Consider the following 72,089-nt stretch of genomic DNA (forward strand, 5'->3'; position numbering starts at 1 on the left):
TTTTTATCAAAGTAACACAAAAAGGTGCTTAAAATTTTCTTAATCAAGTTAATGACAACTCAATTTAGAGGTTATTTTTAAAAACAATGAAATGATCATAAAATTGATCACTGCAGACCGCCAAGATGGGAAATGATCATTGTAGAATCAATGGAAGCAACATCATTGAACGGGACATAGATCACGTAGCACACAATATACAATAATGTTTATGAAAATAGCCCAGTTATTTGCTTAAAGTGAGGATTTGTGTTTAATACAAATAAGAGCAAAGTGAAAAAAGTTTAATAACCTCCTGGATCCCATCCATGATTTTTGTAATTGCATCTATCAAACTGACACTAGGGGGGAATTCGCTTCATACTCACAAACCAAAGAGAAAGGATCAGCATTAGGAAAAAGTACCAATTCCCCAAGGGTTTTAAATTTGGAACCTACTCAATTACCTCCCCTTGAAAAACTATATCCATTTTTTTAAAGCAGCTCTCAAGCTCCTGAGTCATTCCATGTATAACACTTGATCTTCAATTACTTTTTTCATTGTATCTTTCATGGAATACATTTCCAATTTCCAGCTTAATTCCCTGTCTACACCCATGGGTATCCAAGGCCATGAATTTTAGGGTTGGAACATATGTGAAGTAATAATGCAGCACTATAATCCCCCAAATAATGAAGGAACAAATATTTGTTCCTCATTGCACCTTGTATCACCCACTAATTTGGAAATAGATCCTTTGCTGAGAAGATAAAAGCAGAACCTCCGTAAGTTTAGGAAGATATGTCCTTTTCCAGACTAGCTCTATGAAAAGTCATGATGAATGATATTACCCTTTAGTGTAGCTTCAAGTCACATATCATTGAGGAATATGAATCACTGTGAATTCTCATTAAAAGGTTATTATTCAAGCCAGGGCTAAAGGTAGGCTAATTGCTATAACCAACAGATCTAAACCTGTGATGTTCGAGACAACAGAAATTTCTTCCTTGCTCACTTAACAGTGCTCGACGGGTGTTGAGGCATTTTCAGAATGCAGTCATCACTGCACTTGGTCTTTCCAACGTTCCTTCTATCACCTCATTGGCCTCTAGCCCGATCCACATCCAGCCAGTGGGAGGGCAAAATCACAGAGTAGCATGCTCGGAGGATTTTAGTGGGACAAGCCCAGAAGGAACACACACCCCTTCCACTACTATTATTGTGGAAACAATAAGACTATCAACCCAATCATCTTATCTAATGCAAGGGAGGCTGACTAGGAGAAAGAAACAATGGACTTGGGGGACATCTGGCAATCTCTGCCAGAACTCAACTTCAGGTTGATTAAGCAAATACCAAGTGAGATGTGAGAAAACAGAAGAGACAGAGGTAGGACTGAAACAGTTGTTCCGTTGCTCATTCAATTGGTATATTCTAGCTACATCATCAGTGATACAGAATGTTGTATCGTGCAAGTTGGCTCATTTACCATTTCCTTTCCCATGATGCATCACTATGAGGTGAGCAAGACAGTGCAACAGGTAGGGATTACAGAACAGTTAGTCAAGAAGTTCTCTGAGTGTGGTCTACAGACATCTCGGGGTCCCGAAGATCCTTTCAGGGGGACTAAAGGAGTCATGAACATTTTTATAATACTAAAATGTTATTTGCCTTGTTTTATTATGTTGACCTTTGTACCGATGGTACAAAATCAGTGGTAGTTAAATGGCTGACTTCTGGCATAAATCAACGTATGCGCTCACATTAAAAGGCAGGTAGGGAGAATGCAGGGCATGTAGAGTAGGTTCACTTAATCCTTGATGAAATAGTAAAAATTATTATTTTCACTAAATCTCAAATCCTGAGCACACATCTTTTTGACATTCTGTGTGACGAAATGGGAAATATAAAGTACATCTGCTGCCACGCTTGTCTCAAACAAAAGCACATGTGCAACTGTTTGAATATCACCAGCTACTTTTTTCATGAAACATCTTTACTTGAAAGAATGGCTGACAGTCATATGATGACTATTTAAACTTGGCTACTGGCAAACATTTTCTTGAAAATGAACGAAGGAGGGGCACCTGGGTGGCTCAGTCAGTTAAGCATCCAACTTTGGCTCAGGTCACGATCTTGTAGTCTGTGAGTTCAAGCCCCGGGTCGGACTCTGTGCTGACAGCTCAGAGCCTGGAGCCTGCTTCAGATTCTGTGTCTCCCTCTCTCTCTGCCCCTTCCCCCACACTCTCTTTCTCTCTCCAAAAAGTAAATAAACATTTAAAAAAATTTTTTTTGAAAATGAATGAAGGAGGCCTGTCACTTCAGGTAAAAACAAATGACAGTATTTATTGCCAGTGAAAAATTTGAGCTTTCACGTGAAAATTAGAATTTGGAAAAACTTGTATGCACCACTATGAGCTTAACAGCTTCCAACTCTTAGATATTTCTGATATCAGCGAGGATATAAATAAAGGTGATTGTTTTTATATGATACACTGTGTCAATATCTGGAAGATCTCTTCGTAAACCAAATGAACAAATATTTCAAAATCAAGCATGGGAGAAAGATTTCTTGGGGCATCTGAATGGTTGATTCTGTTGAGTGAGAGACTCTTGATTTCACCTCAGGTCATGATCCCAGGGTCGTGGGCCTGAGCCCCAAGATGAGCTCTGTGCTGAGTGTGGAGCCTGTTTAAGATTCTCTCTCCCTCCCTCCCTCCCTCCCTCCCTCCCTCCCTCTCTCTCTCTCTCTCTCCCCCTCTCCCCTCTCCCCCCCTCTTTCCCTCCCTCTTCCTTAGCCACTCCCTCCTGCTCACATGCTCTCTACAATAAAATGAAAAAAAGATTTTTAACAAAAAAGATTTCCTAAAAGCAGAAGTCAGACTAATCAATTTTAATGTAACTGAATAAAAAAAGTTCATTAATATCTCAGATTCCACATAACTTTAAAGACTTTAACCATTTTTCAAGTTTTGGAATCAAATCCAAAAATCATATCCATAATTACCTGAAATGCCATTAAAATGTTTCTCCTTCCTATCCAACTACATATCTGTGTGAGGCCTACTTCTCTTCATATATTTCAGCAAGAATAACACATTGCAACAGATTGAATGCAGAAGCAGATAGGAAAGAGATTTGCAAAAAGGTAAAATGATGTCACCCTTCTCATCTATTACAGTATTTGCAGTTACTATTAGAAGATTCAAGAACTGCAAATTCTAAGACAAACCTGACTCCAGGGGTGCCTGGATGGCTCAATCGGTTAAGATTCCAACTCTTGGTTTTGGCTCAGGTCATGATCTCACTGTTCATGAGACCAAACCCCGCATTGGGCTCCATGCTGACAGTACAGAGCCTGCTTGGGAGTCTCTCCCTCCCTCTCTCTCTCTCTCTCTCTCTCTCTCTGCCCCTCCCCCACATTCACTCACACACTCTTTCAAAATAAATAAACAAAGAAAAAAGAAAAAAATGAAAAGAAAACAAACTCCAAGGCTTTTACATCAGAAGTTATGGACTATCTATCTTAGTTCACATCTCAGGGCCAAGAGCACACACAACAGTTTTTCCCAAACTGTAGCACTGAACCAATTGTGTGGGCCAGCTTGCCATCTACCTGACTATTTGGTCTACGGGGATGTCATGAGTGACTGCTAAACTTCAGATACGTTATGCCCATGATATTCCCATGATCTAGAAGCTTCCTATCCTCTATTAAGAGGCTCTCTTCAATTAGCCTGAAATGACCAGCTCTTGAGGATCCAAACTGGCTCAGTGAAGTAGTAAGTTTCTCCTCTAAATAATCACAAATCATCTGCTTATACTTTGTTCTTATAATGGGAGAAATAACTCCATAAAACTCATCAGCCCAGGCTTTTTAACTAATTTGAAAAATTAACAGCATTTATTGTATTCAGTTAATCAGTTTGATTTCTCAAGCATCCACTCAGAGTGCGGCACTTTGCTAAGCAACAGACTTGTTCAACAACATGGTTAGGGCACCTGGGGGGCTCAGTCAGTTAAGCGTCCAACTCCGGCTCAGGTCATGATCTCAGAGTTCATGAATTCAGAGCCGGCTCTGTGCTGACAGCTCAGAGTCTGGACCCTGCTTCTGATTCTGTGTCTCCCTCTCTCTCTGCCCCTCCCCTGCTTGCGCTCACTCGCGTGCATTCTCTCTCAAATAAATAAACATTAAGAAAAATTTTTAATGCACATGGTTATAACTACAGTGTTAGAGTTTGATTATGGTGCTCTCTCAGACTGGACCTGAGAGAGGAAAAAATAGGCAATAAGCATGGGAATGATATGGCATATAAAGACACAAGCTAATAGGTACAAGTTTAATGTTCTGGAAGCACATTTTAAAAGCCCCAGCTGGTCTTGTAGAAAGATACAATGGAAAGAGTCATCATGGAGGGCTTCCTAGAAGAAGAAGACTTTCGGTCAAGACCCCAAGGATTGAATGGGAAATCAACCAAGCAAAAAGAGAAGGAAACAATATCTGAGGCAGAAGGCACTGCTGTTAATGTCTCCTCTCCCTCCAACCATAACCTAAAGTTCTCCCCTAATTCATGGCAAAAATCCAAGAGATATTTTTCATCATCGTGTCCCCTGGCCCTCTTTCTTGAAACCCTGACTTGTTAGCTTCTGCGACATCACAACACACTACTAGTCTTCTGAAACTGACTTCCCATGTTTTATAATCTCACCCTCTCCTTCTCCATCGAATCTTGACTTTCCCGAAGGCTTGATCCTGAGCCCTCATACCCTGTGTTCTCTTCAAAATTAATTGCATCAATGTCTACAGTGTCAGTTACGACTTATGCAAGGGTCTTACCAGTGTAGGTCTCCAGCCTCGACCTCCCCCCTCTGTGTGGTAGAACAGTGCCCCTTCCTGCCCACATTACCTCTCTACCTGCACGACTCCTCAGACCCTGTCCAACACCAAAGTCATGAATGCTCTCTGATCTTCTTCCAGGATCTCCTCTCCAGAGACTGTCTCCACCGCCACTCCACCCAGCCCAACACCTGGGAGTTTCCTTCCACATGCCCTTCTTTCTCATGCCTCCTGTCTAATCCACCACCAAGTCCTGTTGACTGCACCCCCAAATCTCTCTCAGAACAACTCACTAGACTGATATCTTCCACAACCACCCTAATCCCAACAAGGGCATCAGTTGCCTGGTTAACTCTACCCACAAATGCCTGATTCTCATTCTTTCAGCCTCCCTCTCCCAATTCACTCTATAGACACAACGATCCATAAGGAGTTGGCCCTGCTGACCCTACTGAAAATGGTATAGTGACTCTCAACCATTTATTGTACTAAGACAAACATTCCTTGTACTAAGACAAACATGATCAGAGTCACCCCTGGCTCTCAGCCTCACCCCTGCCCACTCCAGCCACACAGACTTCCTTCCAATTCATCACCACTATGGGGATTCCTTGCTGAATGGAGCTTTGCAAATCTTGTTCCGCATGTTGGTAATACCCTTCCTTCCCCTTCTTCCCCTAGTTAATGCCTCTTCATCATCGTCATCCCTTTACCAGGGAAGATTTCGATCTGGTAGACAAGGTCGCAAGTGCTCATTGCACCATTCTTCTCCTTATCCCTGTTACAATGTTATAGTGTATTTGATTATTTGATAATCATTTGATTAATCACCATCTCTCCTTACAAAGACCATGACTTCCTGTTTCTATCCTCCTTTATCTCTTCCAGTGCCTAACCAGAGCCAGGTTTAATGAAGACATTTTTTGAGTAAGTTAATGTAGCATGTGCCAAGGCTCAGAAGGAACAGCGCATGCCTGAGGCTGGAAAGATTTCAGTAAGGCAGGACCTTCCAGGGAAGGAAGGGGATTGCAGAGGAAGAGGATGGGTAGAGTCGAGCCTGGAGAGGCTGCAGAGGGGCAGGGCAGACAGCCATAATAAATGCAAAATGCAAAGCCCCTACAGCAGTCTTGATGAGACAGTGACATGATCAAATCTACATCACTTTGGTTCCTACACAGGACTGCACTGGAGAAAGCAACTCTAGGGACAGAGAGGAATTCAGCTCTTCTGTCGTCTGGGTGGTGATGACTAACTGGAAAATAAAGACTAACAGTGATGACAGGAAGAGTGGAGACACCTGGATTAATTTGAAAAACAGAAAATGAGGAGGACTCAACAAGACCAGGATGCCCCTTCTCTTCTAAATGATCCCACCATCACCTACAATTTTCAACATGCTGGACTGTCTCTTCTGTCCCCGGAAATTTGAATTCACTGAAAGCAGCCAGCTTTGTCTTCTCATACTTCCCTTTGACCATGTGGGTCTTTGTAGATCATGATCCCTGACAGAGATCACAGAAGCAAGGTTCTGGTAATTCCGCCAGCTCCCCTCCATGTGTTAACATTTTGCCACCTGCACAAATCATTATTTTAATCATAGCTGTTTCAAGTCCTTTTAATTTTTTAATTGTCTATTGCATTCTTCAAATGTCTGAACTCATTGTTAATAGCGTTCTTAAGGGTACGTGTTATTACAAATAGACATTTTATTACAAATATCAACTCTTTTAAATCCATCTGATTAAAATTTCACCTTTCATCTAACTTTTTTTTCTCACGCCAGAGCTCAGCAGAGTACCCTTCATTCAGTCTTTAACCACTGAGTTAGCATCTGTTTTGTGCTAGACGTTTTGGGGGTTTTTCAACTTTATTTATTTTGAGACAGAGTGTGTGAGAGAGGAAGAGGGCAGAGGGAGAGGAAGAGAGAGAATCCCTAGCGGACTCTGCACAGACAGCCCAGATACGGAGCTCGATCTCAAGAACGGTGAGATCATGACATAAGCCAAAATCAAGAGTTGGAAGCCTAACCAGCTGAGCCACCCAGGTGTCCCTAGACATTTTCTCGTCACTGCAGATAAGGTAGCAAATAATAGATGGCTTCTAGCCTCAGTGAGTCATAGACTAGTAGAAACAGTAGACATATAAGGAGACACATTTAAGTGTTGCCTAATACATACACTCACGTTCTATAAACACACGTTTCAGAAGTCCTATGAACACCCTTAGGGATGTGGGGAATGTTGCATATAAGAAGGACTCATTTAAGACTTGTGATCTGAATCTTAAAAGATGAGTAAAGTTTGGGGCGCCTGGGAGGCTCAGTTGGTTGAGGGTCCAACTTCGGCTTGGGTCATGATCTCTCTATTGGTGGCTTTGAGCCCCACATCAGGCTCCGTGCTGAAAGCTCAGAGTCTGAAGCCTGCTTCACATTCTGTCTCCCCTTCTCTCTATCGCTCGCATTCTCTCTTAAAAATAAACAAACATTTAAAGACAATTGTTTTAAGATGAGTAAAGTTTGACACACAAAGAATGTGTGAAAGACATGGAAGTGAGAACAGCACATGCAAATTCATGGGATATTACAATAATGTGACATGATTAGATTTGCTTTTTTAGGAAAACAGCTCCATCAACCACATCGGCTTCCTTAGCTACCTTTCACTTTGCATCCTCTTTGGTTATCAGTAAGGATTACGCTGTGAATTTCTTTTAGAATATCTCTCTGTGGTGTCTTCCCTTTTAGAAAAGAACTAGAGAAACACAAGATATAGCATATCTCACACCAGTTTCACTACACCAACCAGAGAGACTTCTGTGGCCTTTCACAGATATGTCCTGAGCTAATCGACTTAGGCACTGGGTTGAGTCTGTAAATCCAGCAACACGTCTTCATTTCTGAAAAAGACTGCTCTTTGCATGTCAATTCCTAAAATTACTTCAGGAAACATTACAGCCATTCAAAAGACTCAAATATACTAATGTAAGTAACACATCCGCAGGTATCATATACACCATTAGGCGAAAATGATCTTTTGTTTTCATAACTATTTAATTACAAGCAAAATCCTCCGTGTTTCTCTTCGATCTTCTTGTCTGTCTAGAAGAACAAGAAAAAAAAAAAAAAGCCCCTTAGTCATCAGTCCCTCATATGAGAGGTAACCATGACTTCTGCCTTCAGTGGGAATCTGGACCTCTCCACTCTGGCTAATTGAATGTCTGTGTTTCATTCTTGAGTGACCATGAACTTCTAGAGTCCCACTGTGGATCTCTGGATATTTGTCGGCATTTCCCCTATATATCCCCAAACTTCTGCCGCAGAGAAATACCCCACACATGGCTACATTGTTCTGTCTTCAAACAGTGGGTGAACTCTCAGTTCTCTCATCTCCAAGAAACACAGACCTGACCCCCAGGATCAGAAACCAAAGAGATCTTAAAGAACATAGGGAGAAAAAATGCACCTTAATGAGACCAGCAGCTCATCAGCAACCGTCTCCTGGGAAACCCACAAATACACTGCTACCCAATCATAAGTCTCATTTGCCGTGATAGAAAAAAAAAAAATACGAAGAACTAAAATAGGGAAAGGGTCAACAGCAGTTTTCTGCCTCTGCCAGAAAAAAGACAGGTTTTTCAAAGCTTCAAATGGTGCCTGTTGAAACTGTCATTCCCAGATTACAGCTGGCAGGACCGGGAGCACCACGGAACCGACAGAAAATCAGTAAGCTTGCACCCATCCGGATCCCTGGGCATAACACGCCGCCTGTCAGCAGGCATCCTTGCCCACAGAGGAGAGCCTCCGGGTGGCTGCAGCTCACACACCGCCTGACAGCACCCTCTCCAGAGGCCCAGGATTATTACAGCCTGCCCTTCTGCCGGCGCGAAATTAACTCGTTCTGACTGTGTGACAGTTCTGACGACTACACAGTTTGAGGCAAGGAGCCGGGTCACATGCTGCTACATGCATGGGCTGTCACTAACTGTGCCACTAAAACCAGACAAACCCTTGTCAAGGGAGATAAACTCCTCTGGAGACAGAGGTAAGTGACTCAACTGCTGGCCTGCTTGTGAGGGTTTTGTTCAGTTCAAGGACAGTATCAGCTGACAGAAGGACTTGATGTTTCAGGGAGACACAATCAACACTGGCAAGAGGAAGGAGGCGGAGAGGCAGAAAGAGAAAAACACACGCGGACAAACGCAAGGAGGCTGAAGGAGGCAGGCTGCCAGGAGGTGGCAAAAGACGACATGTCCCCACTACGGAAAATCAATGATCTAATCAAATCACGCCTGTTTCCCAGTCACGAAACCTCCAGCAGGAAACTAAAGCAATCAACCTTGGTTTCACTAAGTACAGTCTCCACTGCGTGCATGACACCCACCGCCCAAGGTATCACAAAGGCTGCGAAAACCTGACAGGCGACTCCCAACTTTAGCTGTTGGATAAGACCCACCGTGTTGGAGACACAGAATGTGGTACACACAACCACGGCTCTTGCCCCAGGTCTCCATGCCCAGTGGGAATCTGAGCACCCGGAATCTACCCCCAAGAGAGAGAAAAGAAATACAGCAGGGAGAAAGCACAGAGAAGGTACTCCATCGTGATGCCCTCCTTGGGCTGCCAAAGGTCAGGATTCCAGCTATTCTTCCCTGTCTTCTCAGCGGTGCCCGAGGCAAGGTCCTCCTGGTTCCCAGCTAGGCATCAGCCACCCTGCTTGTCATTTTATTACAGCGGTGCGCTCCTTAACTCGCTTGCTCCTAGCAGTCTGCAGACTCAGGACCTTGACAATGTGGCTTATTCTACCATCTCCTCCATCCCCTACCGAACCCCAACAAACCCAAGTAAGTGACAGTAACCACCGGAATAGCCATCCCGTGAGGAATGGGCTTTGGAGCCGTAAACACTCACTCACACCTAGGACATGTATTTGTTGTGCGAATTCAGCCTATTTCACTGGACTTTCCATTTCCTTCATTGCAAGGACTGACATATAAAAGGAAAAGCCATTACGACATGGAAGTGTCCAGCATGGTGTCCGGTATTTGGTAGATATGAATGTTGGTTTGTTTTAATCCTCCGGAAGCAACATTGAATACCTAATTAAGGGTAAATTTCAGTGTCATGTCTCTAAAATCCTTAATTAGTACTGTAGTTCTTTTCATTTGTGGATTCCATATTTACAAATTCACCTACTCACTAAAATTTGTTTGTAATCAACAAATCAACGCTTGTGGCACTTCTGTGGTTATCCACAGATGTACGCAGAGTGGAGAAAAATTGGAGTCACCCAGTGCACGCATTCCCAGCTGAGCTGAACAAGGTGACACCCTACCTTCTTGTTTCAGCTCTAAGACTATCAACAAATGTCCTTTTCACTGTCTATTTGGTGTAATCTTTCACATTTTTGTGTTTTGCTTTTTTTTTTTTTATAATTTCATTGCTTAAAATGGTCCCCAGGTAAACGACAGTCTTTTCCACAAATGGTTCTGGGAAAACTGGAGACAGCAACATGCCAAAGAATGAAACCGGACCACCTTCTTACACAAGAATTACCTCACAAGAATTAACTCACAATGAATAAAGGGCTTAAATATAAGACCAGAAACCATAAAATCCCTAGAAGGAAACATAAGTTACCGGACGCTGATGTGAGTAGTAATTTTTTCGATCTGTCTTCTGAGGCAAGGGCAACAAAAGCAAAAATAAACAAATGAGACTAAAACTAAAAAGCTTTTGGGGCGCCTGGGTGGCTTGGTTGGTTAAGCATCCGACTTCGGCTCAGGTCATGATCTCACGGTCCGTGAGTTCGAGCCCCGCGTCGGGCTCTGTGCTGACAGCTCGGAGCCTGGAGCCTGCTTCAGATTCTGTGTCTCCCTCTCTCTCTGCCCCTCCCCTGTTCATTCTCTGTCTCTCTCTGTCTCAAAAATAAATAAATGTTAAAAAAAAAATAAAAAGCTTTTGCATAGCAAAGGAAACCATCAACAAAATGAAAAGGCAACCTTCTAAATGGGAGAAGATATTTGCAAATGATATAACTGATAAGGAGTTAATATCCAAAATACATAAAGAGCTCACACAACTCAATATCAGACAGGCAAAGCAATTAAAAAATGAGCAGAGGAGTGCCTGGGTAGCTCAGTCATTTGAGCATCCAACTCTTGATTTCCTCTCAGGTCATGATCTCATGGTCGTTAGATGGAACCCCACATCAGGCTCCACACTGGGTGTAGAGCCCATTTAAGATTCTCTCACCCTCTCTCTGCCCCTCCCCTGTGCATGCACACCCTCTGGAGAAGAGAAGAGAAAATAGGAAGAGAAAGAAGAGAAGCAGAGGACCTGAATCAACAATTCTCCAAAGAAGAAGCTGGTGGACACATGAAAAAATACTCAGAATTATTAATCATGAGGGAAATACACTGAAATCACAATGAGGTATCACCTTTCTTGTCAGAAAGGCTATTATCAAAAAAGATAATAAAAAGTTGGCAAGGATGTAGAGAGAAGGGAACCGTGCTTATGCAATGTGGGTGAAAATGCAAAATGATGCAGCCATTATGGGAAACCCATGTGGAAAGTCCTCAGAAAATTAAAAATTCAACTATCATACTACCCAGCAATTCCGTGTCTGGATATTTATCCAAGGAAAAGGAAAATACTAATTCAAAAAGATATACATGCCCCTATGTTCACTGCAGCATTTACAATAACCAAGGTAAGAAAACAATCTGTCCAACCACAGATGAATGAATAATGAACATGTGGAATATATGTTCTACAGATATTGTATATACAATGGAATATTAGTCATTAAAAAAGAAGAAAATCTTGCTATCTGCAACAATATCTAGGGATCTAGGGGGGACTGTGCTAAGTGAAATAAGTGAGAGGAAAGCAAATACAGTATGATTTCACTTCTGTATGGAATCTAAAAACAAAAAAACAAAACAAAACAAACTCAGATACAGACGATCTGGTGGTTGCCAGAGTGGGCAGGGGATGGGCAAAATAAAGGAAGGGGATCAACAGCCACCAACTTGCAGTTATAAAATATATAAGACACACGGACACAATATAATATGTAATAATGTGACACGTAAAAACTTCGTATGGTGACAGATGGTGGTTAGATTTATCATGGTGACACTTTGTAATATACATAAGTGTTCAGTCACTATGTTGTACACCTGAAATATAATATTTGTATAGTAACTACACTTCAATTAAAAAAAATAAGTAAATAAAATGGCCCCAAGGAGAGTGCTGGAGTGCTTTCTAGTGTTCCTAAGTGCAAGAAGGCAGTGATGTGCCTTGCAGAGAAGACACATATATAAGATAGGCTTTGTTCAGGCATGAGTCATGGGTGCTGTTGGTCACGAGTTTCAATGTTAACAAATTAACAGAAACCCAAACCAAACAAATGAATTGATCATTTCACCAAAAAAAAGTGAAACAGAGGCTCACAAGAACCCAACTCTGTATTTCCCTTAGAAGCAAGTTCAGCATTTGCTAATTTAACATTCAAAGTAACTTTCTAGACCATAACTAGTAAGAACAAAGAGAATCGACATCTGTCCTTTTCTAATTTCTGTTCCCATCCTTGGAGGCAAGGGGGCAATCAGACAGGTCATTCACTGCATTAGGACAAAGGCACAAACTTGATACAATTAGTGAAGGATCTTAGAGCAAATAAGGGCTTGACAGAGGATAGAGGTGGACGGGTGGTGGGAAGAGACATGATCTGTGCAGTGGAAAGTGAGGGGCTTAACTTGACCAAAGCACAAGGTGAGTACTGACGTTAATACTTCCCTGGGGTCGCTCTGTATTATTCTCAGATCATTTGAGATGACTGTAAGGGTTCTACCCATGCTTCTTTCACATTTCCTCGAGTGAACCTAGTACCTGTATGGCACTTGTCTGTTATTAGCAAGACAGCAGATGATACCCTAAATCTGGGATGGATTTGCAAAACCATCAACGCATCAATGATATAACAACACATCAATAATAGCATGTTTTTCTTCATTTAGTCAACCTCTCAGCTAACTCAGGCAAGAAGAGGGAAAAAAGTCAGTGTGTTTCTATCTGGACATGATCTCTTCCTCACTGCCATTTCTGACCCTGACCACAACCTCTCTTGGACAGCATAGGGATTTAAACAACTAAATAAAACTCTATTATTCCAGAAAAGTTTAGAATCAGTGTTTTGGGGAAAGGAAAGGAGAGTGATAGCCATCTGTTTCATTTCCTTCTATTTCAAATGAGAACTCTGAAGCTCTGGGGGTTAATGTGACAGATCGGGGACCACAGCCTATTTTTTCCAATGCCCAGTTGAGTGGCCTGTCCTTGTCTTTAGTAATCCTATGTCCAGATTTTCCAGGAGAACTAGGATTTCTGAAAATGCGTGCTCCCATCATTGCTTAAGAGTACTAGTACCTGTTAGTTTCTGGACCCTGAATTTGGGGTCAAACGATATGGTCACAATAGACGTATCATGATTTATCTGATAGCTCCTTCTCATTCTCCTGTAGCTGCTCATCAAGGCCGGTGGCTTCTATTGTCACATCTGTTTGGATGATCCCCAAATCAAGTAAGAAAGTGACAGAATTTTAGAACATAAAGTAGCCTGATGGGTCATTTATGGTCAATTCCTTCATTTTACTGGTAATGGTAAAATTAAGTCTCCAAGAGGCCAAGTTATGACCAAAATCACACAGCTAACAAGAGATAAAGTCAGAATACAACATAGGCCTCCAACAAATGCTACAAAAGTACAAAAGGTTCGTTAACATATTTGCTAGTTCAATAACACGGTGGACATAAATATTCCAGGAACCTCGGTAGATGCACTACAAATAGATACACACAAAACAATGGTAATGATGAAGACCTTTGGTTGTCTCCCATTTGAGAGGCTGTAGGCTCTGGTTTCCTTACTAGAACAATACTTATTGACCTACATCGTCATGAAAAATGATTGCCCTGAACACCTACCTACAAAAACAACCATGAAAACATTTACCAGGATTTATATAATAAAAAGAACACCTTAAATAAAACACAAATGCCTAGTCGGCATTTTATTAGCACTTAAAACTCAATTATCACTTCACACCAGAAGTGAAAGCAGTGACATGGTCAGGCTCTTAGCAATAAACCTACACAATTCTAGCTCTCTGGTCACTCAGAAAACTTACTCAAGCTGTCAGAGGCGAGCACATCACATTGGAAAAACAATGGTTCTAAATGGTTAAGAAAGCAAACAATGATTTGTCCTCCATGAATCTCTGCTATTAAATAAAAGTGTTGTTTGAGAAACACACAGGTTTATAAATTAGTGGGTGTGGGGCGATGGAAGAGCGAGGGAACTATCATCAATATATTGCCTTACTTCCAGAAGATGTGGTGGTAACTGAGCTTTTTATCTCCTACACAAAATAGCCAAGACAGTATAACAACCTTTTGGTTGACCATCCCCACTCACAACTCTTGCCCTTCTAAATCCATGCTACATTCTTTTGCCAGACATTTCTGCACAAAAGAGGTATATCATTCCAGTCCCAGCTCAAAACCCTCAGTGATTCAGAGGAAAGCCAGAGCAAGGAAGTGCCATTTGTTCTTCCTGTGGAAAGATTCCTTACGTTGGTGGTTTGGGGGATGGCCTGTGACCTTACGTCACAGGAAGACAGAAACCACGCTGGAAGATGTTGTCCGAAAGCAACCAAGAAGCCACATGGGTTGCAGATGGATCCCCTGTATGCTTCAGTTTTCCTGGTATATCCCAGTTTGTGCCTGCTGTCACAACTAACAGCATCTCTGCTATTATCCTAGCCTAGTTGTGAGCATTACAATGCCACACACCCTCCACCAACAGCAACATTTTTTTACCAGAAATTAGAGACGCCACAGGCAGCCCTCAGGACAGCTTACCAGTCTTCTTATCTCCTCCTCCAGCCAGCACCACATCACAGGCATAAGAGTGCAGAGGAACACCGCCAGGATTGGGGGAATACGTCAGCTAGCGGACGCCAACCTCACCCTCGGGCCTGAGGTTACATCGCTGCTTCTCATTGTGTGCCCTTGGCATCTTGTGATTATCCATCTGAAACCACAGAAGGAGTCAGGCTTCACCAGTTACCATGATGCTTGTCTGGCTCCTGCATGCCCAGAATCACTGTCAGTTAATACCCAGAATTACACCCCATGTGTTAGCCAGGGAGAGGTACGAGCTTTCTACCACATGGGGAAATGAGGTTGTCACCAGGAGACCCTGGCTAATAGATTTTTCTTTAATTACAGGTTAAAGGGCATAACCTTGCTTAATTCTGAAATATTTAAACTCCAAGTCCTTGATGTTTAAATGGAGAACCCCAAATAGAGCGCCTATATGTTCCTATTGAAGTTCCTCTAACAAAAAAGGAATTTCCAAGTCATTTTTCCCTCTGTTTTGAAAATGTTTTGGAAATAAACATTCCTAACCCTATCATCACACATCTATTAACATTTTGTGTATTCCTATTCAGTCTTTGTCATGTGCATAACATTTCCAGTCTGCATTACAGTATACATATAATTTTCTATCATGCTTTGATCAAAACCACTCTTCCAAGTTGTTACATAGAATTACCAATTATAATTGTAGACACTTCACAGTGTTTTTTGAATTGATACATTACAATTTAATGATTTCTCTGGTTTTAATATTTTAATTTTTCCTCTTTCTACCAGTACAAGGCATTTCACAAAGCACTGGGAATGGTAAAGTTAACAAAATAAATGCTTTTACTAAGTAAAAAATTGTGGACTCGTTTTGAAGACTAAATTTGAATTCTTGTCACATTTTGAATAGCTCTGATATTCTTCTTCGTATGTTAGTCACAAACTTGAAAATAAAGAGGATGAGAAAGGGAGGGAGAGAAGACAAGGAAGAAGAAGAAAGGGGGGAGGGAAAGGGGGAAAGACAACATGGAGACAAGGGGGAGGGAAGGACTTATAATTACAAGGATAAATTGAGGGTCTTCTGTTCTGACATTTGCTTCATGTAAATGATGGAAATACCATACCAATTCATTTGAATACATGTCAAGTCTCTCCATGAATTATAATAAATGTCAGCATCATTCTAATATTTAAAAACAAAAGCTATCTATAATTCAGACATGACCCTTTCCCTATCGTCTACTCCATCATGTAAAATATCCATTGCCTGGCCTTTAAGGCCTTATAGGCTCTAGCCCGCCATAACCAAACCAATTTTTCTCCACACAAAGCTCCTCTCTAGTCAGGACTCCTTACTGGGAAACACAGAGACATGACAGCTTCAGTCAGGGAGGAGTAGCTTGTGTCAGAATAAATCTCCCACAGCTAAGCATTATAATCCTTGGGCAAAATTTTAAGAAATAAAATACTGGGCTTGAGTGACTCAGTCGGTTGAAGGCCCAACTCTTGATTTCAGCTCAGGTCATAATCCCAGGGTTGTGGGACCTAGCCCTGCCCTGGGCTCCGTGCTGAGCGTGGAGACTGCTTAGGATTTTCTCTCTTTCTTCTGCCCCTCTCCCCCACTTGCACACTCTCTCTCTTAAAAGAGAGAGAGAGAGAGAGAAATAAAAGAAATATAAGACTATTTGAAGGCCCTGGAGAATAACTAAAAGTACGTATAAATTGGAAACTAGTAAACACCTGAAAAATAGAGAATTGGACCGGATAAGATCACTTATCCAGAGTTCATCAAACTCCCCAGTCCAAGGGTTGCTGGGCAGCTAAAATGCAAGCAGAACTGAAGTCTTGTGGCCTTGAAGTGTCTAGGGACAAAGTTCGGGACCTCCAGAGTGGGTGAATATTAATAAAGAAAATCCAGAAATGAAAGAGCCAAAATAAGGAACCCCCAAATCTGATAAACTCCCTCAAATCTTTGGTTGACGCTCTGGAAAACAGTGTGGAGGTACCTCAAAAAATTAAAAATAGGGGCACCTGGGTGGCTCAGTCGGTTGAGCGTCCGACTTCGGCTCAGGACATGATCTCACAGTTTGTGTGTTCAAGCGCCATGTCAGGCTCTGTGCTGACAGCTCAGAGCCTGGAGCCTGCTTCGGATTCTGTGTCTCCCTCTCTCTACCCCTCCCCTGCTCATGCTCTCTTTCTCTCAAAAATATACAAACATTTAAAAAAAATTTTTTTAATTAAAAATAAACCTACCCTATGACCCAGCAATAGCACTGCTAAGAATATACCCAAGGGATACAGGAGTGCTGATGCATAGGGGCACATGTACCCCAATGTTTATACCAGCACTTTCAACAATAGCCAAATTATGGAAAGAGCCTAAATGTCCATCAACTGACAAATGGATAAAGAATATGTGGTTTATATATACAATCGAATACTAGCTGGCAATGAGAAAGAATGAAATCTGGCCATTTGTAGTAACATGGATGGAACTGGAGGATATTACGCTAAGGGAAACAAGTCAGACAGAGAAAGACAGATACCATATGTTTTTGCTCATATGTGGATCCTGAGAAACTTAACAGAAGACCAGCGGGGAGGGAAGGGGGGGGGGGGAAGAGCTACAGAGAGGGAAGGAGGCAAACCATAAGAGACCCTTAAATACTGAGAACAAACTGAGGGTTGATAGGGGGTGGGAGGGAGGGGAAAGTGGGTGATGGGCATGGAGGAGGGCACCTGTTGGGATGAGCACTAGGTGTTGTATGGAAACCAATTTGACAACAAATTATATATATATAAAAAAAAATCTTTGGCTGAGGTTTATACTACAATTGCTCAAGGAAGACTAAAGGAACCCAGGAGAAAGCAGTAGCTTCCAGTCTAGGAGAAATGAGCAGAAATATTTGGTGCCGTCTAATGTAGAGTAAGAAGACTTTGAAGTTTAAGTGTTTCCAAGTTAGGGAGTTTTGCCATACACCTTGGGCTTTCCACTGAAAACGCAGTTAGACATATTTAGGATTAAAGTGTATGTCTCTGGGGCACCTGGGTGGTTCATGTGGTTGAGCATTTGACTCTTGATTTCTGTTCAGGTCATGATCCGAGGGTCATGGGATTGAGCCCCGTGTCAGACTCTGTGCTGAGCATGGAGTCTGCTTAAGATTCTCTCTCTCTCTCCCTCTGCCCCTCTCCCCAGCTTGTGTGCTCTCTAAAAGAAAAAAAATTAATTAAAAAAATAAAACGTATGTCTCTGAATTAAAGGCTTCATCCTGTTAATCCTAAGGGCAAAATTAAGCAGACATACCTTAATAAAAACCAAGGCTCCATAAGTTCAAAGGGATCAGTCAGTAACTTAACTGGCTGGGAGAACAGAAATCAATAGTCTTCAGTGGAAGATAAAAGAACCCAGAAATTTTATAATGGATTATTTATAATATCCAGTATATAGTAAACAGTAGACATGAAAACAAACAGGAAAATGTGACCATCAAAAGAAAAGACAGTCTATAGAATTTAATCCTAAAATGACCTGAAGTTTTGAGTTAGCAGAGAAGGTCATTGAAGCACCTATTTTAAGTACATTCAAAGAGTTAAAGGAAAAACTTGTCAGAATGACTGTAACAGATAAAGAACATGAAGAGAGAAATAAAAAAATTTAAAAGAAGAACCAAAGGGAAACACTAGAACTAAAAAGGGAAATAGCTAGAATTTTGTAATTCACTGAAAGTGTTTAACAGACTATAAGAGAGTCAGTGAACTGAGAACAAACTGAGGGTTGATTGGGGGGTGGGAGGGAGGGGAGGGTGATGGGTATTGAGGAGGGCACCTTTTGGGATGAGCACTGGGTGTTGTATGGAAACCAATTTGACAATAAATTTCATATATTAAAAAAATAAATAAAATAAAATAAAATAATATAAAGAAAAAAAGAGTCAGTGAACATGAATCATAATAAATGATTCAATCTGAAGAACAAAGAGAATAAAGATTCAAAAGACAAAGAGATTCTCAGTAACCTGTGGGGCAATACTAAGCTCTATGATACATTGGGGCCCCAGAGGTACAAGAAAAATAAAACGTGGAAGAAAAAAATATTTGAAGAAATAATCACTAAAAGTTTCCAAAATATGGTTAAAAAAATTTACTTTCCTAAGACTTCACTGAATTATAAGCAATAAAAAGAAAACAAAACTTCCAGAAACAGGGTATTTAAATTGTTGAAAATCCTAACAGCATTCACAGAGGGGGAAAAAGACATATTGGCTGGGGTCGGATGCAAAAAAAAAAAAAAAAACAACAATACAATGGAAAATTGATGGGGTGCCTGGGTAACTCAGTCGGTTGAGCATCCAACTTCAGCTCAGGTCATGATCTCACAGTCTGTGAGTTCGAGCCCCACAGTGGGATCCAGGCTGACAGCTCAGAGCCTGAGCCTGCTTCAGATTCTATGTCTCCCCCTCTCTCTGCCCCTCCCCTGCTAGCACTCTGTCTCTAATAATAATAAATTCCAAAAAGAAAAAAAGAAAAAAGAAAATTGATGGGCACCTGGGTGGCTCAGTCAGTTAGGCAACTGACTCCTCAGGCTCTGGGCTGTCCGTGGAGCCTGCTGGGATTCTCACTCTCCCTCTACCCTTCCCTTGCTCATGTACACACACTATCAAAATAAATAAATAACCTTTTCTTAAAAATGAAAATTGAGCTCTTATCAGTAAGAGACCAGAAGACAATAGAATGATATTTTAACTGCAAAATGGGAGGTAGGGGGTGTGGTAATCTATCAGCTTAGAATTCTATATCAAGTGAAAATATTCTTCATATTTCCTGATCTGCATGATACTGAAAACACAAAATAAGAAATTATAAGAAATGCTAAAGAAAATTCTTTGGGCTGAAGAGAAATGAAAGCAAATGGAAACCCAGATCTATAGGAATGAATAAAGAGCACCAAGAATGATAAATACGGGCCTAATTAGAAATGATTACATCTTCTCTTAATTTTCTGGTGGGAGTGTTAAAACTTTTTCTCAAGTGGTTGCACAATTCAACAGTTTATCATGAAGTTAAATACACACCTAATCTATAAACCCGCAACTCCTTACCTAGGTATTTACCTAAGAATAAAGAAAATATATGTCCATAAAAAACTCAATACAGAATGTTTATTATTCATAACTCATAACAGCTGAAAAGCGGAAGTGACCCAAATGTCCATCGACCAAAACACAGGTAAACAAATCAGGTCAGATTCTCACAGTGGAATACAAGTGAATGGTAAAAAAGAATGAATTACTGACAATGTGGGCAAGTCTCAAAAACATTATGAAGAAACTAGATTCAAAGGAACACGTACTACATAATCCCATTTACATTAATTTCTAGAATCAGAACTAAACTATGCAATGGAAACCAGAAAACTGAGTGCTGTGAGAGCAGGGGAAGACTGGTATGGGCAAAAGGAAACTTTCTGAGAGCACAGAGATTGCCTTTATTTTTATAATGATGGTAGTTACACAAGTACACACATTCCTCCCAAGACTTGTGTGTTTTACTGTATGTAAATTTCACCTGCACTTAGAGACCCTAACTGACATCGTTCACGTTCATTTAGAAACACTCCTCTCTATGCAAACCAAACTCCTAAGTCCATCCAGACCCTCCAAAAGCTCTCCCTCCTCCAGAAAGCATTTCTTGACAGCACAGGTTTTCATGGAATTTTCCCATCTCTCAAGCGTTAGATGTGTTTCAGCTTTATCTCCCCAAATGGATGGCAAGTTTCTTGAGGGCAGGAATTGCACTTTATGCACAATTAGCAAAGCTGGCAAACAACATGGAGCGTGTGAGGTTACTGTCATCCCCATGGACAAGGCACGGTGCTGGGTGTCACGGAAGAATCTTCCAGTGAGTGACATACATTCAGCCTTCAAAGCCCTCCCTCCAACGTATGAGATGGGCAGGCACATAAGTCAGTCTGACTCAAGCAGAACTGTGAGAAAACAAGAAGTGTCCTATGAGAATTGAGGATGGAAAATTTATCTGGCAGTTCCTGAAGAAATTCTAATTCAATCAAGTTCTTGAAAGAGAAATATGGTTTTTCATGTACTGGGTGCCCTTAGGCCTAGACCATGGCCTAGACCATATCAGGCATGATGCTAAATACGTATGTACAAATGTCATTTGGTCCTGATAAAAATCCCATGAAGTCTGTCCCTTTATTTTCCATTATTAGTGATGAGCTTGGTCATGCAACAAGGTCACATAGCTAAGAAGTGTCCAGCAAGTGGATTCAACCCCAGAGATAACCTGACTCCGGGACCTGAGTTCTTAGCCACTACACCACTCTACACTAATGGGGAGAAAGAAGACTAAGTCCTTTCACACAGAAAGACACAAAGCAAGTCACAGAAGGGAATGCACACAGGGGTAGCATGAGATTATTGATCAGAAAGTTGGGGACAAAGGATCTTAAAAACCAGACTCAAATTTTTGGCATTTTCCTCCATACCCTAAGTATACTCTGACTGAAAGCACTTCTCTGATAGCTCTTTGGAAGTCAATGAATCGTTTTCTAAGATAGACTTAATAACTATGGTTAGTAAACTCACTATAATGCAGTTATTCTGTTATGTGTGGGAGAGCACTGTCCCTCCCTCCCCCCTCCTCTTCCTTCCACGCCCCTTGTTTTCATGACGATGTGACTTGTTACATGGATAACGGAAACAAGACCTCTTTGTGAGCAGTCTCTGTTGTGATTCAGTGTGGTTGGTCCATGTCATTGAGTTTTGTGGTCAAAACATCAGTATTCATATGATCTATATACCATCAAGACAGGTTTAGAGAAATGAGAGACACTCATCATTTGGAAAACAAACTCATCTGTACTGTAGTAAAGCACCCTCAGGCTAACTCTATTCTCCCTCATCCTCAGCTCCTCTGAATTTAACTCAATCTAGCTCCCACCCCCTTACCAAGAGATCAGAAAATCTTCCCAGGGACTACCCATTCACTGGAGATAATGTCATAATGGTCAAACATTACTCTAGTTTTATTTCCCCCTTTGAAGGTTTACAATGGAGTTCGACTAGGAGAGAGGGAGAAATTATTCCCAAGTTTAATCAAAAAGAAAACACTAGCACATTTATCGTAACTATGATAACAATTAACGAATGCCCAATATCAGTCATCTGTGCATCACATACAAATGCTACAGTTGAAGGGTATGCCCTGTTGCGTGCTTTAGACCAATCTTATCCCACTCTCAATTTGCAAAAATAATTATACATTTTTGAATTCAAAGCTTTGGGTACTATTGTTGACTGAAGCCCTTGAAATGTGCACTGATTACAGTGCCAATGTAATGTACATTAGCGGCAAGCTCAAGTATTCTACAATAACCTTAAATCAGAGAGAGTGATAAGAGGCTAATAATGAAGATGAAGTAATGCTGAAAGTACTAGCCTTTTATTCCGAACTCAAGAAATGCATTAGAAAATATGTTTTAAGAATAGGTCAGGGAGAACATAAATGCAAAGTAGAAGAAAGGAAAGAGGGAAAATCTCAGCTGGGCTGGGGAAGGAGAAATGAGGAGGGAAGGAGAAGCTGTGTCTTAAAAGGATATGCATAATTTAAAGAACAGAAAGTGAATCGACTCCAGAACAAAAGTACCATCCATTTAGACGGTGACAACGATTTCCACTATACCCATGAAGCTCCTGTCTGCAGCCTCTAAGAAGCAGCATCCGAATCTGAGGGCACATCTATATGGAAGTCTACAATAGTGCATTCCTATGCCCTGCTCTCAGAGACCAACCTATCCTCTGTACCAACTGTTTCCTTTCTGACAGCCTATAATAACCTATCTGAATCTTAGGATGAAACATTTTTAAATAGAGCAGTATGGAAAATAAGCAATGAAAGCATTTAGGAGTCAAGTAAGAGCAAAACATATGATAAACATGAAGAAATATTGGTCTATGAGTTTTATGTCTCATGATCTCAGTTCAATGTGCAAGGTGGATTGCAAATTTGCCTCCTGGCTTCCTAGCTTCTCAAACAAAGATGAGAAACACCGGACAGCAGTGGTTCTCAAACTTTTTGGTCTCAATCTCTTTACACTTATTGGTGGACTCAAAGAGCTTTTTCTTGTGGGGGTATAGGTTAACATCTATCGATATTTATCTTATTAGCGATTGAAACTAAATTTTAAAATATTTATAAGCCCATACTAAAATAAATCTATCACATATTAACATAAATAAAATGTATTTCTTGGAAGTATATTTTCTCCAAAAAAAATTAGAAGATTGCCATTCACATTGTCTTGTTAAGGTCTGGCTTAATACAAGTCAGCTGGCTTCTCATCTGCTTCTGCATCTAACCTGTTGTGACATCACACCTGTGTAACCCCTAAAAACTCCAGTGTTCACTCATAAACATGCAAAAGCCAAATACAATCTCCATATTACTAGGAACGCAGGTTTGTTTGTTTGTTTGTTTGTTTAACCCTGGGAATCCCCATGGATTCCTGACAGACACTGTGGGAACCACGAAGTTCTAGGAAATACAGGTCCTGTAAGACAAAAGCTGGGACAGCTCAAGAGGTGTGTGGTCCTTTGAAGAATGAGTTCTGAGAGAAAAAAGATGCTCCTCTGGGTCATAAAGGGAGTGGCATGGGATGTGGTGGACCCCATGCTCAACACCAGCCCCATGATTGCTGAGTAGTGCGTGGTACAGAATTGGCCATTCCGAAAGGAGATATGCATGCATATTCCCCATTTCCCGTAATTTATAGCCCCCGGACAAGAGGTGAGTTAATGAAATCAATGCTTCCTATAATTGATGTCAAGTGCATTTTGTAATTATGTTTTGTGGTCTGTGATTTTTATGAGCTTGCCCCATAAAACAATTAACTACTCCATAAAAATACTTTTGACGTTGTTTTTTTTTCCCACTTAAAGTCCTCTACTATATATATCCATGCTGTGAAAAAGAATACAGTAGCACTAAGCTTTATGATTTTCAGTATCTAAATAAGAACATTTCTTCTACCTCTACACCACTCTTTCACTACACTATTTATAAATCTAACAAAATTGCATAGCGCTTAAGAGAATAATTGTGGAGTCGAGATGCACGTGTGTTTGAATCCCAGCTCTACCCCTAGTTTTATAACCTTGAAAACTTATTTCATTGAGCCTCAATGTCCTTATAAAGAGAGTAATAACAGCAGCCACCTCATTAAGTCACCGTGAGATTTAAAGGTAATGCAGATGTTTGTGTCAAATACACAACAATGGCCTCCCAGGAAAAGAATGTCAGGACTGACATCAACAGACCCAACACCTGGTGTTAGTTTAAGCGTTATTGGTAATATTCATTCCCCCTTTGCAGCAATCAGTTAGCAATTAGAAATTCTGGCTTAGGTCACATGAGACAAAACTTGGGGAGGAAGAAGTGTGATCGTACGGATCTTTGTTCAGTAAATACTCAGTACCCAACTCCTCCACTGGGAGTAGAGTTTACTTCTCATCCCATTTGTGTTGGGCTTGGCCATTTATTTTCTCTTTGGCCAGTAGAAGGTAAGTCACAGGATTTAAATGTGCTTGCACAGTATGACTCAGCTCTTGCTCTCACTTGATCTGCCATCAGAAGAGCTGTCCTTACTAGTTTGTCCTTCCTCCACACCCCAAACACACACCTGTAAAGCAGAACGGACACCAACCCCACAGCCTAGAGCTTTTTACAGCAGGCCCTGCAGACTGAGGCAGATCTGCCCAGCTTACTGCAGCCAAACCACAGTCAGTCAACCTGTGAGTACACAAAGACTTTTGACATACCACAATGTTTTGGGATACTTTGTTATTTAGCATCACTGTGGTAATAGCTGATTGATACAAACAGTTAGGCAGAGTGTCTGGAAAATATTTTTCCAGCTCCTAAAGAGAGACATCCCACAAGAGGATTCTGGATGTTACAGCAGGATCCGCTGCAACCATCCTGCCACCATGAGGAAGCCAGCCTCATACTAAGGAGGCCCTGTCCTTGTTATCATTGACCACAGTGAGCCCGCTAATAAAGCCCTGTGTCGCTTGACCTCCCTGTTATTCAATATTAACCTTTTTGTAATGTTCAGGCCAGTTAAAACACAGCTTTCTACTTCCTATGAGAATCTCCTGCTAGTTTTGTTTCATTTAAGAAGAAAAGAACAGTCACACGGTGCAAAGACCCTGTAAGTACAACAGTGGACAGGAAAAAGGACAGAGCCATTATGTAACACCCTAGGATTCTATGCCTTCAAGAGGGGTGTCTTGAGGTCTGCTAAGGTCAATCCTGACATGCTTTTCCTGTGAGGCAATTGTTATATATTTGACACAAATGAGAAGGTTCTGGGATGTGTACTCATGAGCCTCTGGGTGACCAAGCTACTTTACGTAGTAAGAATTTTCACAGAGCAGTTGTCACTTAGAACTAAGGCATCTGGGGCACCTGGGTGGCTCAGTCAGTTGAGCATCCAATTTCAGCTCAGGTCATGATCTCACGGTTCCTGAGTTCAAGCCCCACATTGGTCTTGCTGCTGTGTCCCCCTCTCTCTGCCCCTCCTCCTCCCCCACTCATGCTTTCTCAAAAATAAACATTTAGAGCTAAGCCATCTGGTTAACTTACGGATTGTGGCTTATGATTAACTTATGGATTAACTGATGATTGAATGATTGCGGCTTGGGCTCATTGCTACGCCTCTGTACCCTTCCTCAACTGTTCAGTGAGGTCCCTTTTTACTGGGGTCTCTGGCAGCTCAGAAAATACAATAAAATCACCCTATAATGTGTTTTCCTGTACAATTCTTGCCCCGCCTGTGCCCGTAAGCCATCAGTATAATACTGGGCAGCATCACACACACTCAGGCCTCCTGGGGGCCTCTACGCACCCAACTTCTCTACCTAGCTGGGCTTGCACCCCACCTGTTTGTTCGAACTCCCACGCACGCCCCCACAGGCTTCTGGCTCCCTATTCATCGTCCCATGTCCAGCTCCTCCACGTTCCCCCTTCACACTCCGTGCTGCCTTCCGATTTCAGCCCTCAAATGCCTCCACGCAGCACAGAGTCACTGCACCGTGTGGTCAAGACTAAATCTGTTCACCTGTTTTCCACTCCGCCCTCATTCAGGAAATCTTCTGGCCACAGTTATTTAAAGACAGCACTTGGCCGCTGCCACTCCAGTTGATGGCCTACACAAAATAACTGGTCTGCAAGGACAGCTATCCTCTGCTGCTGTTCCCTCCCCACTAAGCGTTGGCACCTGAGGGAAAATGAGGGGGGGGGGACATCCCCTCTCCCACTCCATGTTGGTCTTTATCACCTGAGCCCAGCTGAGACATTTGCACATATACATACTGAAAGGAGTAAATGGCAAGAAGACTCTTCTTCAATTTGTAGAAGTCAACAGTCAATTCTCTACCTCACAATAACATAAAAGATACACTCGTTCAACCAAGAAAATTTGGGAAATATGGTAAAATGATAGCATCTCCTGCCACTGTGAAGCTCCTACCCCTTGGAGGAAAAATTGGTTTTGCTAAAGTTTGGCCCGGAGGAGGAAAAAGAAAGATCCCTGGACTTCCCCTCACTGACCATTCATTCCTCCTGGCAAAACAGCCTAGATGTTGTCATTCCGTAACTCAGTGCTCGATGCATTCGGGATACCCTGTCTTAGAGACTCTGATCCTCACTGCTACTTCTCAGCTTCCTGGACCAGTGGAATGCAGACTGGCAAAATATCACAAGATCCCATACTCCCAGACAAGCACTGTACGGGGAGGGCCAAGGGTCAGGAAGTTAATCCCACCCGAATTTAGGGAGCAATTATTGCCGATGGTTTCCAGTGTACATATGCTTTCTGTCGAGGTCTTCTGCATGCCTGGAATTTTCTATCGTTGCCACACACACACACACATTCAGTATATCAAACGGGGCCATATTTGACTAGAACCTATCCCATTTGGGGACGCTCCCAGCCCTTTTTAAAGGTCCCAAATCTGGGCACCTGGGTGACTCATTAGGTTGAGTATCGGACTTTTCATTTCAGCTCAGGTCATGACCCCACGTTCAAGGGATCAAGCCCCGCATCGGGCTCCATGCTGGGCATAGACCTAGCTTCAGATTCTCCCTCTCCTTCCGCCCTTCTCCCCTGCTCAGGCATAGATGCTCCCTCTAAAAAAACAAACAAAACAAACAAAACAAACAAAAAAAAACCACAGTCTTTATCCAGCCAGCAAATGTGTACTGAATCCCTACTATGCACAAGTTGCTATGCTAATTATTAGGTCCTTCATTAGACCTTGTAATGCTCCACGGCCACACGTGCACAGATGCCCTCTCCATCCTGCCAAGGTCAAAAACAAATTCTTAAATCCATGAAAAGCATTCTTGCCACACTTTCCTAGAGCCCGTTATCTCATCACTGTAAGCAACAGGCAGAAAATTAAATTGAGCTGTTAAATCGCATTTCTGTATCCCGGTCATTCACTTTCTAGAACCTCCCTCTTCTCTCAAAGACACCACTGACAATCAGAAGAAATGAAAACACCATCTGTGCTCTGAGTCCATTTTCTTCCTTGAACTTCAAAGTGCCTAGAGGTCCATGTGCATCAAAAACGGGAGTATCTTTCAGTCTCCCATTAATCAGTAATGATCTATTCCAAAGGTTTATTAAAGCTTGGCAGATTTCCCACAAAGCAACCACAGTGATCTTTATAAAACGTAAATAAAATCTTGTCACTCGTCTTCCTTAGAAGGAAATGGTATTTCTTACGTGGAGGTATAAGGCCTTCATCATCTCTAAAACTACCCTTCCCATATAGTCCCTTGATAGCTCTATCACATGATTGTCTGTTGCTTATCACCATCTGAAATTATTTCATCATTTGTGTAACTGGCTCTCCTTAGAATGGGGTAAGCCTTGTCCTCTGTGACCAGAGGGCTCATCTGCCTCATGTGCTGTCCTCTGTTCAGTACCTAACTATGAGTAGGCAGCTCATAGTAGGCACTCAATAAGTATTTTCTAATGAGCTACTTTAGTAACTTCAAAAATGGATGTCTGTTCCTCTTAATATTTTACAAACACTCCTGGTGAGGAGGGGCACATCCTCCATCCAAAAAATTTGTCTTTTCCAGTGGGAGGTCCCAACAACCACTTTCTCAGTCACCGTCCCAGGACTGGTCATGTTAGTAATTATCCCTTTTTAAACTTTTAGAAACCAGTAAGCTCACTGAACCTGTGAGCACTGAAAAGCTTCATCAACCACCACGGAAGTGTGGTTAAGCTCAACCTAAGTTGTGGTCCCTGTAATACTTTTGGTTTGCTGAGAGGTTGTTTGTTCTCCCCCCAGTTTCAGAGACCCAAGATCCTACATCTCAATACAAGCACAGAACACACTGCCACCTTCCCGTTCTCTAATAACAAAATATGGCGACTAATTGTTGTGGTTTGTTGTTGCTGTTGTTTTAGTGTTACCAGATTGGAAGTCTTTCCTAGTTCTGACATGATAGCTCCATGTGGGCCCACCAATAGCTAGGAATTCTTTAAAACACTGTTTAAAACCTATGAATTCAGTCAACATTAACTTGTAACCATGGTTTAATTAACTTTGAGGTCACAACAACTTATCTTCTAGGGAGAGAGTAAAGTTAAAGTACCCAGGCAAGCTTGCCTTAGAGATGTGACCATAAAGGTATCCTAAACATGAACTAGACTCTGGGCAACCACAGCTGTCACGACAGTCCTGGAGTTGCTCCTCTTACTGTAGGGGCAGATCAGAATCTGTTCAAGAGTGACAGACGGTGGGGCACCCGGGTGGCTCAGTCGGTCAAGTTTCCAACTCTTGATTTCGGCTCAGGTCATGATCTCACGGTTCAAGAGATCAGTTCCCACTTGGCTTTTGTGCTGAACAAGGAGTTTGCTTGTGATTCTCTGCCCCTCCTCTCTCTCTGCCCCTCTCCAACTCCTGCTCTCAAAATAAAGATGAAAAAAATTTTTTTAAGTCATGGACAGATGGGGACACAGATGACTCATAGAACCAGCAAACACATAAGCCCTCAGATATCAGCTTGTCCACACCTCCATATAAACCAGCCTGAACATTCTTGGCCAGGGAAGAAAAATCCACTGGGAAAGTAACTGCAAATGATAGGATCTCTTTGCCACTGCACCACCACGGCCAGGCCTGGCTGTCTGCCTCATTGTGTGGAATTGCAGAGGGCAGATGATTCTAAAAGAGCTCTGATTTCTTTCACTACAAGTCATGGTGAGGTCTCAATCCAACCAATACAGAGAAGCACAAATCCAGTTCATCACTGGGGATGAAAGGGCAGGAGTATGAAAATAAAACCTTTGGGATCTGTCGCTGAGAAGGAGAAAAAATCATGGCAGCCATTGAAACACACGTGCAGATCTATATCCAGGTCTCCGGCTTCCTGATAGCCCAGGACATGCAATTTGGTACCTCTGTTAGCCAAAGGGCAGGGTGAGCTGGCTCAAAACACCAGCACATCTGTTCGAGGCAGTGAGATTTCAGCTCCTTTTCATAGGCACGGATGGAATATTTCAGAAGGCTACACTGCCTTTGTTATCAAGAAGCCGTACATCATCAAAGGAGGCAGCGAAAGGCCATATTCCCACAGGGTTTCTCCCTCCTTCCTATGCAATGCCTAAGCAGGCTCATTTAGTCCCATCTTATTCATTTCCTTCTAGCTGATACCAAGAACCCCAAAATGTTCAGCTCCAAAGTTAATGCACATTTACAGTCGAGAAGTATTTTCCTTTCGCTGAATTGGGAATGAGAAGCAGGGAAGGAAAAAGGAGGTAATTTAAGTTGCTCTCCAATTGGGAGGGAGGGGAGTAATTCTTGCTTATGTCAGCAGCTTGCTGTGCCCGACCACCGACCTCCCCCCCTTTATTTTATTTATCTCTTTACAGCCTGATAATGCTATAACCATTTCCTGTTGTATACTGGCTGAGGAAGCTTTCTCCAGGCCCAAGAGCAAATCAATAAAAGTAAGCCATAGCGATTCATAAAAATAAAATTGTCATCATTATTGTTCAATTATTGCTGTGTCTGTGGAAAGAATCTCAAGAACTGAAGGTTTCTTGGCTAATATTTATAATCTGCGTTGAATGGTGCTAATGAATGAGTGGGTGTGCATTGGACTGAAATGTGATGGTGTTTGATTTATACCAAGTCCAGGTCTGATTGCTAATGTTAAATCCATTAAAGTGTCTCTTAGATCTGCCTTAATGTACTCCCCTGCATATAATAGAGCTTAAACATACCCGTTTACTTAGCTTTTCATTATTGGTTGAATATTTGTCTTTATTACATTATCCCCATGATAAATTTGACTTATGATAGTTTAAAAAACAGCACTTTGGGAAAAAGCGAGGCTTTTACGAAAAGCTACAGAAGGAACTCCAGATTCCCAAGTCTTCCCACCAAGAGAAGAACAGAATATCCTCAAATAATTATTTTTAAAAGTTCAAACTGCTCAACCTGACCATGTCCCGGATCACAAAATCCAGACACTTGGGGGAAGAAGAAATATTTCATCTTGGAAGGAGAAATAACAAAGAAAGGAATGAAAGCTATCTGCCTGAACTGCCACCTTGGAGTATCCCCGGGGGCAGGGTGGGGGGACGGGTGGAAAGCTTTCTGTATTTCTTTAAAACACTTCTCCCGGAAGGAATCCATAAAGCACAAGTGTAAATAGAAACAACAAGTTGAAAAGACTTAGGTGTAATCATCAAGAGCCCCCTGTAAGGTCAACCATTTCGCAGGGATTCTATAAAGGACAGGGAGTATGAAATACATCTGCGGCCGACATTCTTTAATCTACACGGGTTCTCCATTCACAGCCCTGGCAGTCCCAGGCGACAGGCGCCAAGTCAATTTGGGGTGTATTTCTGATGCTTCCCCCCCTCCATGCTTCAGTGGCTTGACTTGAAAGCCCGGCTTCCTGCTCAGTCCGTGTTTGGTGATGTGTGTCTGGATTAGGATGAGGAACAGCCTTCCTGTTTCTTTCTGACAATGCTGCTGCTTCCTCCAGCCTCAGGGCTCCAACCCATCCCTCTAACAGAAGACCCAGGACACAGCATGGAGAACTAGCCCGGGGGCTCTGGAGAAAATGAAGCAAGATGAGCAGACAAGTAAAATAAATAAATCCCACCAATAAGGCCGCTAAACATGAATCCCACGGTAATAGACAGTTCTCTAAATACCTCCATGGTTATTTGGCGTGGACAAGATCGCTCCCATCAACAGGTATCGAGCACACCCTGTGCCGGGCAGCACAGGAAACAAAGAATACATGGGAGAGCTTCTTCGTTCAGAAAGTTTACAGTTGAGGAAACTGTTTTGTTGAGGAAAATAACAAACATTTGCCGGGTTGCGTAACCAGGGATAAAGAAGAAATACAAAACCTTAATTAATGCAATACACGATGAGCTGCCTAGACAGTAAATGTTGTGTGCACGACGGGTGAGGATACGAATAGACTGGTCCTGGGAGCAGTTTTTAGGGAGCAAGAGGGACTCCAGATGGACTGTGAAGAGGCTTTGTAGGAGAGGAGGGGAATGAGCTAAAGCAACACAGAGGCATGTATGTGAAAGAAGCAAAGTGTAAGATAGATTTTGCCTTTAACAAGGCAGACTCATTTTAAAAACTGAAACATACACATGTACACACAAATGAAATTATCAAAATCTGAGTATTTATCACACATTTTCATTGAACCTGCATATTTAGTAGCACCTGACAGTAAATACAGATATACTTTGAATTTACATAAACAAATCTAATCCTAGCTTGGATCTACAGTCAACTCTATTTTTGATGGCTTTGGATTTCATGATGAAATTTTTACACTACTTACTGTAAGACAAATGCCAAAATTAAGCTTTATCAAAGTGTGCTATATATACACATACATATATATACACACATATATATACATACATATATGTGTGTATATATATATATGTGTATATATATATATGGGTTTTTGAGAGAGAGCGAGAGAAAGATTTAAGGTCACTAGATTCATTTGTTTAGCCTTGTTCCATAAGGTTATCTTATCTTCTAGATAAGAATGGAAAAAGAGTAGCTTACAATAAGTGATGCCACAGAGTTGCCATGTTATCTGGCAGCTGAAACTCAAAAAAGAAATCCTTTCCCCATCGTAAAAATTAGCTGTGGAACAAAAAGGTCCTTCTTAGAACAAAAAGATTTTTTTTATGATTTTATTTTTAAGTCATCTCTACACCCAATCTGGGGCTTGAACCCACAACCCCAAGATCAAGAGTCTCATGCTCCACCAACTAAGATGTCCAGGAGCCCCAAAAAGAATTTTTTAACTCTTTGTTTAAAACTGCTGTCGTTCAAAATAATGCTACTGACCCTCTTTCCATAGGGGATCAATATGAAAGTTTCCTCCAGTAACAGGGTTGAATTTACTTTGATCCTTCCACCATCTCTCATCTTCTTGTGTCCAATGATGGCACAGGTTTGAAAATTGACTCACTGGGTTCATGATGCAATGAGTATCCAAACAAATACAGAACAATGTATACACAAGTTTGCATCTTGCATCAGAAATGTACAGAGATGGGAAAGGTGCCCAGGGATGATGGTCTGGATTACAGGCAAAACTTTTATCAATGGGATACATCCTCAAACCCAAGGACTACTGGACATGATAACCCCGGTATTCCCTTCAATCTCCAAGGTCCTGTGATTCTATGATTGGTGGGACAGGAAAGAACAGGAATTCCTGACAGGAATGGAAAGGAAATGGAAAGTGAGGACTAATATTCATTAAGCATGACTATTTGCCAGAGAAGATAGTAAACATTTACACAAAGCATGTACCTCGACTTTCCCAAGCGTCCCATTATCCCCATTTTACAGACGACTAAAGTAAAGGAAGGCTCAGAGGGGTTACATAATGAACACATGGTCATACAGCTACTGAGCAAGGATTTAGGTGGCTGAGCAAGGATTTTAGCCCAGTTGGTATAAGCTGGTCTTCATCAGCCAGTACAGCATGGACACTGGTGAATCAGAGCAGATGCAGAAATCAATAAGCAACCATACCAGCTATGAACCACTAGTACACAGCCGTACCTGTAAGAATCAGCACAGATTTCACACAAGGCCCAGGTTCTTTCCATCATCCATGACAAACTTGAATTCGGTCCTCAAACCCTGGCTTTGTCTCTTAAGTCAGACATTTACCTAAACATTCAGATGTTTTTGGTAACTTAAACACTTTAGCTAGACATCCATCAATCCACTTAAGTACCTCTTATTTGGGAAGGAGATGTCCCCTTAATATCTTAAAGCAGAAAAAAAAAATCCCTATACCATTTTACCTGCACTGTAGTACATAGGGTCTGCTTCAGTTATCACTGACAAATAGACAATTCATCATTCATTTTCCCCTATGTTTATGCAAAGTTAATCTGAAAACAGCAAAATAAATTACTTGTTTTAAAATGTAGGGCATATGCCTCCTAAAGTAAAATCTGCATTTACCCCTAAATTGTGAGGTAATCTCAAATCAAGACAAATCTACTATGTTACTTGAAACGTATCCCAATTGAATGTGATCCTGCAAATATTATTCATAACCTAAAAATTAATCGACTTGAAAAGAACCTATGAAGACTATCATTTGCAGAGTCACCATTCACCTATAATATCAAAGATATTGACAGATACCTAAGAAATCAGATACACAGGAAGTATTTATCACATGAAGACGACATTGCTATCATCAGACCTTTCCACAAATTATACAGTGACCTTGCGTTCACTATCTAACTCCAGTTAATTCCTGACATTGAAATTTAGCACCTCACAATGAATGTTGGCATGGAACATAGCTGCGGAAAAATAAATGAACAAAAGTATTTTCAGAGGAAGCATGCCCTGGGACATAAAGGCTTTGTAGGGTGGAAATGAGAAACTGGCAGAGACAGATAAAACCTTTTTTTTTTTTTTTTAATTACATAGCAATTGCAGTAACCCCTGTATTCTTCAGCAAAATCAGAAAAAGATGTACTTCTTAATCAAGTGTTCAGGCTTTTCTGTGTCATCAACCACATTCTCCAAAGATAAATGGATTCCTGACTAGATAGACCACAAACAAATTCTTTTAGAGAAGTGCGAAATATTCCAGGAATTTCTTCAAGGGAAGTTATAAGGCATGTGCTGTCCATTGTAGCAGTGAGCTCAAATGGCAAAAGCCGGAAATGGAGGAGGGTACTAGAACTCTAATCCTAGGAACACCAGGGCTCTAAAAGCTTGGTCAAGCCACCTTCTGTGTCTTAATTTTTGTCTATAAAATAAGAATATTACCTCCTCCTACCAGCATCTTGTGGTTACTCTAAGTACAGAAAGAACACACATGTTTGCTTATTTCCAGGGGAGATACTCAAAATACTTACCCAGTGGGACTTGGGCACTATCTATCAACCCTGGTTATCCTCATTCCAAGAGGGACTCATTCCCTCTCCCTCATTCCAAGAAGGACTCAAGGCAACTGACAGTGCCAGTGCATGCATACACACACACACACACACACACACACACACACACACACACACACAGAGTCATTTTTAAGGTAAAGATTTTAGGTCAAAAAACAACACAAAGGTCAACTAGAAAATGAAGACCAGCAGGTTTGGGGAAATGTTTCTCCCAAGAGCGCTAATAAGGGGGACTCTGGGACGCTAAGTTGACACTCTACACAGTAGAGTCTATATTTCCCAGTTATACAACTTTTCAGCCTCTACCACTGTGATCTTTGGGTTTTTCTCCAGGTGTTCTTTGAGCCTCTGTGAGAAGAAAAAAAAAAAAGAAACATCGTCTACTCGTTCTAGTACAATGTCAGTCCTTTATGAACATTATCTCATATAATCCTCACACCGACACTAATGTCAATGAATTATTAGCCTTATTTTACAGATCACAGAAAACAGAGGTTCTAAGAGGATAATTCTCAAAGCAACTCGAGTCTAAAGTCTTAAAAATCTAATTGATCCAATGCCATTAGCATGAATTCAGATGAATAAAATGGCAACAAATAACCTTAGAGAAATAACGAATCAACAAAGAACCCTGGACGTGCCTTGGTGGCTTAGTCTGTTGAGCATCCAACTCTGATTTCAGCTCAGGTCATGATCTCCTGGTTTCGTGGGTTTGAGCCCGTGTTGGGTTCCGTGCTGACAGCACAGAGTCTGCTTAGGATTCTCTGTCTCCCTCTCTCTCTGCCCTTCCCCCACTCATGATCTCTTTCTCAAAAATAAACATTTTAAAAAACAAACAGAAAAAGGACCCTGAACCCCACAACAGAAATGTCAGTGTTCCTAGAAGACACAGACCTGGAAGGCATTTTCATGGTGATAACACTGTAAAACTGTCAAAGAAAGTTGGATATGGACATGTGACATTTCTTTGTACTCTCAAAGGTATTATTGACCCTAGATTTTTATTAAGAAATTGCCAGACGGTGCCTGGGTGGCTCAGTTGGTTAAGCATCCAACTTCAGCTCAGGTCATGATCTCACAGATTGAGAGTTTGAGCCCCGTGTGGGGCTCTGTACTGACAGCTCAGAGCCTGCAACCTGCTTCAGATTCTGTGTCTCTCTCTGCCCCTCCCCTGCTCATGTACTCGCTCACTTGAGCACTCTCTCTCAGAATAAACATTTAAAACAATGACAGATGTTTTAATTCATTTAAAAGTCATGTTATAACTAGCACCATACAATAATGTATTTGACAAATGTTGATGGAATGCTGACTTATGTATTGAGCATGAGGAGAGATACTGAGAATATAAAGGTGAACAAAATGCGGTCTCCACCCTAAAGAAACCTGCATATGTTCCTTCATATATATAAGCTCAGATGTAACAGATAATATGATATATTAATCATTGTGTTTTCAGTTTCCATTTTGGCCATAATTTGTCATTAAAAATAGGTTTTTGATTAGTCTATGAAGACTGCAGAAACAGTTATCTTAAAAACATGAAAAGCAGGTATTGCCTGAAAATCTATGACATTCTTTGCACTGGGTTAGGCATTATGGAACTTCTAAAACCATTAAACAAGTACAGGATATGAGCTTCCCATCATATTCCTTTGCAATTATGCTGAACCAGACCCTAGGATAGTTGCATTAGCAAGACTCAACTCCTTGGCATCAAAACTCAAATTGTAAGACCAAAGTTGGCTATGTTTTGACATCATGGCTATCTAACCAACAAAGTCACTCCCCCACTACAACCAAAACATCTCCAAGACCTTCCTCTTCAACTCTCCCTTTCTCCATTCCTAAGCCTCAGCATGCTCCTGACCAACCCCCTCAACAACCTCTCCTTTTTCAAAGTTCATGACATCCACCCATCCTACCATCCCTACTTCCTTTTTACAGTTAGTTGCTTCCTGCTTCCTGGCCATGCTCTATGCTGCACCCTTCTTTCGCATCTGGATGAGAGTGTGTCTCAGCCCATCTCCTATCATCATCATGGTCAAATTCAAAATCCAGATTCAAAGTATCCAAGATACTTTGACACTCTGTAGTAGCCACACCTCACCATGATCTTCCTGCCTTCCTCCTCCTTCTCCCTACAGTCCCTTTCTAGGAACTAATCCATGTCCATGGCTTCAGTTATTACCTCTAATGATGCCCAAATAGCTATCTTCATCCTTAACTGGTCCCCAGAACCACAGACACACATCTTCCTGTGTGTGATGGGCATGCCAATGGATGATTTGGTATGTCCAAATTCATTCATCATCTTTCCTGAACCTACTCCACAGGCTCACATTGCTCTTCCACTGCCTTCTCTCTCATTGCTCTGGAATTTTCTCCTTCTCAGGGGGTCAGATGCCTGGCTTCACTTGCACTCCTTGTGCTCTGTCACATCCAGTATGCTTCCAAGTCCTATAGATTTCCCCCCAAGAAATGTCTTTCTTTACTTTCCTGCTGCTGTCCTTGAGGTCTTAACAGCATTGACTATATTGTGTCAGCTTTTTGTTTGTCAAAAACCAACAACACTGTAGAGGTAATTAATCTGTTACACATCTGTTAAACTCTATTCTATGTTTTTGTTGTTTTTTTTTTTTTTTTTACTTATCGTCAGGAATTGACCCAAATGTCGAGTCCTGATGCTTATACAACTTAGGGAAAGTTTTTTTTAAGTATACAATATTATGGGAACAAAAAATACAGCAGGGTCTTGGAAGGAGCCCGTGCAAAGGGCCCAGAAGTTTAAGATGCATTGGCTTCACAATAATGCATACTTTAATTCTCAAATGCAGATACAACCTCCAATTGAGATATGTTTATTGTAAATTTTAACCCTAAGATTTTCTATTTAAGTGATGCACTGTGCAATCAATGTCATTTAAGAATCCAAACCTCTATCATCTCTCACCTGGTCTTTTGGAATAGCCTCCTAAAGCTTTAATTCCCTAAGGCTCCCAACTCACCACCATACAAATTTCTGATTCAGAGATTCTACCATATCATGCTCCATTCATAAACTTCCCATGCCACCCACTAGCCTTGGGCCACACTACAAATCCCACAGTCTGGCACTCAAAACCCATTATTATCGAAAACTGGGAGAATTATAGTTTTGAGATATTAACTATTTTTTTCCTCCCTTTCTCCCTCCCATGAGTCCAACCAACATTTATTGCTTCGGGAGATGTGACACATACAAAGCAGAAAGAGCTTACTAATGCCTTCCTGGTCCTACCTTCCAAAAGATCTGAGTTTTCAGGGAATTGGAGAAGACCTGGCATATAGTCAAAATATGAGGAAGAAATAGAAGTTGAAGAGCAAATTCTTTCCCCAGCTTTGAGGAGAGCCAAAGAGAAAGAGAAGATTTGGGTTCTAGAGGGAAGTGTTGTTGTCTTTTTTAATATTTATTTATTTTGATAGAGAGGGAGTGGGGGAGTGGCAGAGGGAGAGGGAGAGAGAGAATCCTAAGCAGGCTTTGTGCTGACAGTGGGGCTTGATCTCATGAACCATGAGATCATGACCTGAGCCAAAATCAAGAATTGGTCACTGAAAGGACTGAGTCCCTCAGGTGCCCTGAGGTAAGTGTTCAGATTCCTGTTATCTACACAGAGACCTCCAGGCCTCCAAAAAGATCTGGAGGGCCCAAGAGCAGAAAGGAACTATACCCTGCTTTTCAGAAATCTAAAGGAAGAGGAACATCCCAAAATGTCCTGGTAGACTGAGCCATGGGGCAGCCTTATCAAGATGCCAACATTACTGAGGGGGCACAGCTGTAGCAAGTGAACCATGAGCCCTCAACAATGGCCTGAATGGCTGAGGCAAGTTGAAGGTGCACCCTGCAATGTCTTGACCACAACCTGGGACTTGGCTACAATCTGGGCTGAGGTGGTGGGGTGACGGTGGGACACTCACAATTGACTCAGATAAGATTTCTGCCATGCCAGAGTAATAAAAATTATAACTGAGCTCCAGAAAAATGAGGTAAGGTATGTTTCTTACACACTCAAGTGTATGATGATATTCATTCCAGTGCTTACATAGCTCGAAGATTACATACGTTAAAGCCACTCTGAATTGAAGGCATTAATTCCAACAAAGTCATTTCAGAACTAGTAAAAGGGAGCCTCCATAGGACACTCCGTGCTTAATCTGAACAGGCACACAGCTGGTTTTCTTTTAAAACATCTATGTCTGAACCATGGTCTGGGGTAGTTTCTCTTGACTGGGAAGATGGACATCAGAGCAGTTAAGGACCTTGCCAAGAGGGCTCTCCTTTTCAAAATTCAGAGATTTGTGGGCTTTCCCTCTAAACCACAAGTCTAAAGACCAGGAAAAACTTATCAGCAAATAATTCTGCTAAGGAACAGCAGCCCATTCTTGGTCAGATTTGGGTGACAGATGTGCTTACTTTCACTGGCTAACCACCAATAAATAATCTTTTTGGTAACGCACGGAAATGATTGCCTTGTATAAATGTCACCCTCCTAGATTTGTGCAGGACAAAAGGGGAGATTCATTAATAAGGGAAAATTAGACACAGAGGACAACCCAATAGAGAGAGATAAATGAGACACAGACGCCAGCCAATCTACTGTGCACGAGTTACAAAGAAAAATGGGCACTGGGTTTGAAAATATCATTTCCCTGCTTATTTTTTTTTCTTTTACAAAATGCACAAAGCACACTTCAGCTGTATTCCCCTGTCCCTAATAGAAGAAAGAGCATAGGGAAGTGATAACAATACGGCTGGACTCTGCTTTTATCTTCACACCTTTCATCCAAGTATCTGCCTGCCCTTAAATAATAATTGATTAAAACTCACTATATCCCTACTGAAGGTATTTTCTGATGGGACCGGATAGAAGCAGAGAGAATCAGAGGAGATCGGATCACCCAGGTTCAGGGCACAGGGCTCTAACAAAGGCAGAAATAGACCCAAGAGAATCTCCTCCCATTACTCACCTTTAATCACCAGGAAATAGCCTGACCCCTTGGGATTGTTAGCCAGACTACCTCCATTTTGGGAGTTAGCTATGTTTTTCCTTTAATTATTTTCAGGACATACGCCTCTGACAGCTGTTCTTCTGAGAACGTGACTAGAGAATTGTCAAAAGGTTTGCCTATGGCCTCCAAAACGTGTCACCTCCTGGGATCACTGCAAAGAGCCTGCAGGTAGCACATATCAAGTATAGTTGAGTAATTGGGGGTCTGCTGCAGAAGTACGTTCATGCTGACTAATTAATCTCTAGTAATTAGCACTCAAATGTAACAAGTGTAGCATTTAAGATCCATAGCAAGGGAAATAAAATCTGCTCTTCAGAAATTTGCTGGAGAGTTTGATTGCCTTTTTTTCAGATAAATAGTGGCACCCATCCATTCAGGCACCAAAAAAAAAAAAAAAAAGGAGTAAAGAATTTATTTCACACTAAATACTAAATACCGCCCAAAAGTCCCCCAAATACTATTATTTTGTCTAATTCCTTTGAATCTTTTGCCAATGTCAAGAACTGGACAGAGCTTCAGAAAAATCATGTAGCCCAATTTTTTGTCCTGCAGAAAAGGAAACCGAGCCCCAGAGTGGAAAAGTCATCTCCCCAGGACCCCACAGCTGGTGAGGACAAAGCTGGAACTAGAAAGTGGGTGGCCAAACAGAGTGTTTCACCCCGTGCCCGGTTTTCTTACACGAACAGGGCGTGGGCCCTGCCTGACACTGGGGATTGTCAGGATCAGCCTCAGCACTTGACTCTGGGCCAGATGCCACCAGATGGAGATGAAGTGTCCCTGTGGTGCCCTCCTTCATCTCCAGCACCTTGGACTACTGTCTTTGCCTTCCCGTGCTGCCACCCTCATCATCCAGCTCTTACCCCAGGTCTCATCCCTACAGCGCCCTGCTCTAAGACTGGAGTGTCAGGTGAGCTCTACCATTAGCCAGAAAAGCACATCCAGCCAAGAGCAGAACCCACATAGCCACAGACCCGAGTCTAAAAGTTTCTACCTACCCAGGAGACAAAGTTCTGTTACACACTGGTGCACACAGAGCTGGTGGGGGAGGGGAGAACACGCCCTCGAGAGATCACACTTCCTCTGAATATCCCTAAAACCATTCTAGATGGAGGCACAGCTCTCCCTCCTATTAACCTCAGGCAAATGATGGCACCAGGGCAGACTCACTTTCACTTATGCCTGCCATTCCCTCTCTCCCTTTGCTGGTTTGTCCATATATCTGCATTCTCTTCTCCCCTGGCCCCAGAAGGGATTCTGTCCCATCGCCTTATCAGAGCCAAATAGCAAGCCAAGGGAAGGCACTAGGTCAATGGGGTTTCTCTGAAAGGGAGAACATGGACACCTGGCATCTGCCTCCCACGGGGAGCCTAGCAGTGAAGGCAAGGAAAAGGAGGGAGACGGGGTTTGGATTCCTCACAGCCTCTCCTCTGAGTAGTGCTGTCCTCACTCTCCTTAGAGAAGGGAAATTCAACCCCTCGGGCAGCAACTCCTACCTCCAGTGAGCTGCTGTCCTGCATTTTTTGTTTTGTTTTAGCTCTTCCTTTCCTTGAGTAGAAGGTGTGAAGGCAAATAATAAACCTTTCTAAGAGCTTTCCCTGCCTCTTCTCATCTCGCGTAGCCAGCTCTGCATAAACCAGCCCCACCAGCCCTGGAGACAAATGGCCACATTTGCTGAAGCCCTGGAAGGATCCAAAGGAAGCACACAGTTTCAACAATTCCTAATTTTTTTTGTACCTCAGACTCCATCTACCAAATCAATAACTGATGTTCTTAAATGTTTCTAACTGCTTTAAAATTATAGTCCTGTATTTTTTTTTTCAGCATTTACTGAGCACCTATGGAAGCAAACCACTGTCCAAAGTACTGAAGATGCGGAGGCCAATTAAGCCTCACTCCCCACCCTCAAGGATCTCATGTAAATCAAGTGGCCCCAAGATTCAAAAAGAAATACAATGACCGAGCATATCCCAGTGCTATGGCCATCTGCAGCGAGGTTGGAGGTGGGGGGTGGGGAAGGATGGCGAAGGGGGACAATTGTACTGGGTCATGAAAGAGGAGTTGGAGCTTCCAGATGAACAAGGCCTGAGAGGCAGGGGAGGGAGAACCTTCCAGGTAGAACAGACATAAACAAAGGCCAAAGTTAAGAAATGTCAGAAAGCATGGTGCCACAAGGGAGAAAGGAACAGCCAAGAGGAGGGCCAAAAGGTAAGCTCCTACATCACACTGAGGATCTCGGACTTTGTTACAGGAGTTTCCAAAATTGCTAATGTGTCAGCAACAGCTGTATGAATAAATCTGACTTTTTTTCATTGCCAAAGTGATGTATGGGAGGGTTATGGAAAAGCCTCATAAAATCTTAACATCTTCTGCTATTACTTTGAAGTGATTTTTCTTTCTTTCTTGTGGAAAAGAGGATGCTCATAGACTCAGCCCATTGTTTTGAATGAGTCCCCCAGAGTCCTCAAAGTGGGGAGAGATGTGCCTATGATTCCTGCCCCCGGGACCACCTACCCCCTTTTTAACAATTTCCCTGAGAATGCCACTGAGCTTGGCTGTGGCTTGCAGGCACACCCTCTTTGGTCACCCTCTCTGTTCTTTAAATCCTGTCAGCTTGGGGGCTCATGATTGAACAACAAAGGAACCCCACCTTTGGCTGAGGACTGAAAGCAATGCAGATAATATCTAAATATCAAGTTTATAAAAGATAAAAAGATAATAAACACCCTGCGATCGGATACAATCTTTTGATGTCCTGGAAACTATTGTCCCATTGCAGAAGATTAAAGCAGGGTACAGCCCAGAGAGAGACTGCATCCTCCCAAACCAGGAAGATTCTGAAAATATCCTATTGTTCCATAAAAATCTAAAGTATAAAATAAAAACACCCCTTTCAACCTTCATCCATAGTCTCAATCGCCATATAGAAGTTTTTGTTATGAGTTAGTATATCCTTCAATACCATTTCTCTATCCCCAAAAAAGGACTTTTCACTCCCAGGCCACATAAATCTTTACTTAAGCTAAATCACATGCTAAATTAAAATGGCAGGTATGGGCCCAAGACAGGGATCAACAAATTTTTCTCTTAGTGTCCTGATAGTTACTATTTGGGGCTTTATGGGCTGGCTATACAGTCTGTCAGAACCATTAACTCTGCTGGTGCAGTACGAAAGGAGCTGTGGATAATTCATCAACAAAAGAACGTGGCTGTGGTTCCAATAAATCTTTATTAACAAAAACGGGCCACAATAGGATCTGGCTCACAGGCCACAGTCTGCTGACCCCTGGTCCAGACCTTGAATTCTGTGGGCACTTGTATTTTGTTTAGACTAGAATAAAGTTTCCCGTGCCTGTGGAGATTCAGACCTGAGCAGAGTTTACTTATCTAATTATCTGAAAGTTACAGAACCACATAAGACAGCAAGTATCAGGTGTAACGTCGGGGAGAGGGGCCTCAACACCCACTGAAATGCGGACACTGGAACCTTGCTGGGTTGGGGCTAGGGAAGGAGCTTTACTCTGATCCTTCCAGGAGACACATTTCCAGTCCTCTTAATTAAGGCCATCCACAAATGGCTCGGAAAATGTTTGTGGAGCGAAACAATTTGGGAAACCCGTGAAATGGAACAGACAGCCGTTAGCCTCCACACCCTCCCCCACTCCCTCCGACACCACCGCCCACCAAACGAACACGCTGGAAGAGACCAGCAAGCGCAAGAGTATTTTCAATGATTAATCTCACTGTTTCACTTTGAAAGCTAACAGGAAAAAAAAAAAATGGAAGCATTCCTATTTCCCATTGAAAGTAATCAGAGCTTTATATCCCCTGGTGTTTACATAAAGAGAGCTGTTTATTTAGAATCATTGCTGATAAGAACACCACACGCTCATAACTTATTATATATTCCCTTCCCATTTTGTCTTTTGGGGGGGGGAGGGGGAAGGGAGAATTATGTATATTTTATGATAACCCAAAATGACTTATACATAAAAAATACAGACTTTAAAGATAAAAAGGATTAGTCGCAGGTAATGCATTTTCCATGAGTGGCTATAGGGCCCTCGGTTCCAAGAGGTACCGGCTGCATACAAATGAATTGATAAAAGTCTGATGCTGTGGATGGGTAGCAAGGCTCATGCTTTGCTGGAGATGATTCTTAAAGTTACAATAAATCAGACAGACAGTGTCGGCCTTTGAGGATAAACCTGTGATGGCTTGTTGTGCCTCTCCGAATCGCCTCAGAGGCCCGGGGACTAAAATGTGCCTAGATGTCACATTAAATCTACCGGGAGGTTGGAGCACTTCAAAGACGAACGCAATCAGATCTGATGGAAAATACATTTTCTGAAAGCTACTGACAAAAAAGTAATCTTTAATGTGGATGTTGAATAACAATTGATATTGTCTTTCCTGACATTTTTCATTATTGCCGTCTTATACAGCCTACTTCATGTATTAAAGCAATATTAACTGTTTGACAGGGACAAATCCTCCAACTATCACATAAGCAATTGTTTCTGAATTGCCCTAGCCCACTGCCTGTAAAACCTATCCCAATAACCGCTTTTAAATATGACGGTAGACTCTTTCTCCTGACTAGCTAGACAGTATCTGAGCTTCAGCCTAGTTCAGTGGAGTCTGGAGAATATTAAAAATGGTTAGGTGGTTATGAGGTGTCATTTGATTATAAGGAAGGAGCAGGGGTGTTTTTTGAAGGTGAGTTTTAATGAGAGAGGTCTATAAAAGTCCTTATTATTCCCTCATCTTCGGTACACATTTATTTCAAGTAGATCTGTACGAATCTCAGAGCTGCCGCAATTCTGGTTGCTCAAAGGGGAAAATAAAGGAATGTACAGAAGATCTTTGTTATTTATGCAATGAAATAAAGCAATCTCTGGCTGTGCGAGAACCTATAAAATACACTGGAATTAAGTCCACCCAATATGCTTCTAGGAAGAAATCCAAGCAGAGCTGGGACGCACATGTCACTTTCAAAACCCAGGGTACTTTGTGAGGTTTGATGTCTTAACCTTCAAGTGTAAATACATGTGGTTCCACTGTAGGTATCTGTAAAGCTTAAAGTCTCTAATTGTGTGAGGACCTTGAGCTTCTTGAGAAATGGGGGGTTGGGAGAGTTCTACAAGAAGAGTAGGATTTCTTTTTCATGACATGGGACTAATTGTACCCAAGAGTAAAAGAAAACTAAAATCCTGCAATTCAAAAAATCACAAAACCATGTCAATCTGGGTTGTAGAGTCTCAAAACTTATCACTTGCGGCTAAGATAGCCAGGGGATGTGATGCGTGTTCTTCCATTTCCCCCCACAATCCCCGGAGTTCCAACTCTCCCATGCCTTGACAATACTGTAGCTCACTTGCATTTTTATGGTGAAGTTTTACTCAAAGTCTGCTTCTCCACTGGGATCTGGTGAGGGAGGCGGCGTCCCTCTCCTTTATGATACTTGAAATAAGGGAGGTAACGGTGGGCAAAATGAACAAACCGCTCCCCACAAATGGCAAATTAGAAGATAATGCATTGCCACTTGGGAGCTTTTCCATGACCTTAGCCAAGTCATTTACCCCTGTTTTCTTAAAGGACCAGATATGAGACATTTGTGGGTCATATGACAAATACTCTGTGACAAATACTCAGTTCTGCCATTATAACACGAAAGCAGTCCCTGACCATACATAAATGAATGGCGTGGCTGAGACTGAATAAAATCCATTTGAAAAAACAGGTGGTAAGCCAGATTTGGCCTACAGACCAGAGCTGACCGATGCCCAGCTCTGGATCCCTTTTCTATAAAATGGGTACAAATATAAAATTAAATCTAATGCTTTTAATTGCTCAACAGATTAAATTAGTTCACAAATGGGACAGTGCTCTTCTAGGAAAAAGCAACAGAAGTCCATAACACAGTGATAGTTACTGTCCAGGAGTCATTTGATGAATAGGTCTATCTTCATAAAATGAAAAGACTCTAGGGGTATCTGGGTGGCTCAGTTGGTTAAGCGTCTGACTCTTGATTTCTGCTCAGATCATGATCTCACAATTCGTGGGATCAAGCCCTGCATCAGGCTCTGCACTGACAGCTGGAGACTGCTTGAGATTCTCTCTCTCGCTCTATCTCCTGCCTCTCCCACACTCATGTTCATTTATAAATAGATAGCGAAAGGTTTCTAGGTAGACCCAGAGTTGCTTTCAGACAGACCTTTTCTGAAGGCTTGAGTAGCCCCTCCTAATAATACAAATATTAAAAAAATGAGATTACTTATTAGCATACAGCAAGAACTGGGGGACTAAAGCCAGCACACAACTATAGTCAGAACCAGCGAAGCTAGGTGCAGTAACAAGTAGCCAGAATTTCTCCATGGCTTAAAAACCAACAAAGGTTATTTCTGTTCCACACGACACTTACATCTTAGGTCAGCAAGATGGCCCTGTATGTTGTTGGCATTCGGGCCCAGCCTGACAGAAACCTACTCTGACATGGGCTTACGGGCTTCTGTAATCAAGAAGGCAGAGGAAAGCAAACATGTAGAACTTCACACAAGCTCTCAAATGTGGTGCACATCACTCTTCCACTCACATTTCATTGACCTAAGCAAGTCACGAGACTGAGCCTGACATAAATAAAGAAGGAAAATCCTTCCCGTTGAGCTCACTTGTGAGCTACGTTGGTGTCTACCATAGGGACCAAAGGGTTTTTCTTAGTGGAAAAAATGAAGGCCCTGACTTGTTTGCTCCTGACTTGTAACCTGACTGAAATCTCTAGGTATCCAGTTGAAAAGAAAAGGGAAGTTCTCACAGACGCCCACCATGAAGAAAGGAAAGCAGGATCAGACCCAGGCTCCACTCCAGGGCCAGAAGGTTCATGCAAAGAAGTGGTTCTAACACAATGGTTCTCTAAGCCCCGCCCCTAACTATTAGCTAAAGAAAGCTGCAACCCAATGACCCTGAGGCCTGACCAGGAATCTGGACTGTACAGGCTTCATGGACAAGACAGCACTCTCCAGTTTTAAAGAGTAACATTTCACAGAAGCTACTGAACATGAGGGACTGAGATTCTGGGACTGCTGGTGACCTGAACAGATCCCCCCCTTAACTGTCTCTCTCTGCCTAGGGTGTGGAGTCAGCACCCATCCAACCAGACCAAGTCAACTCCTAGACCCATGCCCACAGGCAAACTCAACCCCTGCCTATTTGGGGCAAGATGAAATGATCTCAAAAAGGGACTGGAGCCCCGAGCATGATCTGACTAGACCTGAGGCTGGCAAAAGGGTCCCGCCTGTTACATAAGGAGGAAGGTCTATTCTTTGTTTACCAGTGGGAGCTTGCCAGAGGAAGTTCCTCACTTCCACTGAATTTGTGATGCTAGCCTTCCATCCACCAAGTGAGGATTTAAAGAATTATGTTCTACAACTGGCTGGAAAAAAAAGGGATTTTGCCATGTAAGCACTAAATGCATAGAGTAAAGGTGTTGGGAAACAATGAGGAGAGGTTAATCTTCAAAGTTCCCAAATGAGGCTACAGGTCTGTGTTTCAAGGGGTGACTGGAGGGGGTCCTTTTCTGGCCTCTAAAAGCTGCACCTGTAGCTGACCCCAGCTCACTTAAAAGATTCAAGTTTTACTGAAGTAAAAACTCCATCCAAAGACTGGACACACACCTTTCCTCCCAATGACCCTGCTTTCTCTTACTTTGTAACCCCTCACCTGCCATCCCAGGGGCCCAGAGCCTCTACAGTTTGAATACCACACCTGCACTACAAACTGTGTGGCTCTGGGCAAGTCACTTAACCTTTCTGCACCCTTGTATTCACATCTGCAAAAAAGGGGAAAAAAAGGAAATAGCAACATTTACTTCATAGAGCTGTGACGATTAAGTACATTAAACCTAAGGCTTTCAGGGGAATGTCTAACACATAGCGATTCCTCCAAACATCCATCCACCTCAGAAATTCTCACATGACCCTTCTCTCTAGCCTCCTGAGACAGTGAAGACAATAAAATTACCATTTATTAACCAACTGTCATATACCAGAAAATACATTTAATCTCATATTTATGACTTTGATCTCATTTATAAGAGCTCTATACAGGGTACCTGGATGGCTCAGTCAGTTAAGCATCTGACTCTTGATTTCAGCTCAGGTAATGATCACACAGTTCCCGAGTTTAAGCCCCGCGTTGGGCTCTGTGCTGACAAGGTAGAGTCTGCTTGGGATTCTCTCACGCTCGCTCGCACTCTCTCTCTCAATAAACATTAAAAAACAAGAGTCCTATATAGTAGACATGATTGTGTCCATCTTACAGATGAGGAAAATGAGGCTTGGGTTAAGGAACTTGTCCAAACCCAGAGCTAAAAAGGAGATTCAGCCCTGACAGCGAAGTGCGTGTGTCCCTTCACTGGGGCGTGCTGGTTCTCCCCCTTCCCTTTCTGAGCCAAACAAAGGAAGAGATGGGGAGGGGAAGGAGATCCCTTCGACAGATGGATTCATCAGTCAAAATAAAACAGCAGGGAGGAGGGGAAGGCATGAGAGAGAAGGTAGCACAAAACAGACTGTGGGACAGCAGTGCCATCCGAAGCCCTCTAAAAGGTGACTGCGCCTTATCACTTAATTCCATGAAGACCTGTTGCTTTGCCACTTCACAGCCAGGAGAAGACAAATATCCCTTGTGAACATGTGCCTAAGGTTCATCTCTGCCATCTCCACACCCCAGCCCCCTGTTGCACATTCCTGGAGACCCTCACAGAAACTTCCGCCCCTTCCAAACCTTCCTCCCCACTGGAGACACATATCCATGTGGATTTGACAGACCTCTGAGATTCAAAACAAAGCAATCTGGCCAAATGAAAGCTCTCTGAAGTGTCCCCAGGGAGATGGGTGCTGGCAAGCTAAGTCTCCAGCAGTTGGGACCTGGGAGGCAGGAGCCCTGGATTCCACTCCTGTCACCAGCCCCCTGGGGCAAGATCCCTCCCCCAACCCCGGAAGTTTCTGGAATCTCCTCCTCAATAGACCCATTGGTCGGCCTGTAAAAAGAGAAAAGGAGGTGATCTTAAAGATTCTTCCAACTTGAAAAAGCAAATTCCAAAGCTATCCTGTTCCCCAAGGAGATGCCCCACACATACCCCTTTAAGTTCTGGAAAATTCCAAGTGGACTCCAGAGTTGTCGTTATCGAAACATGCAGTCGCCTTCCACTTTGTCATTTCAGTTAAACAGACCAGCTTTAACAGAAGGCAGTTAACCTTACATATCCAAATAATTAAAACCAGGTAAATGGCAACCAAGTTTCAAATGCTCCACTTTTATATAAAACACAAAGCAAAGCCCTTGTCCTGAAAGTACAACAAACAGAAAACCACAATAGAGGGAAGAGAGACTTTGTGCCCAAATAGGAAGTGAGAAGTTGGGAAGATGCTTGAAAACCACCAAGCGCATACTATCACCTGACGTGTGTTGGTAATAGGAATACTTGTCCACAGGTTTTGATTATCGTTCTTTGTAAGTTATGCAGGAGAGAAGAATCTTCTCTCTCCGAAGGGGAAAGGGCAGAAAGGAGACCAGTATGGGGCACCTATTCCATACCAGGCCCTGTGACAGGTGCTAGCACACCTGACCTCACAGAATCCTCGCCCCAATCCTACAGGGACGCTACTTCTGCTGAAGACAATGTTGGTGTCCCCCTCCACCCTCCACTGAATTCCTATGTTTAAACCCTGACCTCCAAGGTGACTGTATTTGAAGGAGATTAGGATATGGGGGTGGAGCTCTCCTAAATGGGATTAGTGCCTCTTCACACACCCTTCAGCTGCAAGGACAGAGCAAAAAGGCCACCTGTGAACAAGGAAGTGGGCCCTTGCAAGACACCCAGTCTGCTGGCAACTTGATCTTGGACTCTTCTAGCCTCCAGAACTGTGAGAAATAAATTGCTGTTGTTTAGAAGGCTCCCGGACTCTGGTATTCTAGTTTGTCAGCCGACGTGAAGGAAGATAAGCCCTGTCCTTTTCAGACCAAGAAACTCAGCTTTGTAGAGTTTACAATGACCCTAAAACCACCCCAAACCAGGTGGAAACAAACTCAAAATTCTACTTTCCAATTGTAAATCCACTTGTATCAGGCCCTGTATCCAGCCATGATGGCTCAAAGGGCTAACACAACAGGACAAAGAGCTCATATGCAGCAAAACAATTAGAAAACGATATAAGACATCAGCTTATGAGACATCAGCTACCTTTGCCGTGCAATACCCATTTATCACTCTAACAGTTGAATAGAAGCCATGCCCGGTGGGCCCATGCTGGCACTGCTGTCTTCACGGCCCTGGCTCAAGGGGTAGACAATTACAACCCTGCCTGGCCATCAGCACCCTGATGTCACTAGCCACAGGGCCAGCTTCAGGAACAGTTGGATCCACCCGTTGCAATGAAACAGGTCTGCTCTGCACATAGCTGTCCCCACTTGGGAGCAGAGATGGCCACCGGCCATCACGAGCATATGCCCTATGACCAGCCTACCAACCCCAACAGACTTAAAGTATTTTTTTTCTGCAAAGCCCCAGGCTGATTCTTATCTGTCCAACTTTGGTCAAACATTCTCCTTCGAACTAACAGGGTGGGCCAGATAAAATACAAGATGCCTCCTTCAAGTTGAATTTCAGATAAACACTTTTTTTTTTTTTAAGTATATTCCACACAATATTTGAGACACACAGACACTAAAAAATATCGTAACAGTTTATCTGAAGTTCAAAAGTCCTGTTCTGCTCGTTGTTTTAATTCCGATAACCCTAAGAGACAACCATTGTGGCCAAGAGGGGTGAAACAGTAGAAGGCTTTCGGCCACAGCTGGGTTGCATGCCGACCCCACAGCATGGGAGGAGAGTGGGGTCAATTTCATCTAAGCCCCATTAACTGAGAGAAGGGTAGCCCTCCAAAGGAAAGGGAGGTGCCCCTCCTAGGAGAGAGGGAATGGCTGTTTAGCAGCCAAGAACAACAGATGCCCACGAGAACCGAAGTGAGTGTCTCTAAGGAAGGGGAGCATATGGTTTTGGCGGGGGTGAGGGGCCTGTGGGCCAGCTAAGTCGGAGAAAGGAAGCCTGAGCAGGCTCTTCCTCAACCTTCCAAGTCTGTGTTTTTACCCACACACAGTTGCCAGATTGCTCTAAAAAAGCAACAGCTGTGGAAACTGACAGTTTACAGTGGTGATAAAGCGAATTAGTAAAGTATTTCAATTAAAGCCATATCTAACTAAAAAACAAGAAGTCATCTCCGAACAAATAAATTAGTAACTTCAATTTGTGGAGCCTTCAAGTGGAAGATTTCAGCGCTTACCTACTCCATTAGTTTGCTTTTCTTGTAGCAAGTGCCTCATACAGTGGTGTGGAGACAGCTCACCGTTTCGGGTGGGGAAGAGGGCCTTCTTAAAGATACGTACGGAAACCAAAATCTGAAACTAGGTATTGATGTCATGTTATTCCTTTGGAGGGGGGTGGGGGGAGGGGGTTCTTAACCACTTAAATCCAAACTTAGTTTCAGATTTGCCTATAATTTCCCATTGTGTGTCAGGGAAGAGGGCATTCCAAAACCTCTCTGTGGGGTCTGCCTGTCCAGCTCCATCAGCGGGGTGGCCAGGCCCCACAGGGCTGTGTTCTCTTTCCCAAGCCAATTCATCTACATCTGTAACATTTTAAAAAGAACTCACAGATAGGTCCTTCTCCAACAGATCCTTTTTCCGCTGCTTAGAAAGTCATTCGCCTGCACAAAATGAATGGCCTGGAGAAATCACTGAGCCTCTTTTTCTCCCAGGGTCAGGGCCAGCACAGCCCCCAGACTGCAGGGGCCCAGGGCCCCACAATGGGCTTCAAGCCTTCAGCGCCCCCTCCCCCTTCTCCCAAGGAAATCACATCTTTTTCCAGATTCCTCACTTCATCTTGATTTTCAGCTGATGGGTAATTCAGGACTAATTAGGTGATTGCTTTCATTTATGGTAGCAGTCGGGAGTGGGGGTATGAAATGGCATTGCCCCTATTCTTGTTGGAAAAATAAATTACACCCATTGTTACTGGAGATCTTATTTTTCCCCCCAATCAAGCAAATTAGCAGCTTGGTTCATTTTCCCAGCATTCACTCCTGAGCAGACTGCAGCGCCGTGGAATGTGGCTTAGAGCTGTGTGGTCAGTACAATTGTTTGGGGCTGTTTGTGCCAACAATGAGAGGAGACGGCTGTCTCCGAAAGACGAGTGGCACTTGTCTTGCTTAGACCAAGGAGGCTGGGCGAGCAGCCGGCCGGCCCGGCTTCTGAGGAAGATATACACCGCCATCTAGTGGAGATGAAGGCTCACTGCAATGCATTCGTTTCCCAGCTTTTGCTTCTGGCCAGTAAAGACGAGCAATAATGCTTCTTTTAAGTTACTACACATAATAAGGACTCTCTGCATCTCCAGGAGGGAGTATATGTTTGCTTCAATGGCCGTAATGCAACTACAACTCAGTACTTGCGCAACTCAGTACTTTCTCTTATGGGCAGTTCTCTTTGGTCTGGACTTCCAGGTCCTAAATGGGACAGTCACTGCCTGCACAATGGGTATCCCTGAATCTGGGTAGTTCTCTTGTGTTCCTAAGTACAGAGGGCAGAGAACATCATCACCTTCAGACAACCGCCTCTTTCACCTCTGCCCCCTCTCCATCACCTCTCATCTCCCCCAGAGCAAGGCCAATTCCAAGGCACACAATGTAGAGGCATTCGAAGAAGCCTGCTCACCAGGGGCTGTGCAACTTCAGGACAGAAGCCAGAAACCACCAAATCCTAAGACTTTTTCTAATCTTGGTGGGGAGGAGCGTTCCCACCCTCTGACTCCTGATGACACATGAGTTCGTGCCTTCTTCCTTCCCACTCATTCTACCCTATATGAAGATCATAGTTGCCCATTTTACTACAGGAACCATGATTTTCTTGGGGTTTGTGTACAGGAAGGAGAGAAAGGGAGAGCACACATAAATCCCAATATGGAAGGCTTTGGGGTAGTGGTTCTCAACTAGGGGCAGTTTTGCCCCCAGGAGATATTTGGCAATGTCATGGGACCTGCTGGATTGTCAGAACCTGGGGGCTACTAAAAATCCTACAACACACAGAGCAGCGCCCCACCCCCCACAATTATTATCCACCCCAAAACGTTAACAGGGCTTAGGAAGCCTGGTTTAGGACAACAAAGATTGCCCTCAGTAATCGGGTTATGATAACACCGATGGATGGTCCTCAAGTGAGCCACACTGCAGAGACCGTAGATGGAGAATTCAACTTCTCCCAAATCAGTATTTACCACCTTTAAACTCTTCCATTTTTAAACATAATTTAGCTGTCTTTTTCTCCCTCCCTGCCGCTGCTGGGAAGAGAAAGGATTGGAATGGGGGAGGGGAAGGCGATAGAAAAGGAGGATTAGAAACATGACCTGTTTCTCCCGGAGAAGCTGGGCACATTCCTCTCTCTGAGGTGCTTTGTGACCGAGCAGGGTACAATTAAAAGCACAATAATTTGCTTGTTATTCAAGTCAGGCATTAGTCCGGGTAATGGCGTGCTTGGTGGAGAGATGGATTTCCTTGTTAGGAGCTAAGCACAGGATTAGCTGAATTCTCCATGGAGAAATCTTGATTTGTTCAAGGTCTTTCATGTTTTCTACAGAGAAGGGATTATGTCTTCTTAAAGAGGGGCCTTGCTTAAAAAGCTACAAAGTATAAGAAAAGGATTTAGGGCAGAGGGGCCTGTGGTTAAGTAGCTGAGGGGTACAGGGAATTTTAGAGCAAAGGATTATTTAAAGCCATAAAGTTCAAAAAATAATTGGTTTAGCACTACTGGGTCAGTGCCGGCAAGTACGCTGTAAAGGCAATTAAGCATGAGCTAATATTCATTTTACTTTGGCTAATTATTGCATGGATCCAGGAGGGGTGGGGGGAAGGAAGCATGCCCCCTCCCTGGCAATCAAGGAGTGCATTGTTTTTGGTTCCTCTGCCTTACCGGCACGCTTGTTTTTGTTGGGGTGCCCAGAATCCAGGCATCACAGAGAACTTTTAGGCAAAACGCAGGAAAATTGTTCTCTCGAGGCAGATCGGTGCATATTCTGCCATCCCAGTGACCAGGTACAAACCACTGTTAGTTTTAACTCCATTGATAGCATTAGGCAGAAAGGACACAAAGTCAAAAAATGAAATAAAAAATAAAAAAAGGAAAAGCTGATTTCACTAATGCCCTTGCTAAGCCTAGGTGGGGGGCTCACAGTCAGGGCTACTTTGTCACCCAGGAACACTTGAGGATGCCAAGAGACCTTTCTGGTTGTCACACTGGGGAGGGGTTACTGGCAGCTACAGGACAGAGACCAGAGACGCTGCTGAATCTCCTGCAATGCACAGGAGGGGCCCCCACAACAAAGAGCTGTCAGACGCAAAATGTCCCCAGTGCTGAGGGTAAGAAATCCCGGCGTAGACAGAGGCAATGGTCTCTCGTTGGGTAGATGAAGGTTTTCGCCATCTTCCCTTCCTCAAATCTGGACTGCCAAGTGCTCAGAGGACCAGGTTATGCTAAGCCAGACTTCCCTTTTCCACACTCAGCCTTCTCACACTCCAGGAGACGAGGTGACACCACGGGCGACCTGCCCTGGTTGTACTGAGGCCACCACAAGAAGCGGCTGTGCCTGACCTAACCCTTCCAAGCTTCCCACACCCCCAAGAGGGGAGAGAGCTGCAAATGCCCCAGCTTCCGAGTGTTGAGGACTTTCACGCCTTTTGAGATGACACATTCCTCCCTGTGTGAAGTGGGTTCCGGGAAGTCACTGCCGCGCGGCTTTAAAGGCAGGAAGAGCCAGCAGCTACAAGAGACCACTTCCTGCCTGGTGAATGACAGTTCTCATCCTGAGGGAGGTTAACGCCCTGGACAAGAGCTTCCGCGGAGCTAGTTAAAGCCGAGGGGTTATGAATCAGGACAATTCCAAGGCCTGGACCTCAACTCCGTGGGAGAATCTCAAGGATGCACGTCAGCTCCATTTACAGGAGAGACGACAGGGCTGCGGAAGGGGAGTGAGGTAGCTACAGTCACGAGCATGGCATGTGCACCGTTCTGGAAATTAAAACAAAGGTGTAACAAAGATGAATTCTTTTTTTTTTTTTTTTAACATCGTGTCTTTCTCCACCCAACATGAAAATAAATAGCCTACCGGCCCCCAGGTTTCTGGGGTATCAGCGCTACAGAAAGGCTCAAGGAGGTGTATCTGTGATGACCCATCCCACATACAGTCAACGCTCAATGAATGCTTGCACACGTCGCCAAGGTTTCAACCTCGACCCTTCAGGAAATGTCCTTTCCACCCGAACTGTCCAGACAGACTGCTAACAGATGAAACGGATTCTCGTTCCATCTGGTGTAGATTCTCCTATACCAAATTCCCAAGGGCCTCGCTAAAAGGATCTTGATGGTACATCAAAACACCACTACCGGCTAACAAAACTTTTCATTCAGGGGTGCCAGGGTGGCTCTGTCAGTTGAGCATCAGACTCTTGATTTCAGCTCGGGCCATGATCTCACAGTTCATGGGCTCGAGCCCTGCACCAGGGTCTGTGCTGATGGTTGAGAGCCTGCCTGAGATTCTCTCTCTCCCTCTTTCTCTGCCCCTCCCCGCTGTCTCACTCTCAAAGTAAACAAACATTTAAATTATTTGCCAGTCACATTTCACGTGCTAAGTGATTGTAGTCTGGAAGCCCCACGCTTGATCTGTTCCTTCTACATCCAACAGCATTTGGCAGGTGACATGCTTTTACAAAAGCCAGGGTGCCCCTCCTAATCCTGCGTTAATATATAATCTCTGGAGGAGGGGGGGGTCTTATGAGGGGCAAACTTCCTAGTTCCAGAGGGGGAATTTGCAGCAGGCTTTTCCTCCAGATGAAGGGCGGCTTTTCACACACCAAGAAACAGACTTACAGACACACAAAGGTCAAGTCACTTTCCGTCCATATTCTCAAGGTAGGCCCTGAAGGCACTGTTTAGTCTGACGCTAGATGTGTGGGGAAGATTCCCATCCATTGGAGATCCTGGGCCCCAGTGGCCTGCATCATCAGCTCTACCTGTTAAGTTTCTTCAAGTACTGACTCTACCTCACAGTGGCAACAACAGAAGACTAGGTCAACAAAACAATAGGCCAGAGTGGGGTGGGGATGGGGACGCCCATACCACTGCACAAGCGGTTTCCCTCCCCATTTATTAGACAGCTCATGAGATGGGACCCTAGGCCCAACTCTGTAGAAGCATGCAGCTGCTACCTGTCGGCAATGCTGACCACTCATTCGCCCACAGGCGTGTATTCTGTCTACGATGTGGGTGTCGAGCACTGGGGATAGAGCTGAAATCAGCAGTAAGTGTCTACCTAGACAGAGAACCAGAAACACTTCAAATCCAAGCATTCAGTATAGATCCAGCTGGAACACACAAGAACCACTGGGGCAACAAAGAGTCAGTGGGAGGACAGGAGGAGGAAGCCGGGTTCTGGATGAGCTTAGGAACAGATGGTACATGGGGCACCTGGGTGGCTCAGTCAGTTAAGCTTTCAACCCTTGGTTTCAGCTTAGGTCGTTAGCTCACAGTTTTGTGAGTTTGAGCTCTGCATGGGGCTCTACACTAACTGTGCAGAGACTGCTTGGGATTTTCTCTCCCTCTCTCTGCCCCTCCGTTGCTTGTGCTGTCTCTCAAACTTAAAAAAAACAAACAACAAAAAAAAAAAACAGATGGATATGGACAATCGGCATGGAAACTGGAGGTAATTCCAACAGGGCCATGGAAGCAGAAGGCATATTTCAGGGACTGGGAAGAGACTGGAACATGGAGTTTATTTATTTATTTTTAATATATGAAATGTATTGTCAAATTGGTTTCCATACAACACCCAGTGCTCATCCCAAAAGATGCCCTCTTCAATACCCGTCACCCACCCTCCCCTCCCTCCCACCCCCCATCAACCCTCAGTTTGTTCTCAGTTTTTAAGTCTCTTAAGCTTTGGCTCTCTCCAACTCTAACCTCTTTTTTTTCCCTTCCCCTCCCCCATGGGTTTCTGTTAAGTTTCTCAGGATCCACATAAGAGTGAAAACATATGGTATCTGTCTTTCTCTGTATGACTTATTTCACTTAGCCTCACACTCTCCAGTTCCATCCACATTGCTACAAAGGGCCATATTCCATTCTTTCTCATTGCCACATAGTATTCCATTGTGTATATAAACCACAATGTCTTTATCCATTCATCAGTTGATGGACATTTGGGCTCTTTCCATAATTTGGCTATCGTTGAGAGTGCCGCTATAAACATTGGGGTACAAGTGCCCCTATGCATCAATACTCCTGTATCCCTTGGGTAAATTTCTAGCAGTGCTATTGCTGGGTCATAGGGTAGGTCTTTTTTTAATTTTCTGAGGAACCTCCACACTGCTTTCCAAAGTGGCTGCACCAGTTTGCATTCCCACCAACAGCGCAAGAGGTGGAACATGGAATTTAAACATGAAGTAGAGAGAGAAGATGCTGGAAGGGAGGTCCAGGGCTCGATTATGGTAATCTTGAACATCCAGCTTAAACCATTTGAGCTTTACTATGTGTCACTGATGCGCTATGGAAGGATTTCAGCTTAAGATGTCCATGATGCCGTAAGAAATGGAACCAGAATGAACTGGGGACTGGGAGACAAGTCTACTGTTACAAATCCTGTAACTGCTGGGGGGAGAAAAATCCCAATGTAAAATGGTGTATGGGTTTACTCCGACCACCGTAACAGAATACCACAGACTGGGTGGCTTAAACAACAGAAATTTTCTCTCTCAAAGTTCTGGAGGCTTCAAGTCCAAACATCAAGGTGCCAGCAAGGTTGATTTCCTCGGAGTCTCTCTTCCTAGTTGGCAAACGCCTGGCATCTCGTTGTGTCCTCACATGGCCTTACCTCTAGGTGTGCACAGAGAGAACAGCTGCTGGTGTCCTTTCATCTCCTTATCAAACCCTCAATCCAGGGGCACCAGAGGGCTCAGTCTGTTAAGGGTCCAACTCTTGGTTTCTGCTCAGGTTGTGATCCAACAGTTCGTGAGATCAAGCCCCACGTTGGGTGCCACACTGACAACATGGAGCCTGCTTGAGATTCACTCTCTCTGCCCCTACTCTGCTCACTCTCTCAAAACAAATTTAAAAAATAAATATAGGGGCACCTGGGTAGCTCAGTTGGTTATGTGTCCAACTTCGGCGTAGGTCACGATCTCACGGTTCATGAATTCTGCCCTGCATCGGGCTCTCTTCTGACAGCTCAGAGCCTGGAGCCTGCTTTGGATTCTGTCTCCTTCTCTCTGCCCCTCCCACTCTCATGCTCTCTCTCAAAAATAAACATTTTAAAAATTTAAAAATAAATAAGTGTGTGTGTGTGTGTGTGTGTGTGTGTGTGTGTGTGTATAAAATAAATAAAACCACCAATCCTTTCAGACACACACCCCACCTTTAGGACCTCCTTTACCTTCATAACTTCTTTTAAAGGACCTGTCTGCAAATAGTCACATTGGGGGTGATGGCTTCAACATAGGGATTGGGGAGGGGACACAAACAGTCCTTAATAAATGGTATGAGCTTCGACTCAAATAGTTACAATTGAAAAGCAAGGGAAGGGACAGGCAAAAAGCTTTGCAAGGACAGATGAAAAGTATTTATGAAGGGTAGAGAGGCATCCAAAACAATACTAACGTTATCAACCCAAAAGCATGGGGTGGGGGGTGGAGATGCTTCCCACAACAGAACAGGCCCCCTGCAGGACTTAAAATGCCATTACGCTCCCCCCACACACACCCCCACAGGGAGACTCCTGACTTTTCTAATGCAAAAACAACCCCTCTTTTATTATATTTGAATTGTTAGTACCAAATATAAGGAGTTTTTAGGGTTGTGCAAGAGACTACAACTATGGAAAATGGAATGAAATTAAACGAAGGGAATGGAGACTTGAGCAAAAAAAGACCATGATATTGAGCTCTGCAAGACAGGCTAATAATCAGTTTCCCAACGGAAGTAAGCACTGCCACATTCATTCAGCGACCCAAAGCCAGTTTCAAAATGGCACAGAAGTACGTTCAGCAGACCACTGTCAGATGCCTTGAAGCCCCTGCCTTCTTCATCTGCTGAGATACCAGAGATCCGATGTCACAGGCCAGACCATCAAACCATCTGACCCGCCCTGCAGGTGCAGTAGCCTTTCATCATCTTAACTAAAAGCTAGTTCCATCAAAAACCTGAATATTGTTCACTAGCTGGCTTAGATGGGGCTGCAGGAGCAGAACCTGGAATGAAGATTCGTGCACATGTGGTTTAGTACACACACGCTCCCAGGGGAGACCTGGCAAGGGAGGGGGCCCGGGCAGGACAGGGTGGAGAGGAGTCCACAACAAGGTGCCTGCATGGCAAGTCCTGCAAAACATATAGCTTCATCGAGGTCCCTCGAGGAACTAGGCCATCAGGACACGCAAAGTCTGCCTCAGAACTGGGACAGAGGAGCTGGGTTTTCCTACTCTTTCTCCCACTCATCACTGCTTAAGGGCTGCACCCGCGTGATTTCCAGACACTGCAGTCCCTCTGGCTATCCGGGCAAATTCTAGTAGTCTAACCGCAGTTTGTCCTAGAAGGAGCTTCAGGAAACTTCCGTTGGCAGTGAAAGCCCATCAAAGCCAGGGGGAACACAAAAACTGTAAAAAGAAACCCAAGGGGATTTGAACTACCTATGCCCTATTTCCTAAAATGTACACAAAGGAAAGAGTCACGGATGTGCATGACAATTTAACGCGGTATGTTGTTGCAGTGTTTTAAAAATGCTTATTTATTTTGAAAGAGAGAGTGCAAGCATGAGTGGGGGAGTGGCAGAGAGGGAGGGAGAGAGAGAATCCCAAGCAGGCTCCATGCCTAGCACAGAGCCCAATGCAGGACTCGATCCCACGACCATGAGATCATAGCCTGAACAGAAATCAAGAGTTGGACACTCAATCGACTGAGCCGCCCAGGTTGCAGTGCTATTTAAAATGGATGTGTCTTGGGGCACCTGGGTGGCTTAGTTGAGTAAGTGTCCAACTTTGGCTCAGGTCATGATCTCATGGTTGTGAGTTCGAGCCCTGCATCGGGCTCTGCGCTGACAGCTCGGAGCCTGGAGCCTGTTTTGGATTCTGTGTCTCCCTCTCTCTCTGCCCCTCCCCTGCTTGTGCTCTGTCTCCCAAAAATAAATGCTACACAAAAGTAACAAACAAAATAAAATGGATGTGTTGGGGTGCCTGGGTGGCTGTCATTAAGCATCTGACTCCATTTAGGCTCAGGTCTTAATCTCATGGTCATGAAATTGAATCCCACATGAGGCTCCACACTGGCATGGAGCCTGCTTGAGATTCTCTTTCCCCCTTTCCCCCTCCCCTGCTCACGCTCTCTTAAAAATAAACAAAAATCTTATTTTTTTTTTAATTTTTTTTTAACATTTATTTCTGAGACAGAGAGAGACAGAGCATGAATGGGGGAGGGTCAGAGAGAAGGAGACACAGAATCCGAAACAGGCTCCAGGCTCTGAGCTGTCAGCACAGAGCCCGATGCGGGGCTCGAACTCACAGACCGCAAGATCATGACCTGAGCCGAAGTCGGCCACTCAACCGACTGAGCCACCCAGGCGCCCAAAACAAAAATTTTAAATGGATGTATCACATGGCATGTTTCAAACAACAGAACCTCGACTCGAACTGGGTTCAGTAATGAAGCAATCTGCTCATTAGCACACACAAAGACCCCAAAGTAATTGGAGTCTCCACCATAGTTTTAGGTGCACCCAGCTTCATTTTCTCCCACTCTCCCTGGCTCTGCCTTTCTCCATGTGCTGACTTTGTCCTTCCTTTGGCTTCAGCGGGACTTAAGGAAAAAATGGCTGCAGCTGTTCTAGAAGCAGAGAGATTTTTCTCTTTTCCCAACCAAAGAACACATGCTGAGGTTCATTCCAACTGAAGTAACTCAGGTTCCTTGTTCCCTCCTCAACAAATCTGCAGCAAGGGGCATGGGGTTCCATGAAGTAGTTGAAGCCAAAGAGGGCTAATCTGAGGGGGGAGAGAGAGAGGAGGAAAATCCCACCCAAACCGCATAACCGGTAACAGTGGACAAGTTTTACAAAGCAGGGCAAAACTGAACACAACCTCAATATCCTTCACAGGGCATTGGTTTTACAAGTTAAACTATCATTCAGTGAACTGCTACACATCCACTTAAAACACGTAACAATAGAAAAAGATGTTCTAAATGTGCATTTATATGGACAGAGTAGATTATAGAATTCTTAGAAAGATATACAGCGCTTTGTTAATGGTAGTCATCTCTATGCCTTGGCATCATGTTTGGTTTTCATTATTTTTGTGTTAAACTTTTACTTGTGCTTATTCATATTTTCCAAAGTTTTATAATAAAATGTATTGTGTTTTTAAGTTTGAGAGAGACAGAGAGAGAGAGAGCACACACACCAGTGGGGGAGAGACAGAGACAGGGGGACAGAGGGTTCGAAGTGGGTTCTGCACCAACAGGCTGACAGCAGAGAGCCCGATGTGGCGCTCGAACTCACGAACCGTGAGATCATGACCTCAGCCAAAGGCAGACACTTAACCGACTGAGCCACCCAGGCACCCCTCTATTACTTTGTAAAGAGAAAAATATCCATTCCATGATCTTCATGCTTTTTACAAATCTGCAAATTCCTCACATTTGCCTTTCCTGTTAATGCTCCAAAATAGGCAGAGGTTTGTTGGGGGGGGGGGTTGTTTTTTAATGAAACAGGTCCAAACAAAATAAAGTGACATGTCCAGTTTCTCACAGTAACCTTTTACAGGAAGCTATATGAAAATCAAGGTACCTCGGTTTCTGGCACAATTCTGCTCAAACGCCCATGTTCCATCCTGCCTGTCTTCAGGTAAGGGTTCTTTACACACTTACTCCAAACAAAATCAGTGCTGACAGAGGGACCTCTCCCCTGGGCACCAGAACGGCTCACCATTTCAAGGGACTGCCAATACTTGTCACTGCAGAAGCAGACGAGGGGCCCCTACTGCAGAAGATACTGGTGACAGGCAGTACTTGCAATACTTCCAGAAACCCCCAGAAGTGATGCGTGGCCACCAGCTGGTGCCAGTCCTGTTGGAACATGAAGCCTGGCTCCATTTCCGCTGGTCATTTTGTACTTCTTTAATTATCTGTGCCTGTGTGACAGAATTGATTCAACTGTCAGGGAGCGGGAACTCTCTCAGCCACCAGGCCCAAAGCCGTGCTGGGCTGTCTTTCTTCTCGCTCCACCAACAGTGCCCTCCATTCTTCCCCTGAAAAAATAGCATTAAGGGAAAGATCAAAATGCCAGGTCTATGCCCTTACTGAACCACACCAGATGGGATTCCAACAGATAACTGTCATGCCCCCACCCTCATCACCAGCACCGAATCTCTCAAAGCCATTCGGGATCATTTCATTGTATCCTTCATGCATTCTCCATGAAGCAACAGCCTTCTTCTAAATTTCAGCCATTATTTCAGATTGCCCAGGCCATACAGAGCCTCAGAATTCTGGAAACTGGCGAAACACTTAAGGTTCTTTTATTAATGGTACTATGGTTCCAACATCAGCAGGCTCCTTGGAGGACATTTTCCCGATCTGTGGCTGCACTCAGTGCTGTCAATTTTTCTTTATACATGGCCACATTGAGTGCTGGACTCACAGGAAGATGATGTCTCTGCTTCTTTTACCTTTGGGTCATGTGACCAACTCTGGCCAATTCGGCATGACACTGATGCCTGTCATTTCTGAGCCCAAGCACTTGACTGACAGTGAGACCCTCCATCTACCCCCACCTGCACCCTCAACCAAGAAAATACATGTTGAGATAGGCACGTCACAAGGTCAGACCAGACTTTATCATTGAGCCAACCTTTGGAAGAGTGTTCCAGACCCACAGGCAATATGAAGTGAATGAAAAACAAATGTGTTTTAAAGATACTTAAACCCTGTGTTGATGGTTACAATAACACCTTGACTAACATGGTGTTTAATAGGAGTCAGTCCTGGGCCCTTCACATGCATTATCTCCCTTATTCCTCAAAACAACCTGATAAGATACAGTCCATTACGATTCCACTTCACAGAAGAAACAAAGAAGTAACCTGTCCAATATCACACAGCAACTAAGTCATGGAACCAGGATTACACTCCAGAATTTGCACTACTGACCACCATGTTGCTACTAGGGGATGGAGTTTAAAGAAAAATGAAATCAAAAAGCCAAAGGTGAGCTACCTAATCAAGAGTGGAGTCAAAAGGAGGAAAGAAGAAGGGAGTAAGAAAGCCTTAAGGTAGAGAGTTAAGGCAATTGACCACTGTAAGTAGACACCTTTGGAGAGGCCTCCAACGTAATGCTCAACAATTTTCACAAGATTCACGGGTTAGAAACCACAAATGGACAAATAAATGAGCAGTTATCTTAACTAAATGACATTTGTGGAAATGGAGCATATCACCAGCAACACGAGGATAGGACAGTTTTGCCTACTTTCATGCTAAGAATAATCACCTGTGGTCCTGTTGAGTAGGACGCTGAGAATTTTAACCTCAAAATATTTTACTTCCAATGACAATCCCAATACCAACTTCACAGAGTCCCCAACAAAAATGTCAGAAATTTATCGACCATACGTTTGTTTAGAATACCAGGTTTTGTGGGGTGCCTGGGTGGCTCAGTCGGTGAAGCCTCCGACTTCAGCTCAGGTCACGATCTCACAGTCCGTGAGTTCGAGCCCCGCGTCGGGCTCTGGGCTGATGGCTCAGAGCCTGGAGCCTGCTTCCAGTTCTGTGTCTCCCTCTCTCTCTGCCCCTCCCCCATTCATGCTCTGTCTCTGTCTGTCTCAAAAATAAATAAACGTTTAAAAAAAATTTTTTTAAATAAAAAATAAAAAAAATAAAGAATACCGGGTTTTGTGTTCCACTGGAGAGTAAAGCAAAGAATCCCAAGAAATAACACTGAAACAGAATTAAGGAGCCCCTTAAGAAACAAACACCTACATCACCCCTTTTAAGATATTTTCAGAATGTGATTTTAGACATCTCCAGAAGTTAGTAAGGAACATAGATCTAAATCCAAAATTTCAAGTAGTAAACATGAAAAGCAATTCTTTGGTAAATTAAAATTCACATTTTCTAATCAAGTTGACAAGTATCTACATATACACACACGTACATATTTTATTATGCTTTGAGAAAATCCAACTGGAATTATCAAGACAATAGTACCATGTCTTAATATTTCCAAAGCGTAACTCACCCTAAGTACCGACAATGAAAATACGTATTCTAATTTAACCCAAAACTATGGGCTTGCTTTACAGTTTATGGAATTGTCGCAGTTTCAGAATCTACCTGCCTTTCTCTTCTGCATTTCATTCCTGGTTTCAATTCCCCTCCTTTTCTAGCCTATAGCATTCATGCTTTTACGATTAGAGTCAGGGCTGAATTTCAGCAAAGGACAGAGACCCCCACTAGGAGAGGGGGGTGCCATCTGCAAACCTTAGTAAACTGTGCCTCTAAACACATAAAAAATGTCCAAGGAATTCAAATGGATAAAGAAGATGTGGTTTATATATACAATGGAATACTGCTTGGCAATGAGAAAGAATGAAATCTGGCCATTTGCAGCAACATGGATGGAACTGGAGGGTATTATGCTAAGTGAAATAATTCAGGCAGAGAAAGACAGATACCATATATTTTCACTATGTGGATACTGAGAAACCTAACAGAAAAGTTAGGGAAAAGTTACAGAGAGGGAGGGAGGCAAACCATAAGAGACTCTTCAATACTGAGAACAAACAGAGGGTTAATGTAGGGGTGGGGGAGAGGGCAAAGTGGGTGATGGACATTGAGGAGGGCACCTGTTGGGATGAACACTGGGTGTTCTACGGAAACCATTTGGACAATAAATTATATTTAATAAAAAAAATTTTTTTAAATGTCCAAGGAATCAACCAGAAAAAACTTAAAGGTGGAGGGGAGGGTGTCATCAATGAGACAGTTACAGAAGGTCATGTCCATTGAGTATAAAAATCTAAAAGAATTCCAAACTTCATGGTTTACATGTTGTTGTTTTTTAAAGCAACTGAAAGCTGTTACCTTTTGGAATGGGAAGATACATAATCAAGAACTATCCATTCACCCTCCTTTCCCACACGAGTCTCTCTCTACTTGGACTTGTCAGAAGTCCCAACACACATCATGCCAGTACTTATTCCCAAAGCCTTTCAAAAGCTCTTCCCCCCTATTCTTTTCTTTTTCAGATTCAGCTCTTATGTATCCTTCAGAGCCCAGTTCAAGGGCCACTATCCCCACAAAGCCCCCATGAAAGTTCAATCCATTGGGATCTTTCTTCCTCTAAGTATCTATTGTTCTGATCTTTTATCACACTTAGGATAGGGTTGGTTTGTCATTTCTCTGCAATTAGTCTTGTTCTTCCATCTAGATAGTATCCTTAGCAACGGTCTCTTATACATGTATGTTTCCCGGCATAGCTAGCATGATACAGACGACATAGCAGAGGCTCTGTTTAAATCTTTAAGAAAGTCATGTGTAATGAGATATTGAGAATACAATGACAAAAGCATAAATGTAAGGATTAAAATTCACTTTCTTCAAAATAAGCAAATATAAGACTTAATTATGGCCAACACAATCCCAATGACCTGATTCATCATTTAAGAAATTAAAAAATAATTTTTAGATATCCTTTCCTTCTACGAAAGGACAAAAGTTGACAGCCTTAGGCTTTGACAGTAACCTACTAACATTTTCTGGAGCAATGTGGCCTGAGAAGAGCAGCTCAAAAATCATGCCAAGGCTGGATTTCTTCAGGGGAGACCACTATGGGAGCAGGGGCTCCACTGCTGTGGGAATATGGATTTTCTAGAACCCATGGTTTCAGTAGTAGTAGCTTTTGTGCATTATGCAGCAATCACTGCTGAGGGGATCAGACAAAAATTCTGAAAACCTAACACTAATACACATTCATGAGAAATTCTGAAATTCAATTTAGTTATGTTACTGACAAGAAATCTATCACTGAAACAAGCTGACTAGCCCATGCAAGGGGAATAGGTGTGTTAAATTCAGCTCACCCTGTGGATGCCTTTCTTCCCCTCCCGTCTTACAGAGCAGCCACACTGCTTGGACAGAATTCCTCCCACCCCCAAACAAGCCAGTCCACATCAGCTCATCCCCCTACTCCTTGCTAAAATGATTCTATCAACTGTGGGCAAAACTTTGCTCACCACTTAGGGGTATTCCCTGGCTACCATGACTGGTTTAGTTTACTCCAAACTGAAAACCACTTTTGTTCAATGGGGAGAAGATCTCTGCCAGCAAAATCCGGTGTTAGAGATTGAACTGCATTCCCCCTAAATTCCTGTGTTGAAGCCCTTGTCCCTTGTGTCATAGTATTTAAAGATGGGACCTTCAGGAGGTAACGAGGTTTGCATGAAGTAACGAAGGGGAGGTCCTCATGACAGGACGGCACCCTTATAAGAACCAGATAGCTTGCTTCCCCTCCCTCCCTCTCAATCTCTACACACACACACACACACACACACACACACACACACACACACACACACACACACGGCCAAGATGACAGCCATTTGCCTGCAACCCAAGCAGAAAACTCTCAATACTGACCCTTCTGGCACTTTGATCTTGGTTTTCCAGTTTGTACAATTGTTAAGAGCTAAATTCCTGTTGTTGAAACCACTCACTCTGCACCATTTTACAGAACCCAAACTGACAGAGACATCGGTAAGTAGGGGTGAAGTCTGAAATGGAGCAGTCATCTTTATCCCCTGAAGAAAGTCAACCTGGGGATGGAGACCTCTGGAGAAGGGCAGACCTCCTGAGAAAGAAATGGTAACAATGCCCTGATGCTCTCACACCTAATCCCACTTAAGTGTGGGTTTATTTCACTTGCAAATAAAAAAACCTCTTACCATGCAGAAGGTTAAGGTTTAAAAGACTAAGGAAACCTGAAAATATTGAATTTTGAGGGTAGTGACAGGGATAGGTTTTTGCTCTTATTTTAAATCAGTTAACCTTCATTAAAGTCTTTTAAAAAGGACAAATATATGTATTATCTCATTTAACCTTCATTTTATAAGGAGGAAACTAACTGCAACTCTAAGGTTGTTTGTTCCATAATTTAAAACTTGCACAATAATTGAGCTGTTGAAAAGATTCATTTGCTTGCTCCTGGAAACCATCTTCTTACAGAATATAACAGTACAAAGGTTCGTTGATATCAAACAATCACTCTATACAACATATGAAAGGCAGAGGGACAGCTTCTTAAACAGATTTACAAAGCAAAGGTAGTTCCAGCTGCTCCCAACGTAATTATCATTTAATCTTACCCTCTATTACAGTGTCAATATGGGTCACAGAAAAGACAGCCACAATGCTAGGAATACAGTAAAGATTCACTAAATATTTGTTGAATTTTATGAACCATACAGTTTATCCCTTGCAAAGAAATTACATTCCTTTAACAGTGTTTATTCAAATGCTTCTTTTGAATACAGTTTGAACATTCCAATACAGAAATGCTAAATATTACACTTACCTGAATCCAGAACAAACTGGCATCTCATAACTTTATCTGGAAGTCTGTTATCTGTCAGATAACTTCCATTTGTTATTCCACACCCACTCTCCACCCTTTCTATTCTGTGACCCAAATGGACAATATTAATAAGCTTCCAGTTGGGTTTGGCCAATACAGAGACCAGACAGTAGACAGGACAATGAGGTTGGAATACTTACCTCCCTGGCTCTTCCTCTGCAAGACCACCACAGCTGGTTGTCAGCCACTTCCAGCCCGCCTACCCTATCCCCAGACTCAAGAGTATTTCCACTGTTGGATTGGAATACTAGCAAAAGAGCCCCACAAGTACTTCACCGTTTCTAATCCGAGCATACCACACAATCACTTGTGATTCTGATGTACACATTTATAAAGATTCTACCAAATTCACTACAAATTATCCACCTATAGTATGACATTTGATTTTTTTCAGGACACTGACTGTCACCAACATGGTGCTCAGTTGATTTTGTAATGCAACTTGAGATCAAGGATATAGATGCTCTATTAAAAAATAAGATTCAAAAGTTATGCAGTTGTAGATGTGTCTTACATTTTGACTTAATGACAAGGTGTTAAATCTTACACAGAAGACATCTAAGAACTTTTTCTGATCTCCATAGAAACTTAAAAGGGAAAAAAATTTAAGTCCCCACACCCAGTTGAAAAGCACCCTTCTTTGCTCTCTTCACAACTCTTGAAATGGGATGTATCACCCTTACCCCCAAAGCACAAATAAGGAGGAGAAAGAACTTAGGTGATTTACACCCTACTCTGTAAGTCAAAGAAGGAGGGATCTGGGGAAAGCACACCTTCGGAAGAGAAGGAAGGTGGTAACTTCTCAGAGAAGGGGAAAGCATTAAAAGAACCCAGCTCTGAACTAAGCAGGCACAGGATACGAGAAAGCAATAGTGTTCACAATCAAACTCCACGTCCAGCTGAAAGAACCTCCATGTGGAGATGCCTTGATACAAAACCATTATGGACAGTTACTCAGCTTTTCTAACATCCAACTCCCAGGAGCACCACACGCTGTGCTACTGAACAGAAAGGCCCTATCAGAAATAGCCCTGCTGCATCTAACTAAGATCGCACATCCTCACACAGTACCTCAGAATGATTACCTAGACCAGGTGTTATGCTCTGCTTTCCAACCTCAAGCTTCTGTAACTGGATTCCATCACAATAAACACAAAGAAGAGTTTCAACCTTTCAGAGGATTGTGGGTGTGTGCATTCCTTCAGCTTACTTCCGAGTAACCAAAGTCTTTCATGTGAGTAACAAACAGAAATTGGGCTAAGAGTAGCTTCAAAAGCTGTCAGGGGTATGTGTGCAGTTATAATTTAAGTGGTCCACCACAATAGGGGCACCTGGGTGTCACTCAGCTTAGTGTTTGACTTAGGCTCAGGTCATGATCTTGCAGCTCATTGAGTTCAAGCCCCGTGTCAGGCTCTGCGTTGACAGCTCAGAGGCTGGGTCTTGCTTTGGATTATGTGTCTCCCTCTCTCTGCCCCTGCTCATGCTCTCTCAAGTAGATGAGAAGAAAAAAAAAAAAAAAAAAAAAAAAAAAACACATGAATTGTCTGCCACCATTAAAAAAAAAAAATCTGGGTCTCTAGTTGGAAAAATTCCCAAGATCTAGCAACACTGATTTCACATCCCCAAAAACCCACCATCACTGGGGCTAACAGTACCGCCCTGTAGACCAGGAATTTCACCACCTGCTTCACTAACCTATATTAACTGATAGCTTCTAGAACCATCTGAGTGGGGCAAGCCTGAAAACACACAGTAGGTTCCTGACCTTTCCCTTCTCCAAGGCAGAGCTACAAGACACTTTTCAGGGGATACAACAACCTTCAAAGCTCACTCTGAGGAGTCCTGAAATTTTCAGACCCTTGTGAATGAGAGACAATCTCCTTGACCGTAAGAAGTTGCATCAGCTTTACTCTAATGACACTAACAAACAATAACTTCCCTGGATTATAGAAAGAGTTCTATAGAAAACAATAAACTCCATTCTATCTACATTTTGAAAGTTCCAAGTTCACATAGAGCCAGTGGGTGAAAACCTCTTTACTTTTCAGGTTGCGTGTTGTTTTAGGTTTTACTGTGCACTAAAGGCAGACTGGGTCTCTGACTGCAACCCCCTCACCCAGCCCACTCTCCATCCCATCCTGGTAGGTGCTGAGAAAATGTGCTCTCCCCCTTAGTTCAGCCCCTTTGCTTTGAAATGTCCACATTTGTACCATTTTCACCTGCCTTTAGAGCTTTGTATCTAGCTCATCTGGGCCTCTGATGGGACTAGAAGAGGAAAATGCGAGGGCTTTTCACCCAACAAAGAGGGAGCCACCTTTTTTTTAAGTTGTGTCAGCAGCGCTACCATGATGAAGAGGAGTAAGAGGGCCCTGATAAAGCCTTGGGGAAGTTCTCAGCTCAGTAGCTTCCAGAAGTAGAGAGGAAATCTTTTATCATTTCCATCAGGCAGACAGGAAGTACCATTGCTTTGAGGCAAAGGTCTAACGCAAGGTAGAAAACTGGAATTGGAAAATGTCAACTTGGCACTAAGAACCAAAAAGAAGTTGAAAGGCACTTGAGTTCAGGGGCTCGGTTTCTTAAGTATCACAGATGGTTGAGAGTTGGGCAAGACTTGAAATCTCATCTAACCTCCATTCAGAAATGAGAAAATGGAGCCCAGAGCCATTAAATGGTTTGGCAGGGGACATCAGTCTTGTTAACCTCTGCCCCCCAGCCCCCTGCCCAGGGCCTGGCATGTAACAGCTGGTTGATTAGCTGGGCAGTTGACTGAATGAAAATATAGCAGAACCTGAACTGAAACTCGAGATAAGGGTTTTCCAGCTGGTGTTTCCCAACCCCAGGGATCACCAGCATTACCTAAAGAAGCTTTCTGGATAGATGCCTGGACCCAGCCCAGGCCTCTTGAATCGGAATCCTCAGATGTGGGAGCCTGGTGATGTTAACAGCCTCCCCGCCCCATTCACTCCAGTGATCACCTGGGCTTAGGAACCACTGCCCTAAACAATGCTACCGCTTCATACCTAACACACCTGGAACTATTTGGCATTTGTTCCACTGTGTCACACTGCTACACAGAGAACCACATCCCCCTTTACAGTTAGGAAGTCAATGATGTCCCAAGTCACCACTGAAAAATTTTCTAAATAAAGGACACCATTTTCAAGGTAGTTGCCCCTTTTAACCCAAATTGGATTAAGGTGTCAATGTTGACTTTGAAACAATATAATTCTGTGGCACTAACATGGCATAGGATTAATCAGCATGGGAAAATATGTAAAGCCCGGATACATCAAACTTAATGAAACCATGGTCACCCAGCCTGCAATGAAGGAGTCTTGGCAGATATCCTGGTTTCATGGGGATGCTACGGGCCAGGACTCAGAAAATGACATCATTGAATGAAGTCATTATTAATATGACAAAGAGGATATTTTTTTCATTCAAACGATAACCAAGTTTTACTTCAGTAACAAGTTTGGCATTTTATTCCCCCCTCCCATCAGAATCTTTGGCTCCCATAAAGTCCAGCATCCATCCATAGCTTATTCAGACCTATCTGGGGTCTCCCGTGAACAGGAAAAGCAGGTAAACACAGGTCATAACAAGTCAGAAGGTAACATGTTAACCAGGCACCACTCTCAAACGTTCATCCCAAAGATAAACACATTTATGTTCCCACAGTTCTTTCACCTCCCAAAATACAATGCGCCGTGCATCCAGTCCCATTTATAACTTGGGTTTTCATTTGCGCATCCTCACTTGTTTACTTTTAAAAAGTTCTTTTAACATGTATTTTTGAGAGACAGAGAGACATGCAACGAGCAGGGGAGGGACAGAAAGAGGCAGACACAGGATCCTAAGCAGGCTCAGTGCTGTGACCACAGAGCACTGTGATCACAGAGCCAGATGTGGATGCAGGGCTCCAACTCAGGAACCATGAGATCATGACCTGAGCTCAAACCAAGAGTCAGAAGCCTAACCAACTGAGCCACCCAGGTGCCCCAAAGATACTCTCATTCTTGATGCAAATGGATCTCTAGTCACTTTGAAGTTCAAGGAAGAGAACACACTTGGAGCACAGATGGTGTTTTCATTTCTTCTGATCGTCAGTGGTGTCCTTGGGAGAACAGGCAGGTTCTAGGAAGTGAATGACCAGATACAGAAATGCGATTTAACAGCTCAATTTAATTTTCTGCATGTTGCTTACAGTGACAACGGGCTCCAGGAAAGAGTAGCAAGAATGCTCTTCATGGATTTAAGAATTTGTTTTTGACCTTGACAGGATGGAGAGGGCATCTGTGCACGTGTGGCTGTGGAGCATTACAAGGTCTAATGAACAATCTAATAATTAGCATAGAGCCTTGTGCATAGTCAGGATTCAGTATACGTTTGCTGGCTGGATAAAGACTTTTTTTTTTTTTTTTTTTTTGAGACAGTTAACATGTTGGAGAGAGGCAGAGGGAAATGAAGAGAGAAACCTAAGCAGGCTCCACCCCCATCGCGAAGCCCGACATGGGGTTCGACATGGGGCTGCACCTCAGGACCATGACATCATGACCTGAGCCAAAATCAAGACTCAGAGGCTTAACTGACTCAGCCACCCAGAAGCTCCTCGTTCACTTTAAATTTATGTAGCAAAGTAAACAGTGGGTCCTCTCACTCTGCCCCACCACAAATCTGTATTCCTACACTTCAATCAAAGGTGACAGAAAAACCAAACAAAGCCTCTTTTCATTGCTTAAACCTCAATCTCTAAACTCCTTGTAATTAGTGTATTCCAACAGTCAAGTGGTTTTCTGTATAGCATGGTGATCTAATGTATAGCATGGTGACTTGTTAATAATACTGTGTTGTCTATTTGATATTTGCTGGAAGTAGATCTGAAGTATTTTCAGCACAAAGTGGACTATGTGAGGTGACAGATGTTAATTAGCTTGGCTGGTAATCTGTTCACCATGTATATGCATATCCAGTGATCACCTTTGACACCTT

This window comes from Acinonyx jubatus, chromosome D4, assembly GCF_027475565.1.
Source record: "Acinonyx jubatus isolate Ajub_Pintada_27869175 chromosome D4, VMU_Ajub_asm_v1.0, whole genome shotgun sequence".
NCBI lineage: Eukaryota > Metazoa > Chordata > Mammalia > Carnivora > Felidae > Acinonyx > Acinonyx jubatus.